Below are 72089 nucleotides of genomic sequence, written 5' to 3' on the forward strand. Positions count from 1 at the left end.
CTCTCGTGAGAAAATTTGACTTATGAAATACTATCATTGAGGAAGCGAGAATCACCATGCATAATCGCTAAGTGCAAAGAAGTCAGGTGATCGAAGAGCACTTCAAGTGGGTACACAACCTAGTATCAGGAACCAGATGTGTAATCTCTTTCTTCTCATTCTTTCGGCAAAGTTTCAGAGACAAAACTTCCTTTAAGGGGGTGGAGTTGTAACACCCTATTTTTCATAAATAAATAAATAAGTTTTATTTAAAAGTTAATAGAATTTTTAGAAATTAAATAAATGAGAGAAAAAGGTTTTTGTTAATTAAAATAAGGGTTTCATAGTATTAGAAAATAAATAGAGTAAAATGATGTTTTAGAAAATAAATGGATGTTTTAATTAGTTATTTATTCAATGAAAGAGTAAAATGGAGTTCATTTTTATAAAATAATAAAATAAAGAAAAATAGAGTAAATAATAGGTTGAGAGTATGCTAGCTATAAACAGAGACATATAAGGTCAGTTTTTACATTTACGATATGTCTGTATGCTCTCTTCCTCTCAAATTTGTTTTCCCTTCTTCCTCTCCCAAAACTCTTTCTTTTTCCCGCATACACTCAAACATGTCTCAGTAAAACTACAATTTTAGACTTGTTAACCATTAGATCATAGTGAAATTTGGACATTACCTTTGGAACTCATTTTCGTATATTCCCACCGTTGGGGTATGTGAAATAATGTCTATAGAGAGAGAAATTCCCCTCGCATGGAAATAGTGAAATTGAGGCTTCAATCCATTTTCCTTCTTTCTAACGCTCGGAAACTCTAGTAGAACAACCAAAGGAAAAACTTGAAGAATCTTAGAGAGCTGCTACAGATGCCGATACTGCTTATGGACCACACACGTGAGATCGCTTAGAGATAAGTGATGAGTTACTCATGCTTGAGGATTAGAATGAACATGTGTAGGAATCCCTAAAGGATCAATTTTGGATTACTTTGGGGCTGTTTTATGATATTTAATTATGTTTTTATGCTTTTAATTGTGAATTGACTGTGTTTGATGGATCAATTGATGTTCCGATACGAAATTATTGTGAAACTGATGTGTTCTTGTGTTGAGTGTGAACCTTAGAAATTTGAGCTTTTTCTAATTAGTGTAATTTCTAAAATGGCCTCATTATTTTATTATATAAAATATTCGAGTGTTGTAGCAATTTGTTTCTAATCATTTGCAAATTCTCGAAAATTGCAAATTTGTTATCTGTAACACCCTCTACCCCGACATATAAATAAATAAAATATATAAAAAATATCGGTAACCAAATTCACACGGGTAAAAAGTTTACATTCACTTCACTATTATCAATTAAAACTTATTAAAAATATATTCGGCTCGAAACAAGGCCGTCAAAATTTACAAAAATATTTTGTGAAATTAGTGAGATAAAATAAAATAGACTAACATTATGCAATTAATATAAAACATATGTCCCACTGTCACATCCTATCATAGCATTGTGTCCCGACGTCCTTCAACAAAAGGTTCCTTTAAGCACTTCACCTAGCCGTCTGCTCCCCCGAACACAAGGTTCAAGATCATCATAGGATCCAAACACAAACAACAAACCGGGAGTGATTTATCACATTCCTAACTACTAGAGAGAAACAAAACAACATATAGTAGCCAAATACAGTTTACTTAGCATATCTCACATTATTTCATCATTTTGTCATTCAAAATTCACTTTTCAATCATCAATCACACCTTTCAATCATCAATCACAATACACAAGAATCACACACTCCGATCAAGACATAATAACACATCAATTTCATAATGAACAATTAGCAAGCGCATGAGACAGTTATGCTAAGACTCAAGCCTATATGCAATGTGGTACCATGTCAATGAAAAATCACCCTGGGGCGCTTAGGAGTACATAACAAGACACACCACACAATAGGTTTGTCAGGTCACTCTCACTAAGTAAGATCATAGGGAGACCAATCAGGGTCACGATGTTTTGCGAGAATGCTCCAACCATATGGGATCAGCATAGGCTTAAAGGAGCACTCAAACCCGGTGACCCCTAAGGCCTACACTTCGAAGAGTCCGTCAGGACCTCTCCCTCCTGATTCAGGTCCAACCCCTAAAATCATTTTAGCACACAAACACTACTAGTGAATTATACAATACTCACAACCTCACACTCGTGTCTTAAACACGTACAACATATTGCGCTACAATTTAACACTGGTTCCTAAATAGGAACCTACACTTTCTCTTTAACACTACGCATTTACACTTTTCTCAAGATAACACTGGTCGGGTTATTGTACAATTCACAGCTTACACAAATAATGTCACATCAAGAGTTAATCACACACTTATTCACAACCAAAACTCATTCACAATTTCACATCTCATAATGTCACAATCCACCATCACATGTTTTCACGTATCTCATAATTCAACACCTGTTTTACTTTACACTTTTACTCAATCTCAATAACAATATTATAATCTCAAGGCAACATATTATTCCACAATTCATCACATATTTCATTTATAAGCATTGCTCATGAATTATACAATACCACGACCTCACACTCATGTTTCAAACACGTTTAACACAATTGCGCTACAATTTAACATTGGTTCCTAACTAGGAACCTACACTTTCTCTTTAACATTGCGCATAAACATTGGTCGGGTTATTGTATAATTCATAGTTCACGATATAATTAATGTAACATCAAGTGTTAAACACATCCACTTATTCACAATCGAATATCATGTCCACACTTTAACATCTCATAACATCACATCAACCATCTCATAACATTCCAAATGATATTCATAAGGTACAACATACACATGTTCATGAAATTTAACCATAATATTCTCATACTCCAACACTTAGTAATTTTTGGAATCATACTATAACACTCTACAATATTATTTACATAAATTATTAATATAAATAACTACCTCTATATGTATAAACTAGCATACATCATATTAAATCACAAATTTCAAAGTAAGCTTTCAATGCACAAATTCTAAATAATTATATGAACACTTTGGTCAGTTTCAATTATGATATTAATTTTTTAAAATTATATATAAAAACCTAAACAACAAGAAAAAGAGAAAATACAAAATCAATATCTCTCTCTAAATTTCTCCTTACTTTATCTCATCAATTCATATTTATTAGAAAAAGTACTCAATTTATAGGGTTCACGCTCAACACAATAGCATATCAATTTCACAACAATTGGTCTGTCAAACATATATAATTCATTGTAATAATTATAAGGATAAAATGAAATTGCAAAAGCACCCCAAAACTCATTCCAATTGATATCTCTAAGGATTCCTACACATGTTCTCACTAGTTCCCAATTGTGAATAACTCATCTCTTACCTTTAAGCGAACTCACGTGTCTTCAGCCAGCGATAGGAGCATCTCTAGTGGTTCCCTGAGATTTCTCCAATTTTTTTCTCTAACTGCTCCCATAGAGTTCCCAAATGTCAAAGAGACAGAGAAAGGATTGAAGCCTCTACTTGTATTGTCTTCATGCGATTTATTTTTCTCCCTCCAAAAATATTATCTCACAAATCCCAACGGTGAAAATGTGAGGAAATTAATTTCGAACAACATATCCAAATTTCATGAAAATCTAACGGTTAACAAAACCGGGATCATAGTTTTACTGAGACAGCTCTGGGTTTATGCGGGAAAGGAAAATGCTACAATGCGAGGGGTATTTCTCTTAGCTCGGACATATTATAAAAATTCCCAACGGTAAGAATGCTCGGAATTGGGTTGCAAACGTGGTGCTCAAATTTTACGATGATCCAACGGTGAATGAGTCCGAGATCGTCACTTTTCTGAAACAGGTTAGGCGACATGCGGGAAAAAGAGAGGGTTTTGAGAGAAGAGAGAAAAAACGAAATTATGAGACAGAGGAGGCTGGGGAGTCAGTCTGAAAACTGACCTAGCATGTTGCTGTTTATAGTTAGGGGCATTTACGACCTATTATTTACTCTATTTATTTATTATTTTATAAAAACAAACTTTATTTTATTTTCTATCAAACAAATAAATAAAATTTTATTTTCTCTCAAATCATTATTTTAATTAACAATTATATCTCCTTATTTATTTATTTATAAAATCTCATCATTTTTTTAAAATTCTATTTATTTATAAATAACAATCATTTTTAATCTAGTTTACAAAAATTGGGATATTACATTATCTTTGTGTGTAAATCAGATATGCCAAAGGTGGACATTGATTGGATATTTTTTCATTGATTTTGTTTGCAAATAGATAGTAATAAGGAAGTTAAGGACAATGACTAATCTTAAATTTGTGTTAGTATCTTTGCCATATTATTTATATATTATAAAGACTTGAAACTGACTCAATAAGGATTGGAGAATCTATATTAGTATTTTATTTACATGTAGGAAGTATATATTCTTGTTTGTTTAATTTGGAATGTACTTATATTATTTTATATATATATATATATATATATATATATATATATATATATATATATATATATATATATATATATATATATATATATATTTGTATAGTGACACGTTATATATATATACTGCACGTAAATATATTTAAAAGCTCTGAAGTTAGATATATTTTTATTTTTATATTACAATGCTTATCTATATGTTTACTATAATATATATATATATATATATATATATATATATATATATATATATATATATATATATATATATATATATATATATATATTGTAGTTAGTTAATTGAGACCTAGGGGTGTATATCAGTGTTTTATACTTACTATTTTTATTTGGTTAGTGTGTGTATACTACATAGATTTTATATTGTTATTAATTAATTGACACAAAAGATGCTATAGTGTTGCTATGATATGATTTTGAAAATTATTTGAATCGATGTATATGATTCATGAGGCATGATAAATTGTCATATTGAGATCATGAAATTGAGATTGAGATTAAGTATAAGTGGCAAGTTGAACACGTGTTAATTTGTGAGATAAACATGAACATGTGATGGTAGATTGTGTCATTGTGAGATGTTAAATTATGGACATGAGATATGGTTGTGAATAAGTGTAATTAACACTTTATGTGACAATACTTATGCTATGAGTTGTGAATTATACAATAACCCGACTACTGTTTACCTCGAGAAAAGTGTTTATACGCGAGGTGTTAAAAGGAAAGTGTATGATTCTAAGTTAGGAACTTGAGGTGTTAAATTGTAGCGCCTTGTGTTAAACATGTTTGAAAATAAGTGTGAGGTCGTGTGTATTGTATAATTCATGAGCAGTGTCTACATGCAAAAGTTATTTTAAGGGTTGGACTTGAATCAGGAAGGTAAGACCCTAATGGATTCTTTGGAGTCTAGGCCTTTGGGGTAAATACACTCGGTTTGATTGTTTCTTTAAACCTATATTGATCCCATATGATTGGAGCATTTACACAAAACAGAGTGACCCTAACTGGTCACCTTATGATTTCACTTAGTGAGAGTGATCTGCATACCCATTGTGTGATGTGTCTAGCTTGTTATGTACTCCTAGACGTCCTGGTGTTTTTTTTCACTAACATGGTACTACATTGCATATAGGATTGAGTCTTAGTGTATTTGTTGCAAAAATCCTGTGTGATGATCATTGTGACTTGCTACGTGATGGTAGGTAATGAATTATGTGAGTGAGAGATGTTGTGTTGTACATATGATTTGTTGTTTTTTACACGTGATTAATGTGAAGGTGTGTAATGTAATTTTGTGATTAAGTCTTTCAAACGGACGATGTGATGTAATAAGTGATAATATAATGCGAATTAGTATGCTAAGTTGAGCTTATTATACTTATATTATATGTGTGTGTGTGTGTGTCTTCGTTTATCTCTACCTATTTTGGAATGTGATAACTCACTCTCTATGTGTTGTTTATGTTTGAATCCTGTGATGATCTCAAACCTTATGTTCGTAGGAGCAAATGACTAGGTGGATTTTTTTAAGGAATCTCGTGCTAGAGGACGTTGGAACATAATGCTCTGATAGGATATGACATTGAGACATGTGTTTCTATTTTATTTCCCGATGTTCCAAATACGTCATTTTACTTTATTTTATTCTGCTACCTAACTTGAGTTCTTTTGTAAACTTGAATGACCTTGTTTTGAGTCGAAAATATTTTCATACCCTTAATTGATAAGTTTTTAATTTGGTGATAAACACGAATGCGAACCTTTTACCCATATGAGCTTCTTTACGTTAATTGAATAAAATCATTTTATGCAATTTTACATTTTCATGTATTTTATTATATAAATATGAATATCAAGATAGAGGGTGTCACATCTCTTCTAATAAGGTTAGGGGCTAGCCTTAATTTTAAATAAACATAAACAAAAAAAACTCCAAGCAAGTTTAAGGTCCAAATTACAATTTATGCAAAAATATACCTATTTTAGAATTAAAACTTGGCTCCTGATTAACATTAAACCAATCCATTTATACAATTAAAATTGGTAAATAAAACTTAAATAAAATAAAAAAGGCACTTGCTGTTTACATTTTCCCTTTTGCTAAGTACAACTCATCCTCCCATTATACCTTTTTTTCCTTAAAGTGATACACCCCTTGGAACCCCTTTTTTCTTTCGAAAATGTCCTTCTAGAATAACATATACATATTCCAAAAATGTCTTTACAAAATAAAATATACCTATTTCGAAAATATATTTATGAAATTATGATACATAGTTCAAAAAATACATTTCTAGAACTGTGATACAAAGTTCTGGAAATACATTTCTGATTTGGAAATACATTTCTGAAATTGGTATATGTTATTCTAGAAAAACATTATTTATAGCAATAAAATATATCTTTACCAACTCACTTAAGAGTCATTGTAGCTTGCAATCATTAATGTTGTAAACCTAGATTAGAAAATGAACATTTATTTCAACTCATAAAGGGGAGAAATCATTGCCAAAAGTTTTGCTTTATAATTATGGTGTATAGTAGATGAAATTAGGGATGAATGTACTTCGCAACACAATGTCACATGAAGGAAAATACCCTAATATTTGTTAGTATTATTTTCACCCTATCATTATTTCTCTTTAAACTCCATCTAAAATCTTATTTTCATCCTATCTTTATTGTTCTTTAAACCCTAACTTTGAACCCCATCTTCACCCATATTCATTATATAACACTATGTATATTACATGTAACATTTTATATTTTTCTTCATGTGACATTGTTTATCAAGGTACATGCATCACTAATTTTATATATTATATACCTCAATTGCAAAGCAAAGCTTTTGACAATGACTTTTCTCCTTTAAGAGAATTTAAATAAGCGTGCACTTTTTAATCTAGGTTTACAACATTAATGATTACAAAGTATAGTAACTCTTAATTGAGTTGGTTAAGGTATATTTTATTACTACTAAAATTATCTTTCCGAGATAATATATACCTATTCTGAAAATATATTTATGAAACTACGATACATAATTCTGAACTATGTATCATAGTTCTTGTTTGATGATAAAAAATGTATTTTAGTTCTGGAAATATATTTTCATAAGAGAAAAAGGGATTCCAAGGGATGTACCCCCATAAGGAAAAAGGATATAATGAATAACTAAAACATAAAAGCGATGACAATGGTGTAATTATCAACAGTGGGGGTGTAAATAGAAACTGTTAATACAAATTTTCATACCAATAGTCGGTGGGGAATTTCTTTGTACACCAAAGTTTTTTTTGTATATCCAACACTTTTTCATTTTTTCCAAAATTACTCCTGCTAATAAATGGAGGCTTACGAATTCATGGGCGGTATGTTTTGACAATTCGTATGTAAGGATTACATTTTTTTAAATTTTTTTTAAAAATGTTTTACAAATTAATGACTCGTGCAGGATTCGAATCTGTGTCTTTCAGGTTATTAGTACAACATTCTAATCAACTGAACTAATAGACTAATTATGTTATAAAATAATTAATGTCACTATATATAACACTAAAACTTCTAATGTATATTCAATGCACTTGTAAATTTACATAATAAATTTTCTAACAATTAATTTTGATCTAATAATGTCTTTTTTTACACATATAAATTTTAAATAAAAACCATAGGTTTTATAAAAATTTATATATGTAAAAAAATTAATTATTATATCAAAATTAATTGTCAGAAAATTTATTATGTAAATTTACATGTGCATTAAATATACATTAAAAATTTTAATATTATATATAGCGACATTAATTATTTTATAATATAATTGATCTAATTTCAATGATAAACCTCTTATGGATTACGAATCTGTCTATTAACAAGGATAATTAAAAAAAAAACAAAAAAAATATTAGATATACAAGAAATACGTTATATACACAAAGAAATTCCCTAGTGGGTGTATTATTAAGTCCATTGGGCCATTTGATTCATGTGAACCATCATGTGTTCTTCTCCCCCCACTTTGGCCTTGAGCTTTCAGAGTGTTAATCACCTCTAAATGTTCCTTTGATTTCTTTACTCTTTTCCTCATGATTATTCCTAACCCAATCATAAGTTTCTCCCCTTTAACCTTTCCTTTATTAGGTCCTTTTAGTCCAATTGATGGATCATTCTTTTTATGGCTTCTTTCTCTTTTTAGAGACTTTTCTTATATCTAAAATTGGTGTATGTTGCTTTTGGTTTTATTATTATTATTATTATTATTATTATTATTATTATTATTATTATTATTATTATTATTATTATTATTATTATTATTATTATTATTATTATTATTATTATTATTATTATTATTATTCGATTAGTTAAATAAAATATATAAATTATTATAAATCTTTAATCCTATCTACAATTAATTCCTACCGATAAAAAAAAATACACTCTACACAATCTAATTTTTGCATCATTTTTGTGAATTGAACGTGGAAATTAATGTTTGCATCATGTCAAAAGCACACTGAACATTAAACGTCTCAAAATTAAATTTGACGTGACTCAGTTGAGCTCACTTCCTCCCCAAATCAACTGACAACCCTGTCGATGCCTCGCCCTCCGTCAATAGTCAAAACCATGCTGCATGCATGGACTTTTCAAGAATATTGGGTTCACATATAGTTATCAAATTTTTTTCGAGATATATCAATTGTACAAGGTCCGTATTTCACTTCCCAGAAAGACACTAATGTAAAAAACGCATTTTAGAGATCAGCTTTCAATTCTAGAAGATTTATACAGAAATCTTTGGAGTAAAATAATGAATTAAATTAATTAATAAGTAAAAAATTCGGGTATAAATGTAAGATTCTTACAACATCTCTAATCCTATTGGTGGTGAGAAAAGAAAAAGGGAAAATGAAAGTGAATATGTGAAGAAGAAAAAAAAGAAAGAAAAATAGAGTGAAATAGATGTTATTTGGTGGAAGAGGAGTAGAGCAAAATATAGGAAAAATACTTGAATTAAAATTGCTTGATAGGTAAGAAGAAGAAAAATTAATATTGAATAAAATCTTTTTTATTAATAATAATAATTATTATTAATATTCTTCTTCAAAAAATATTAAGTTGATTGACACTTTATCTTTTTAAAAAATAATAATATGACCGATTCTAAAAAAAATCAGAAATTAATGTTTACTTTAATATTTCAAAAAAACGTTAGAAATTACTTAAATTTTTTTTATCATATAGTTAAATACATTTTTCAATTAGTAAAAAAAGTTAAAAATTAATTAAAAAGACTTATCGAAAATAGCCTAGCCTATATAAATCTTATGTTACTTGAGGCACAGAGAAGAAAAGAGTGATGGTTTGAGATGGGATTACATGCATATCTTCTTTATTACATAGAATCTGTCGAAAGGTCTCTTGCCTAGATTTTTTATCTATTTGATGTCACAAATTGACGCATGTATAGTGGTTGGTATTTAACGGGAACATGGTCCATCAAAGTGGCATGAAGGGTCACCACTTTTGGTTTACAACAACTTGGTTGCCAATTAAGTCGTAGGATGCATTGAGGTTGGGAACCCATGGATCTTAAGATATTGAAGCAACTAAAATAGTTGTATATATAGAAAATTAATACACGGTTCTGTCACATGATTGGGCACTTAACTATCTATTCTTTGGGAATATGGGTTCAATAATTGTTGGGGAGGTGTTTATTGTCATGTGTTACATTGGCTTGTATATAGCTTGACACTCATGGGTTTTATACCTATCTAATGTCTTACAATGGTGGTTGGAATCTTGAATTGGGCACATGCTCAATTTAAGCATCCTTATTAAGAAACTTTTTTGCCTATAAAGAAAATAAAGATGCTAATTTAACAACTTATATATGAGATATTCAAATTTTCTCTTATTTAGATTGATTAAAGGGGTCAATGAAATATAATTTAATTGAATAAAATACGTGAATTGTTGTAAATTATCTTACATACTAATTTTTAAGTATACTATTTTAGTAATTTTAAAACCAAACTATACTATTTTTGTAAAAAAAAAGAAAAACTTATATAATTTGATTTTTAAACAGATTAGTTTGAACAATTCAGTGTCTTGTCTCAATTTTTTTAAAAAATTAATTGAATAGATTAGATTGATTTTTACATAAATAAATTAGATAGATGATGAATAAATAAATTCGTTCTTTTACTGAACCTTCCTATATGTCCATCTTTCACCTGAGATAATGTGATTGTGAGTATTCTCTTACCAGACACACGAAATTTTAACAAATTAATTAGTGCATATTTGAAAAACCATCAATATTGTTACAATGTTTAATTAATATGAGGCACTTTCAATGCATATAGGTAAAGGGGATGCATCCTTGCAAATGGTAACACAAATATACTCTTAGTTTATTGGTAATTAAAGAAAAACAAAATATTTTACACCCCAAAATCTTATACCCTTATAATCATATATGTGCGTAAAATGGATATTTTTTTAATTGTGAAAATTAAATATATAATAATAAAGAATTTATAATAATTCATGTATTTTTTTCAACTAAGATAAACCTCGGTGACAAAGTAGTATGGTCAAAGATTTTTTCGTGTGAAAAAATCAGGGTTATTGGCAACACCTTGAGTTGAACGGACGTTGTTTACTCTTTAATTCCTTTGGCAAAATATGTAACAGTCCAATAAGAAAATCTTCACTGCCACCTACTCTACAAGTAGTACAGTACTATAAGAAAAGCTATTAATCAAAGGCTCTTCAAAATCTTTTATATTATTCCACAGATATACTTACTATATTTCCCGCATGACATTTAATTTGCCGCAATTGGCAGTTTTAGCACATGGTGATAGAAGATCTTACAAGACCTAAGAGAACTAATATTCAATTCAATAATGCATTTAATGTTGCATCAGGGGTGTTTAGTTTGATTAATTTTTATTTTTATTTTCACTAAAAATAGAAAATGGTGATAAAAATGCGTTTGATTGAATTTTTGAAAACATTTTCAGTGAAAATATTTTTCCAAACTAACCAAAAACTGAAAATAATAAAATCTCATTTTCAGTGTTTTTAGTTGAAATCAGGAACCTCATTTTGGGTAAAATGAAAACGCGTGACAAAAAATGTAATTTTAAGCAAATCTAAAAATATATTTCCTTTTAAAAGCGCATTTTCAGTGTTTTTATTTTTTAAAAGCAGAAAACAAGAAGTCAAACTAAACATGTTTTCAGAATTCTAATCTTTTAAAAATGAAAACAATTTTCAGAAAATAAAAATGCAAATCAAACACACTCTTAAATTGTATGCAAGCTCTTGAATTCATAGGAATTAGGGGTGGGTAAGCGGGCCGGCCCGCCCTGCGTAAGGCCCGCCCGCTTTGGCAGCGGACTAGGTCAACCCGCTCCGCATTCTTACACGGACCAAATAAATTGGTCCGTCCCGCCCGGCGGACCTTGCGGGTCAAACGAGCCGGTCTGCAGGCCTAGTTTTAAAAGAATTTCAATTTCAATAAAAAATACAACACAATCAAATTAAGTTCAATACAAATGTAAATAAAATCTTAACAATTAGTTAATTACATCAATAAAATAAATAATGTCTTAATAAAAGAAAATCCAAGCAATAAATCTAAAATATGAAACTTAAACATCTTCAACAACAAATGATTTCATATTTGAAGTAATAAAATCCTAATGCGGGCAATCCACGGACCCCGCGGGCCAAACCCGCATAGTCCGCGGGTTAAGCAGGATGGGCCAAAAAATATGACATAACCATGAACCATTTAAAAAAATTGATCCACTACCCGCGCGAACCGCGAGTCCCGTGGACCAGTCCATGAACCTGGGTCCATTTATCCACTCCTAATAGGAATTATCAATTATGACGGAACCAAGTAACATTTATGCATAGATGTGTGAGAAGAAAGAAATAGGCACATCCATCCTCATAGTATCACCTCTTGAATTCATAGGAATCATCAATTACGGCGACCAAGTGACATTTATGCATAAATGCGTGAGAAGAAAGAAATAGGCACATTTATCCTCACAGTATCATATAGGTTAGAGAGTGGGATCTAAAATAAAAATTATAAAAAATAATATATATGATGTTTTTTTAAGTCAATATATTAGATTTTTTTTTGTTAATATTAAAAAATTATTTTTTATAATGATTTTTAATTGAATTTGAAATTGTCATCGTGAAAATTTAAATTTTTTACGACGGTTCTCACACCATCTTAAAATGTCTAATTCTTAAGATAGTTTTATAAATAATCATCTTAAAAATTATTCTTTGAAGAAAAAATGATGCTTCTAAAATAATTTTTGAAAAAAATCATTTAGAAAATGGTTTTTCTAAAAAAATCATCTTAGAAAGTCCAATTTCTAAGACTATTTTCTTGAGAAATCATCTTAAAAAATGTTTTTTTTGAAAAAAATAGATGTATCTAAGACGGACCGTCTTAGAAAGTTCTAGGACGATTTTTTTTAGAAACCGTATTATAAGGTCCAATTTCTAAGATAGTTTTTTTAGGAATCATCTTAGAAATTGTTTTTAAAAAAAATTAAAAAATAGACATTCTAAGAAAATTCCTAAAAAAAATTGTTTTAAAAAGTAAACCTTCTAAGACAATTTCTTAAAAAAAAAAATCTTTGGAGAATTAAATAACATTATATTTGCTAAAAGTAAGCCAGCATCTTGCAACTTTCGATCAACAGTGTAATTGGATTCTATATTTGTCTCTCTTTTTTATTAAAGAAAAAAATACACTTTTTTGCGGCCTTCACTTCCTCATTGTCAATTATGTGTGTGTTTAGATGAACGATATAATTAATTTTAGATCAACTTAATTTTAAATTAACATGATTTTATATAATTGACTTTGAAATAATGTGATTTTTATTTGTATAACATATATTAAAAAATTGATTGTTTAAGAAAGTAATGTTTGTATACTTTGAGTCATAATTGATTTTAAGTGTAAAATTACTAAAACAGACTTTAATGTCTTTGAGTATTTATTTGTTATTATAATTTGCTTTAAATAGATATATAAACCCGCACTCATTATAAAAAATTAAAATTAGCATAAATCTCATACACAATTGTATCTAATTAAATAAAAAAGTACAACTAAGGAACATATATAAAGTGCAATCAAATTCAATAATAAATATAATATTAACTTTTTTTTTTCTTGTACCATATAAATTCATGTCGAATATAGTTTGAAACATGATCTATCTCTAGTGAATAAACTACATTTAAAACTTGGAATTGGTCTAAACTTGTCTCATTTTGATTATATATTATAGTCTGCATCAAGAAGTATGCTTTCATTTTCATAGCATATAAAAGAAAAAAACACAAAGAAAAAAATACAAAAAGAAAAAAAAAAGAAAGAATGTATGCGTCCAACTACTCAACTATAGCCTGTCACAAAAAATGTAGAAAGTAAAAGGGTATTGTAAGAAAACATGTACATAATAATATTTTGTACTTTCTGGAATCAATTCAAGTTGAATTGAAAACTCTTCCTAGCTACTTTAAAGTCACCGTGGATTGGAGAATTAAACATGAAATTGAAAATGATGTCCAAACATATTTTTATATAGTCAAATGACATTTGATCAAAATCACCAAGGTTTACCGTGATTACATGGCCAAACCAGACATGTTCTATGTAGAACACAATTTTCAGTCATTGAAAAAGTTTACTTAATATCAATGTAAGTGCACGAGCATAATGATGTAGAGTAATGATACATAAATATTTTATTATTTTAAATATCTCATTAACATTTTTTATTTTTTTTCTACCACATCAATTATAAATTTTATTATATTTATATTTTTTTTCTCTTTTTACTCTTTCTTACTAAATATACATTTTTCAATCACATATATTTGGGAGAGGTAGGAGTCTAGTCTGAATTACCTATGTTGTTCACCGTGTCTATGCCTACGAGTCTGCATCATAAATTTTGATGCTAGCAGCGCTGCTCACATGCTTGGCCTACAGGGAAAACTACACTGTCAACGATGGAAGCTACATCTAAATGCAGAAGGTACGAAAAGGGTGTTTTATATCCCACAAGCACTTCTATGCATGGTTGCTATGCGTCCAAAAATATCTCTACTTCTCAGCCAAATGGGGAAGCAAAATTTATCTGCATAGGTTGCAAAGAAGAGTGTCACCGTTTAATACCCTCAAGAGCAAACTCACACCGTTGTTCTGTGTGACTTAATGCTAGTAATTCAACTTTGGGACCATATGGTTTAAAGAAAGAATGTGCAATATGCCGTCCAGTGAAGAAAATTGGAGCCAAATTGTTGAAACTTGGAGATCTTGGAAGTTCAAAGAAAAATGGAAATTTGATGAATACATTTTAAAAATGGTTGAAAATTGATTTAAACTCAGCATTTCAGGATTTTTCATAAAATCATCTTGATTTATGTTTTCTTTATTTATAAAATTGTCACTGCATTACTTTAAAGACAATTTTATGGAACCGTCATCTTTTTATGTGGTTGAATACATTTTTTTTAATAGTGTGTTTTAAAATAATTAATAACAGATAGAACTAAGTTTAAGTTTTAATTATTTTATTTTTTATCCATCATGCATAAGTAGACATAATCTCAAAAGTCAAGTTATAATTTTTTTCACGGATGCGAGAGTTATAAGAGTTGAGTGCAATAAAATTTTACAATTAATTATTCAGGTAAGTCAAAAATTAAATTAAGTTAAAGCACTTAGACATAAGCTGATGGGTTTAATTTATTTTATCACAAACGAATGTCAATTCTTCTAGTCTATTATATCTAACCTAAGTTTCTTTTTATTAACCCATCGTACCTTGGTTTACAGTGCATTCAAGCTTCACTGTCCCACTTAAGCAGAAAGTGAGGCACATATTATTGATTGTAACAAACTCCTCATGCAAGAAGAAACCCACCTTCAACCAGTTAGTAGTTACGCTAGGTCTGATTTACTGTTTGGACCTTTCAAGCTTAGGTTTGTCCAACAAACTTAATTTTGGTGTATATATATACAAGCGGAAATAGATGAAATGAGGAGGGAAGAGAGAAGAAATCAAAGCGGCGATAGAGTCGCACAGGATCAGTCAGAAGGGAGAAGAGGGATGAAGGAAAACTTTTAGTATATTGATTTCAAAAGAAAAGCATATAAAGATTTTTTCTCCTGCAGAGCTTCTCTCTCTAAGTCTGCTATCTGACTATCTCAAAGGGTGTCTCACAATAGGGTCGATGACTCCTTTTATAGCCGATTGAGTTACTGTTTGCTACAGTACCGGTTATGTAACCGGAACTATTTTCACAGTACAAATAGATTACAATTAATCATCATTTAGTGAAATACCAAAACAATCATTCTCGTTTTGGTAAAATGTGTCATCTTCTTTTGATGATTTTGTTTCTTCCTTCTTCGAGAAAGAGCCATCTTCTTCTTCTTGCTGTAGAAGTTGAAGAACTTCTTTGAGATTTTTTGCCAAGCTTGCTTTTGATCTTGAGTTGGCTAAATATGCAGCGAGTTAGGACTTCTAGTTAAGGAATAATGAAGTCTCCGGATTAGCTGCTTTGGGAAGCTCTGGATGAGCTTTGAACCAAAGCTTGACCTGTTCTGGATCAGCCTTGGATGCATAAAATTGTGTCCACCACTTTACAAAGGCATGTCTTTGAAGTGATGGGAATTGCTTATTTCCTTCAGTCTCACTGTATCGGTATTTCCAAGAAAAGATCCATGATAGAGCAAAACTAGAAAAATATTTGAGATCTGCTGGAATTCGTGATTCCTGGGAATTATATTGTTTCTTAAATTGAGCATATCCATGTTGAACTTGCTCCGGGAAAATCTCTAGTATTGGGTCAAAGAAGTCCCACCATTGAAGAAATCAATTTGGAAAATTGTAGACTGTGTTAGTCTTAAAATATATAAGCCATGAGTGTTTGAATCTGGTATTCTGGTGCCAAAAGACTTTCGTCCAAGCATTTATGTAATCTCAATAGGTATAACCTATAGGATCAAATGGGGCTGAGAATTTCTTGGCTTGGTTCAGGTTTGGTCCAAATTGTCTTGGTTGTAGAACCTTTAAGATTTGAATCGTTGAATGAGTATTCAAAGATTGGTTTTTTGGGTCCTTAAAGTGTTTGATAGACAGATAGTTCGAGTCTATTAGTATGAACTCATAAAAAGTCCTTGTTTCGTTGGTAGTGGTGGGTTTGAAATGAAATCCTAGAGGGAATGCTTTGGCTATCGCATTGAACGGATTTTTGTCCCAATATTCAAGTTCCATTTGCAAAACAGTTGAAAATTTGTTTTTATAAATATAACTATTAGTTTGTTTGGTGGGTGGTGTTTGAAGCTGTGATAGGGGATGTTTCCCTTTAGAATTGACAATTGTTTTGGAATTTTGGATAATATTTTGTAGACTTGTTTCAGAATCATCATTCGATTTTGAGTCAATGTCTGCCCAAGTCTTTTTGGTCAATGGTGGAAGTTTGGCTAGACCCATTTCTTGAAGGGCCTGAAGTGTTTGTATTGACCACGCATAGTCGGCCACTGTTTGCTTTGCGGTTGCAGGTTTGGGAGGTTCCTGAGTAGATGACTCAAGTTTGATGGTGACTATTTGGGTCGATGACCCTTTAATTTTGGATTTCTGGGTGGATGACCTAGCTTGGGTTGGTGACCCAAAAGATGTTGATGAACTCTTTTTGATAGTTGACTCTGGTAGAGCCAACTTGAAGCCTTTTCCTGAACTTCTGCCTCCCCTCAGGCAGGTCCCTGTTTCCTTAGGTGGTATAACCGTTTTTCTATAAGAATTCACGGGTGAGATAGTCAGGTAGAGAATTTGAGGTGCCTTTGATGTATTCTATATTGAAATCAAAAACACTTAAAATTGCTTGCCATCTAGCAAAACTTTATTTAGAGGCAAGAATATTAACATCTTTTTGTAAAATATCTTTTGCTGATTTACAATCAACTCGTGTTAAAAAAATTTTGATTTAGTAAGTCAAATTGGAATTTGGAAATGCACAAAACAATTGCTAAAACTTATTTTTTAACAATTGAATATTTTAATTGTGTAGGATTCCAATGTTTTGATGTGTATGCAATGACATGCTCTTGGTTATGGACTCTTTGTTTGAGTATGCCACCATAACCTATATCAGATGCATATTTTTCGACAATTTTGAATGCTTGTGGAATTGGGAGATACAGAAATTTTATGGATTGGACTTTTAATTTGATGTCTTTGACAGTTTGTGTAGGGATGTCAAACCAAGGAGGTGAATTTTTCTTCAACCTATCATGTAATGGTTTGACAATATTGTTGAAGTATGGAACAAATTCTCCTACATAATTTAGACAACTAATAAATCGTTGTAACTGAGTTTTGTTTAAAATTTGGTTGAGGAGTTTGGTGGCAAATTCTATTGATCGATCTATTGGAATAATTGTTCCTTGATATATATAGTGACCAAGGAATCTAATTTTTGTTTGGAAAAGACTAATTTTTGATTTGGAGATTGCAAATCATTTTGTTTAATAACATGGATGAAAGTATGCAAATGTTTGAAATGTTGGTCGATGTTTTGGGAAAAAATTAAGACATCATCTATGTAGACAATGAAAAATGTTGAATAAGGGTTGAAAATATCATTCATAATTTTTTGAAATTCTGAAGGGACGTTCTTCAGACCGAATAACATAACATTCCATTCATATTGTCGGAAAGGTACTGTGAAGGCAGTTTTGTACCTGTCAGATTCGTGAATATGAATTTGCCAAAATCCAGATTTCAAGTCAAATTTGGAAAATATTTTTGCAGAATTTAATCTGTTGAGCAAGTCTTTTTTATTTGGAATAAGATACCTAATCCATTGGAGGGCTTGGTTTAGTGGTTTGTAATTTATAACTAGACGAGGTGTACCCCGTTCAAGTTCTGCTTGTTTGTTGACATAGAAAGCTGCACAAGACCAAGGGTTTTTGCTCTTTCTAATTAGACCTTTATTAAGTAAATCTTGGATCTCTTTTTGGTAGTATTGAATAAGTTCTTCATTCATCTGAATTGGTCTGGCTTTTGTGGGAATTTGTTTTTCCCTAAAGTCTTTCTCATAGGGAAGATCGACAATATGTTTTTTCCTGTTCCAAAATGCATGCGACAAATCCGAACAAATGGTTAATTGGATATGTTGTAATAAAGATGGGATTTTCTCCTTAATTTGAGGTTTTTCTAATTGTATTTGAATGTTATTAAAAGATACTTCTTCTTTTAAGAAGTTGATTTAATTGATTTTCTTTTCTATGAAATTTATGTTTCTTGAAATTGGTTTAGTAGAAAAATGAAATGTAATTTTTCTTCCTAAATGAGTTGTAATTATCCTTCCTTAGATATCTGAAGGGGAAACAAAGCTCTAATGAAGGGAGTACCTAGGATTACTTCGTTCTTAAGGTTTTTTTACCAAAAGAAAGTTTGTATTAATCCTAAAGCCTTGATTCTCAATAATTGCGCTAGATAACTTAAAGTTAATCTTTAATTTTGAGCCATTTGCTGTGCTTAATTTTTCAGATGTTTTCTCAAAGAATTTTGTAGGCACTAATCATTCCAAAATACAATTTGAATCAGTCCCTGTATCAAATAAGGTCATTGTATCTAAGACGAAATCATTAATAATGATTCTATGTTTATGTAAAATTTTTGGATTTTAATCTTGTTGATTAATTCCATAAACATTTCGTCTTCCATATTTTCACTCTCTACATCCTTCTCTATACTCTCAGAATCATTGTTTTCTTCAAGTTGAGATGGGATAATCTGATGAATTTCTTGGTTTTGCGGGAAGTGTTTTCTAATCTTTTGAATATATTACTAACATCAAATTTATTATTTGTAATAAAATCTTTGGGTTGGTTTCCAGAGTTTTCTTTAGTTTTTCTAGAAAAACCTTCTTTTCATGGGGATCTGGTATAGAATTGATTACCTCGAACAAGAGATCTTGTTCTCTTGTTAGAGTATTAATTTGTTGTTCATCATCATCTGTAGATGATGGTTGGTTGTCTTGTTGAATTATGTTGAGGTTCTCCTCAGAGAATGTGGAAGATGAAGTTTTTGTTTCTTCCTCTGAGGTTTCAATAAGCAAATTATTAGTCTGCTCTTCAATGACCGGTTCTAGGTTAAGATTTCTCAATTTTCTCTTTAATCTACAATATTTGCAAATGTGGCCTTGTTTTCCACAATTGTAGCATGTTATTTTGGGTTTTAATTTTGGTTTAGGAGTGTCAGTTTCTTTGTTGATTGAAGGTTTATGCGAGTATCTCCTTCTCTTTTTATTAAAAGTTTTATTTTCATGGGATTCTTTCCTAAGGTTTTGTTTTTTCTTTTGTTTTGGACAGACTGGTAATCCAAATTGTTCATAGAAAGATCCTAAATCTCTCTTTGTTTGGGCCTTCTCTTTGGCTAATTGTCTTTGTATTTTGTCGTCTTGACAGATTTTTAAGGCTACTTTCTGGACATAAGATATTAATTGACCATAACTTAAACTTTCATACGGAATGTCTCCATTGACAAATTGACTATGGATTTTATCTCTAACCTTATCCCCTAAAGATCTTAGAAGACCGACTAGAAATTTTTCTTTCCAGAAAGGTTGTTGACTATCTTCTCTAGTGTAAACTCTAGTTAGGAAGGTATCTCTATACCACCTAAAATCTACTAAAGTTCTACACTTGAGGTTTGATAATAATTCTGCAGACCTGTCTTTCCAAAAGGATGGATCGCCAATAAAGTGTTGGGCTATTGTAAAAATAAGTGTATTAACAACATCAGGAATCTCCTTATTATCGTCATTAGTAATGGCTTTCCCGTTGAGATCCATTTTGACTGCACTGTGAATTTTTGACTTTTCATCATTAGTGAGATAATTATCCCACCATCCTTTTAATTGGTCGGAAAATCCTTCCACTGAGATATCAATGATTGTTTCCTCCGAGCACTCATGTGATGTTTGGTAAGCCGTGGCTACCATGGTCATATATTGGAGTGTATTCATGATATTGTACTCCATTTGAGCATCTATATTTCATTCATAGATGTTGTTTACACTAAAACTTTTAAAATTATTTTCGTCTCTTTCTTATAATAGGAGGTCAGGGGCGGTTGGTCGTTGATAATACAGTTTGGAGGGTGTTTTCTAATGTTTGGAATTTATTGTATTAATGTCTTTTTCTGATACTGAACCTATTTCAGTTGTGTTTCCTGAATGTTGGTCACTATCGTCATTAATAACATTAATTAATTTGGAGGTGCTTCTTGTTACCATTTTCGATGTTCCTTCTGAAGGTTGGGGAGTTTCAGGGATGACTCAAGTAAACTATCAAGCTTGTTTAATAATTCACTATTATTGTCACCGACTCCTTCCATAAGGGACTTGTTTTTCCTTAGTTCCCTAATTTTTTGTTTTGCTTTGTCACTAATCCTAAAAGGTTTGAATAAAGGTTTTTCTATGGGGATATTTGACGGAGATTCTCTAGGAGTGTTCTGCTTAGGGATTGTTTTGGTTTTGATGGATTCTCCTAAGACTTGTAGATGTTTATTGGTGTAATTAGCCTGTTCCATTAGGCTTTTGATGTCCTTAGAAGTTACTTCTTCATTGACATCTTTTGTCTTGAATGGAGTGACCATAACAGGTTTATCATGACTATCCTTTACCTTTGGCAGTTGGTATTGTGTTGTGGGAGGTAATTCCGATTGGATTAACTCACCATCTTTCATTTGCCAATTGGTAATAACATTGATTGTTGGATCACCTATGATATCTTGTTTCCATGTGTAATCTATATCCTCTTTGATGGTATAAGCATGAAACCAATCAAAGAAAAGAACATTGATTTTGACTATTTCGACAAATTCATAGAATCTGTCTTGGATTTGTTTTCTGTTTGAACCCTTAAAATATTGAAAAAATCATCTCCTTTGAGGGTCATTCTCCGGAGAATAAAATTCTTTTCTAAGGGTATCCTTATCAATGCTAAAGTTGTTAGATAACATCATAAGGTTCATGCATAGAAGAGTATATTGGAGATTGGATCGACTTTTGGTCGTCCTCTTGTTCTTGATTATATGTTGTTCTTGGTATCTAATCCTTGGAGGTTTACAATAGGAAACTGGTTGTGTGATTCAGATCTGGTTAATCCTATTGGAATTGATCGGATTCTTACTGAAAAGAACCTTCTAGCTGACTCATATTTGGATCTAGAGGCTTCTATTCTTGATGAGAAAGAATTTCTCCTATCAAAGGTTATTTCTACCTTACCGGAGTTATCTTGCTTAATTTATTCTATGGTTGGAGCGGGTCGGGGGACTGACAGTGTGACTTTGTCTATGGCCCATTTTTCAGGAAGAGTTACCTCATCCTATTTATGGTTCTTGGAAGAGAAACATTGACCTTTGTTATATCAGTGATAAACAAGGTTGTCTCTCTTATTTGTGGTTTTAGAAGGACTCTTGAAGCACAAGTATTCATGACCATGTACTGAATCCTATAGATTAATGTTGTTGGAATAAATCCTTCTTTCATGTCAAGCTCATGAAAGTGGATGTTTAGGAACAGAGAGTCAAGAATGTTTCAGTCTATTAGACTCATTATTTTGTTTGGGTAGCAATTAAAATAAACTGGACCTTGTCCTAAGCTTGCTTCTACTGTTCCTATTAAGGAATCTTCAAATTTGTTATGCCTAATGTCTCTAAGGCACATTAATACTGTTGCATCTATGCCTATATCAATTAAGGGCTTGATGGCTACTTGTACACATCCTATGTGTAGGTATTTGTATTGTCGACTATGTTCATAAATTGAATTTTTGGAAAGTAAATGAAATTCTTTCCCTATATCTTGTCCTAGAGAAATGTTATTTTCTACAATTTTGATTATGTAATCAAAATTATGTTTTTCTTTAATTGTCTCAGGATTATATAGTGTGTCCCGAGGGATTTTTGGAATACTCCAGTCATCCATGTTTTGATTTATTTCTTCAAATCAGACCTCCTCATCGAAGAGATTGTGTTTTAGGGTGACCTCGTGGATCTGGTTTTCTTGCTCACTAAGCAAATTGATGTTTCTTGGAGAAGTATTTGAGGATGATGATGATGAGTTGGATCTAAAGGAAATGCGTGAAAATGAATGTAAGAGGCGTGACATGATGGATTCATCCGCTAGTATCTTTGCCGTCGTATGATTTCATAGAAATGTTTTCATAAGATTATATGTTATTAAATTTCTTGGATCTGAAAAAATAAAATTTTTTTACTCTTTTTTTCGAAGAAAAACGAATAATATAGTTTGAACATTACTCCTATAGCCATCAGTATATTATGTCTTAATATTTTATTTGACCAATACACCTTAACCTTACTATCATTTCTCATCCACGAGACTAACTGCTACAATATCATTCAATAAAATATCAGACTGTTGTATTTCCAAAAATACTATTTAAACATATATTGTTTAAATTAAGAGTAATCTACATAAATGAAAACAGTTATTATAAATAAACTCAAATCCATATATATATATATATATATATATATATATATATATATATATATATACGTCAAAATATGTCAGCACACTAACATTTAGCCTTAAGTTTTAATTTAAATTTAAATGTGTAAACTTTAATTTAAGACTTAATTATAAATTTCATCATTTATCTATTTAGAATATTCAATTAGCCCCTTCTATTTATGAAAGTTTCAAATTAGGTTATTTGTTTTTAAACATGCGTGGTCTTTTGTTCTTTAAGAATATCATTATAATTCTTTATTTTTTTTTCAAAATATCTCAATTTGATTATTTGATGTCAGGAAAAAATTGTAAATTAATATTATCAGCTTCAAAAGAATAAAAAAGACCCCATTAATTGAATTAATCTTAAAAAAAATAAAGAATCACGATGAGATATTTTAAAAATAAAAGATCTGATTAGAATTTTCAAAAAATAAAAGAACCTAATTAAATATTTTACTATTTAAATAAATAAAGAGATTACATTAATAATTTTTTTGAATGAGATTACATTAATAATTAAACCTTAATTTAAACATGCATGTATCTATTTCCGGTACAAGAAAGCACAGCAGACATCTTTGACTACCATTGACTTGGAAAAGAAAAGGGACACAGCAGACATTACTTAATTTGGAAGTGGCCTACAGTTGTTAATTGGGAAAAGGTTAACTAAATGTTAAAAGAAAACAATAAAGACTTTATTGTCGATGATATGCGAAAGAACTTTATATTTGGTTCTATCTAGTATGTGTTTCGAATAAAATATTGAAAAGATTTTTTGACAAGTCAAAGTTGTTAGATAATTTGGATTTGCTGGCTGGGATGGATACATATAGGAAATGCAGGTATTGTTGGTTAATTTGAAAATCGAGATAATACTGGATAAATTTGAAGTCGTGTATAACACTTTCAGATTGAATCAAATTTTGGGGTTCAACCACAATTGTTCAATCGGATAAAATTAGAAGATTATAATTCAAGAGTTTTGTTTTGGTCTTGTATGTTTTGTCACCCGTTATGCTTTCTGAACCAGAATGATTATTTATGATCAAAGAACAGGTGGTTTTTTGCGGTTGATGAACAGGTGGTTTTTGGCGGTTGATGGAAGTTTTATCGTTTTTAAAAACTGCCTTTTCCTGAAAGTCACTTCCATGTAATTTCTAAAATTTGCCTAAACCGAACATCTCGTTATTACATTAAAACAAACGTGCACTCTTATTTTAACATAATAAAGAGATCAATTACACTAAAATGTCCAACAAACATCCCCCATTTTAGTGTAATTACCGATCAAATCACCAAAGTCATAACATACCACAAACTACTGCATAGATGAAATATCGTGACGATTGAATTTCATCTTAGCAAATTACACGTTTTAAATATTCGAATATCAGGGTGTCACTAAGGATTGAACCCTTTCTATTCATAATGAATACATGAAGATAATCTGCACAATATTTTATAACATTACTCTTGCTCGACACTAGTTTACTAGCCTGTGTCCCTATCCTTCATAAGCATATCAAAGCCAAGTCCCAGCTTCTTGAAGCGGCTAAACTTCATGCTTATATAGGTAGTTCTTTTCTTTCTTATAAATTTTAAATTTATCAAGAGCTTCATCTTTTGTATTTAATAAATATACATAACAATACCTTGATGCATCATCAATAAAAGTAACAAGATATTTTTTATGACCTAATGATGGAGTAGCATGCAAATCACACAAATCACTATGAATAAGGTCTAAGACTTTAGTCTCACTTTTAACATCCTTAAAAGGTTTCCTAGTGATCTTGGTCAACATGCAAGTTTTGCATTTTTCAATGTTCATATCAAAAGGAGGAATCATACTTGTTTTTGACATATCTTTTAATCTTTTGTAATGAACATGTCCTAATCTAGCATGCCAAATTTCTGATTTTGTCATATTAGTCATAGAACTACACGAGGCCATACAAACAGATTCATGAACAAAAGGAACATCAATGTTTAATTTAAACATTCCATTACAACGATAACCAAATCCAACAAACGAACCATGTCTTGACAAGATGTACTTGTCACTTTCAAGTACTTGCTTGAAACCACAATTATTTAAAACCATACCAAACAATAAGTTCTTACGAATACCAGGTACAAATAAGACATTATCCAAATACAAACTTTTTCCGGAAGTAAAAACTAAATTCACACAACCTAATCCTAGGATTGGTTCAGTTGCAACATTGCCCATCTTCACAATAGAGCCATCATCGATTGGTCTAAATTCCTAGAACCAACGACGATCTTTGCACACATAGCTTGTTGCTCCCGAATCAAACCACCAAGCAACGTCATCATCCTGCACATAGAATGCATCAGATATTAGTGATACATAATTTGAATTCGTATTCGAATTAAAATTATTCACTACAATCTGACCTTGTTGCTTTTCAGGATCATTAGACCCACTTGGACCAGCCTTGTTCTTTCCTTTGAACACCCGACAATCCCTCTTTAAATGACCAGGTTTCCCACACTTCCAACATGACAATTTTGTCTGTTTTTTTGGACCTTTGTTCTTATTTCCTTGAAATTTTCGTTTGTTACCTTTAGCATTGTAATTTTGCTTAACTGTTCCACATTCCTCTACCATATTAACGGAAGAGGAACCTGCTACGTTTTTATCATTGACTTTGTCAATTTCCTGAGCCCTCAGCGAGTCCTCAATCATGAAATGACTACCGAGTTGAACCAGAGTCAACTCTTCCTTCTTATGTTTCAAGGTATACTTGAAGTCTTTCCAAGAAGAAGGCAGTTTATCAATTATAGATGAAACTGCAATGGATTCATCCATTTTCAAATCATGTTGAGTAAACTGACCCAAAATCCGCAACAGTTCATTATATTGTTCCATAACAGGCCTCGAATCAATCATTTTGTAATTAAAGAAATTACTAACTAAGAATTTGTTACTTGAGACATCTTCTGCCATATACTTGGATTCAAGAGAGTCCCATAATTCCTTAGCAGACTCAACATTTTGATAATTATCAAAGAGAGAGTTAGACATACCGTTCAGAATATGTCCACGACAAATGTAATCGTCGTTCTCCCATTTCGAACGCTTCTTTGTTTGATCCAGAGTTTCGTCTTCCATAAACACCGGCATCGGTGTACTCAGCACGTACACCACCTTCAATGTTGTCAAGAGAAAGTGTATCTTCTTCTGCCATCTTCTGAAATCCTGCCTTTCAAACTTGTCCAACTTCGCAAACTTGCTTGTCATCTTCAAACTATCGTTCGTCATCTCGAAAAATTTGATTCAATCTTTTGTTGGTTAATTTGAAAATCGAGATAATACTGGATAAATCTGAAGTCATGTATAACACTTTCAGATTGAATCAAATTTTGGGGTTCAACCAAAATTGTTCAATCGGATAAAATCAGAAGATTATAATTCAAGAGTTTTGTTTTGGTCTTGTATGTTTTGTCACCTGTTATGCTTTCTGAACCAGAATGATTATTTATGATCAAAGAACAGGTGGTTTTTAGCGATTGATGGAAGTTTTATCTTTTTTAAAAACTGCCTTTTCCTGAAAGTCACTTCCATGTAATTTCTAAAATTTGCCTAAACCGAACATCTCGTTATTACATTAAAACAAGTGTGCACTCTTATTTTAACATAATAAAGAGATCAATTACACTAAAATGTCCAACAAATATTAAATACAAAAGATGAAGCTCTTGATAAATTTAAAATTTATAAGAAAGAGGTAGAACTTCATCAAAATGGGCTAATCAAAACTCTTCGTACGGATAGGGGAGGTGAGTATTATGATCCGGTTTATTTTCAATCTACTGGAATAATACATCAAACTACAGCTCCCTATACACCACAACAGAATGGTGTAGCCGAAACGAAGAATAGAACCTTGAAAGAAATGGTGAATTCCATGTTATCCTATTCAGGTTTAAGTGAAGGATTTTGGGGTGAGGCTATGTTGACAGCCTGTTACTTGTTGAACTGAATTCCTAACAAAAGAATAAGGTTACCCCATATGAACTTTGGGACAAAAAGATACCAAATTTGAGTTATCTCAAAATTTGGGGATGTAGGGCTGTAGTCAGGCTTACAGAACCTAAAAGGAAAACCATAGGTGAAAGAGGTATAGATTGCTTATTTATTGGATATGTTGAACATTCTAAAGCATATAGATTCTATGTGCTAGAATCTAATGATTCTGTTGCTGTGAACTCGGTTATAGAGTCACGGGATGCTATCTTTGATGAACAAAGGTTTACATCTATACCTAGGCCAAAGGACATGAATTCCATGTCGAAAGTCTCAGTTAATATTGAGGATATACCTTCAACTAGTACTGAAACTAGAAAGAGTACGAGAGTAAGAAAGGCTAAGCCATTTGGTGATGACTTTCAACTCTATTTAGTTGAAGGGTCAAGGAATGATATTGAATTTCAATATCAATATTGCCTTAATATTGAGGAAGACCCAAAGACTTTTAGTGAAGCAATGGCTTCAAGGGATGTTGTATTCTGGAAAGAAGCAATCCAAAGTGAGATGGATTCCATCATGCAAAATAATACCTGGAAATTGGTTGACTTACCTCCTGGATGTAAGCCATTAGGATGTAAGATGATCTTTAGGAGAAAGATGAAAGTGGATGGTACTGTTGACAAGTACAAAGCCAAATTGGTTATCCAAGGCTTTAGGCAAAAGGAGGGTATTGATTTTTTCGATACATATGCTCCTATTGCTAGGATATCCACTATTAGACTGTTGTTAGCACTTGCTGCTATCCACAATCTGGTGATTCACCAAATGAATGTGAAAACTGCATTCTTAAATGGTGAATTGGATGGAGAGATATACATGAAACAACCTGAAGGGTTTGTTATGCCAGGAAATGAAAATAAGGTGTGTAAACTGATGAAATCTCTTTATGGCTTGAAACAAGCGCCTAAACAATGGCATCAAAAATTTGATGAGGTTGTATTGTCTAGTGGTTTTGTTCTAAACCAAGCAGATAAATGTCTATACAGCAAGTTTGATACTCATGGCAAAGGAGTTATCATTTGTCTGTATGTAGACGACATGTTGATCTTTGGTACCGACCAAGATCAAGTTGATGAAACTAAGGCATTTTTGTCTTCTAAGTTTGATATGAAAGATATGGGGGAGGCGAATGTGATCTTAGGAATAAAGATCAAACGTGGAAACAATGGCATTTCCATCTCTCAATCACATTATATTGAGAAGATATTGGAGAAATTTAATTTTAAAGATTGTTCTCCGGTAAGTACTCTCATTGATCCTAACCTGAAGCTATTACCTAATAAAGGTGTAGTAGTGTCTCAACTTGAATACTCAAGGGCGATAGGATCACTCATGTATGCAATGATTAGTACTAGGCCTTATATAGCTTATGTTGTTGCTAAACTTAGTAGGTTTACAAGTAATCCCAGATCTCATAATTGGCAAGCTATGAATAGAGTATTCAAGTACTTAAAGGGAACCATTGACTATGGTTTGACATATATTGGATTTCCTTCAGTTATTGAAGGTTACTCTGATGCAAGTTGGATAACCAATATGGAAGATTATTCATCCACAAGTGGTTGGGTATTCCTCCTTGGAGGAGGTGTTATCTCTTGGGCATTCAAGAAACAAACCTGCATTACAAATTCAACAATGGAATATGAATTTGTAGCTTTAGCAGCAGCTGGTAAAGAAGCTGAGTGGCTAAGAAATCTGATCTATGAGATTCCATTGTGGCCCAAACCTATACCTCCCATGTCTATCAGGTGCGATAGTCAGGCTACTTTGGCTAAGGCATATAGTCAAGTGTATAATGGGAAGTCTAGACACTTAGGTGTTAGACACAACATGGTTCGGGAGTTAATCATGCATGGTGTGATATCAGTGGAGTTTGTGAGAACTCAGCATAATTTGGCCGATCATTTAACCAAAGGGTTAAGTAGAGATCTCGTGAAAAGGTCGGCTGTGGGATTAGGATTAAAGTCCATCTGAAATCTCTTATGTTAAGATACCCAATTCTCATCTAATATGACATTAGGTGCTGAATTCAATGTGGAAAGCTTAACATGTAGAGATTGGAACACATCATCGAAAGTATCCCAAAAGGTATGTGTTCGGTTCTGTAAGTTAAGGAGGTTGAAGTATAACTTCTCAATGGTTCTTTTGAAAAATTGCATTTGCAGGTGCAAGAAAGAAAAGGACTACCTATATAAGCATGAAGTTTAGCCGCTTCAAGAAGCTGGGACTTGGCTTTGATATGCTTATGAAGGATAGGGACACAGGCTAGTAAACTAGTGTCGAGCAAGAGTAATGTTATAAACTATTGTGCAGATTATCTTCATATTATGAATAGAAAGGGTTCAATCCTTAGTGACACCCTGATATTCGAATATTTGAAACGTGTAATTTGTTAAGATGAAATTTAATCGTCACGATATTTCATCTATGCAGTAGTTTGTGGTATGTTATGACTTTGGTGATTTGATCGGTAATTACACTAAAATGGGGGAGGTTTGTTGGACATTTTAGTGTAATTGATCTCTTTATTATGTTAAAATAAGAGTGCACGCTTGTTTTAATGTAATAACGAGATGTCCGATTTAGGAAAAATTTGAAAATTACATGGAAGTGACTTTCAGGAAAATGCAGTTTTTAAAAAAGATAAAACTTCCATCAACCGCCAAAAACCACCTGTTCATCAACTGCCAAAAACCACCTGTTATTTGATCATAAATAATCATTCTGGTTCAGAAAGCATAACGGGTGACAAAACATACAAGACCAAAACAAAACTCTTGAATTATAATCTTCTGATTTTATCCGATTGAACAATTTTGGTTGAACCCCGAAATTTGATTCAATCTGAAAGTGTTATACACGACTTCAGATTTATCCAGTATTATCTCGATTTTCAAATTAACCAACAAGTATTTTTCAGCAAAGAAGATTGGAGCGGGTTATTTTTATTTTTATTATTATTAAGATTGGAGCAGGTTTTCTGTAAAATATTTTTTAAAAATTGCAAAGTTTATCATGCACATTTTATAAGTCCTATGCCACTACTAAAAAAGCAGCACCTTTTTGTTTGATTTTTATAGGAAAAAAAAGATATTATATTACATTTGGGTATAAGGGATAACCCAAACTTATAGCACAAAGAAGTAGACTCCCATCTAAGCAAGTTACATATGAAAGGGATAATATCAGTCCAACAGAACTTAGATTAAGTCTCACAAGGGCTAATATATATGTATTTAGTTCCATAAATTTAGAGTTTATCTTTTTAGTGTTTCAAATTAAAATTTATACTTTTTAATCTCTTAAATTTGTAAAATACCTTTCTATTTTCTATTGACCAATATTTGGTAACTTAGATGTATAATTTGTAGTGATTTTTAATTGTAAGAGAAACTAAAAAAGAAATATTTTATGAATTTAAAAGATTAAAAAATACATTTTAATTTAAGAAACTAAAAAAATATACTCATACTTTTGAGAGAAAAAAAAAACATTTTTTAAGTCTTTCACGTATGACACTTCATGAACCTTTTCCTTGAATTACAAATCAGAATTACACAAGTCCACTTAATCAGAGTAACTAGCAATATTCACTATAACATAGAGAACATAATAGCTATATTCCCTTCCCATTTGCTACGGTGGTGTCAGTCAAAAGCAATTAGCATCCTCATTTTTCACTAGTCAATTGTTTGAATTCCAACTTTAGCATCCACTTCACATTAATAATATGATATAATATAATTAACGTGATAACTGATAAAGTATTACCCTCAGCTAGTGAGAGACATACACGCTGTATCGTAGAATGACGTGGAATGGAAAGAAGAAGAAAAATCGTTTTTATAAGTTAAAATTAAATTATATATAAGTTAAAAATTATATATTAGAAAAGTTACATTAGAGAGTTTCTATAAATACTTATATATAAGTTAATCTTTAACTTATAATTTTTTTTCTTTTTTTGAAAAGTACTTCTGAATAAATTTATTTAACCCAATACTAGCCATAGTCATGTGTTTGGATGAGGGATTTAGAAATTTTTAGAAAATTTAAATGTATAATATTTTAATTATCTTGATTTAAATTCTTTTTATTTTATAAATATTTTGTTTGGATGAAACAACTTAATTGTTTGTCTTTTAATCTTATTGTTTGGATAAAATAATTTAATTTTAATAAAATTCAAAATTTCATTTTTAAATATTTATTTAAAAATTAAAATTTCAATATTAAATGAAAATAAATATGAGTAAATAGTTAAATATTTAAAATAAATATAATGTTATACAATATTTAATAATTAATTTTTTAATAATTAATAATTAAATAATCAAAATAATTTTAATACTAAACAATTTTAAATCTTATACAATATTTTTTATAGTAACATATAAAAAAATTTGAATTAAACAATACTCTGTAACATATTAAAGATAAATGATATGTAACTCAGATTTTTAATTTAAATTGAATTATACCATTTTTGACTAAAACCCTATATGTAAAAAAAACTTATACAAAAACACTATGCGGTGAGTTCACGCACCACAACACTATTTTACTTGAGAAACAGAACCAATGTGTTCACGCACCGTTTTCCGAGTCAATGAACTCAACTAAAGAGGAGAGAACTCAAAAAAGGGTTGGTGCTGGGCCCCACCGTTCTTCTGCAGCGAGTGGCTGCTAACGCCTCTGCACTACTCGTCGACTCTTGTAATTGCTCGCTAGCGAACTCGGCGACCCCATGTAGCTCGTGCACCCGCTGCTGCAGCTGTTGTACGTGTTACTCGAACTCATCTCCGAGTTGTCAAACTTGCCCAGCCCGAGTTGGTGTTGCTGGTGGTGAGCGGCGGCGGAGTACTGCATTGGCGACGCCGTGGATGCGTCCGGCGGAGAGAGGAAATGGCTGAGGGAGTCGGCGTCGGCGCGTGAGAGAGAGTTACGGAGTGGCTAAAAGAGGAAGAGAGAGTTGGTGTGCGCTGAGGAATTTTAATTCCTTTTTTTTTAGAATTTGAAATGTTATTAAGTTAATATATTAAAATGTTTTAAAAAAATAATAGTATTTTAATTATTTTTAAAATATGTCATCCGAACAAATTATATCACATAAAAGTTATTTTAATATTTCTATTGAAATATTTTATCTATTTTAATTTTTCCATTCAAACACATTGTAAAAGAGTGCTTTATATGCACGGTATAGGGAGGTGTTGGCGTTAAAAACACCAGAATATATCTATAGCAATTATATTTGGGAAGCTGTTTTGTTTTTTTTGCTCTTGTTTTGTTTCAAGTCTCGAATGTAGATGCTATTTGTATAGGGAACTGTGGTTTTATTAATAAATTGGGGAGTAATTAATAACCAGCACACGGCTTATTGTTTTTGACCACGTGCATGGCACACCTTGTGCTATATGTAATGTTCATTCTGTTCATTAAATAAATATGTTTTTCTTTTTTAAAAAAAAGTGGTCAGATAATTCAAGACAGATTCTAAGGATTAACTAAGTTTTCACATTTTTTTTGATTTCTAAATTTTTTGTCGATCGATCAATTTCTTTCATTTTTTTTTCGTTCCTAAGTTATAGTTTTATTCAACTTTTTGCAAATGAGCAAAGAAAGCACATATATAATTAACAATGAAGTCATTTTGGCATTAGGAAAAGGAGTGTTTATTGACGATGTTGGAAGAGAGTGTCTTATTGATGAAAAGGAATTGATCAAGTGTTTGATGGAAAGCTAAATTTGTGGTGTGTTGGCTTGGATGTGTTCGAGAACAAGCCTCATGTTCCCCAAAGAGCTCCTTGCAATGAATAATAGGAAAAAATCTTAACCATTGAATTCAACCAAGTAATTCGCATTCAAGCAAGCATTTTTTTGGCGGTTTAAATATAAAAAATGTAATAAAATTAAGTGACATATTATCATTTAATGGTGTAACAGACGAAAAAAAACTAAAATTTAGGATGAAAAAAAGTTGAAGGCATTGATTAGTAAAAATAAAAAAATTTGGGACCAAAATGAAAGATGAATTTCATTGCCGAAATACCTTAGGATTTAACTAGAAAGCCAATATAGTTACTGTAGTTAAAAAATATTGTTCAAATTAGGACTTAACAGTTAACATGTTGTTTGATTAAAATAGTTGTTGACAATTTGAGTGATTGAAACTAGTATTGTAGCGCGTAGTTAATGTCTTCCAACATTACTCCTGATTTTGTGAGATTCCAGGATATAACTCTCCCATCAATTTAACAAGATTTAGACTGTCAAGCTGTTGATGAATATTTTTTTTAATTTTAATATATATATATATATATATATATATATATATATTAATCAGCTTATATTAAGAATAACTATTCTTCATCTTATTATTTATTTTCTTAGAATTTAATAATTACAATAAAAAATATTATAGAGATTAAAACAAAAAATAAATATATTTAAAGAACTAAAACAACATAATAACGACCAAATCCTCCAAAAGAAATTTTACGGGGACCAAAAGTTAAAAACATTTTTTTAAAAAACAAAAAAATATGATTAAACTACACGAATAAAGAATATATTAGTTTCTCTATTAATTAATTTGTAAAAACTCTCCATATTACTTCTTTAAATGATGATTTTTTTAACAAATTAATTAACACATAAATTAATATTTATTTATTTTTATCTTTTTTTCTTAATTTCTCCTCTTAAAAACCATTTTTTAAAAATTTATCCAAATAGATTCTTAAACTATTATTCTGTTTTGTTTTCTGTTCCGTCACGGCTAAACTTACCCTTACTTCAAAGCTTCCTTCCGCAAACTTCTTGATTCATGGATCTCAAAATTGGCGCTGCCAATATACCAGACACAATATATGTTCAACCTACTTTTTACTAAGCCCTTGGATCTTGGATTACAGGGCATTCAAGAGTACGTCACTGCCCCACTTATGCATAGACACACCCTCAACCAGTTGTTACCCCACAGGAAATTAAAACATGATAAGTACGTACCTTTGTATCTGTCATTAGCTCTTCAATAAAAAAAAAAAAGGACAATGTGGACACCACCTCTTTAAATATCCAGCTATAGAGATTATTATCACTCTCATAGGAAGCATTATTTTGCTTATATTTTTTTGCTAGTATTAAAATGAAGTTATTTATATAAAAAATAATAATAAATTTTCATCAGAAATCATAAAAATACATAAAATAACAATTTTTCTCTTTTTATATTTAAGGATTCAACTAGAATTAATGACTTAGTTAAAAAATACAAATCAATTACTTAATTAAGGAACACAATTAACAATTAGCACTTCTTTTCTCAATTGCATTATTTTGCTTATTTATGTCCATTCTTCCATCATCACTTCTCATTATTCACTCTCATTATCCCCTTAGATAGTTCATATTATTATCAAATACCAGAGAGGCTACAAGGGTCTCTCTCTACCTATCAATCTAGATTGCACAAAAAAAGCCAAATTAAAATGAAGTTTGGCAAGGAATTTGCTGCACAAATGGTACCAGAATGGCAGGAAGCATACATGGACTATGGCTACCTAAAGTCTCTTTTGAAAGACGTGATTCTTCACAAGCAAAGAAAGAAGCCACATTCAAGTGCCACCCCAGCAATGCGAAAGTTATCACTTCGCAGAACCTTCAGCGGCCTCACGCACCACCACAGACACTACCAGGCGGAGAGCCCGGAGCACGACATCGAAAACCAATCCATTTTGGTGCATTCGGTGCTGCGAGATGGCCATGTGAAGTACGAGACTACTTTTCTCATGGCTGCGGAAGAAGGTGGAGAGTACGAGCTGGTGTACTTCAAGAGGCTCGATGATGAGTTCAACAAAGTGGACAAGTTTTACAAGTCAAAAGTTGAGGAGGTGATGAAGGAAGCTGCTGAGTTGAACAAGCAGATGGATGCTTTGGTGGCTTTCAGGGTGAAAGTTGAGAATCCAACTGCGTCCTTTGATTGCTCCGTTGAGATGACTCGTCTTGCTTCTGATGTCTCTGCTTCAGCCACGGCATTGCACGCTTCTACACCCCGCGGTGTCCAGCTGAACCGTAAGCTTTTTCATCCTCATCTTGCCTTCTTTCTTTCTTTCTTTCTTTCTTTCTTTTATTATCCGATCCATATGAATCAAAGACTTCTTTTATTAGTATGAATTGAAGACATATAGATAATGAAGTGTTTACAACCATTTATGTATTTTGCGTTCAAACAATTGAGTTAGATTCCTTGGACATCATCTACATCTTGTCTTCTTGCGAGTTAGTAGAATTGGTTATGATAAAATTGATTTTCAATCATAATTAATTTGTGACTAAATTGATCTGCAGGATATTGGAATACAAGTAACAAAAGAATTTATAATAATTTACATATTTTATTTAATTAATTGAGTTTGATTAGACCATCTGGACATCTGATCATGTCTTATATTGTGTGTTTGTTTAGAATTTTATAAAATTGATTTTGATAAAATTGATTTTTAACCATAATTAATGTGTGTCTAAATTGATCTCAGGGGTGGTTACTTTACTTTTGTTCACTTTACAGTAAAATTCCACAATTAACATGGGATCTTACTCTCTTCTAAATTAAGCAACTTACTTTTAGAGAGTAGATAAAATAATATCAGTCTTTACTTTAGAAGAGAAAGTAAGTAATCTTAGTTGCTGGAAAAATCAATGGTTAATATTGTTTGTACATGAATGATAAATTATGAAGGTATTGGAATATTTTTGGTTAATATGTTAATTTTTCATTAAAGATCATTAATTTATTTTACTTTTCCTCACTTTAGAATTGACAGATGGTCAAATCCATTAGAATGTGTTTTTCAAATTACACTTGATGACTATTTGAACACATGGCCATATAGTCATTTGCGAGAAAATTAATCAATGTTTTTACATTGGTAGGTGGAAAATATGGCCATATGGTCAATTTTGTGTGGGACCTATACTTTAAAAAATAATGGTTGATCGTGCCAAGTTGCTGTTGGGAAACAATCCCTTCACTCTAACGAGGATCAAAGGATATAGAATACACAATATAGAAATACTGAAAAGACACAAGTTTAACTTTGTTCTACATTTTTTTACTTAGGTTTAGGAGAACACAGTATTTATTCGTTATCTCAAATAAGTGACAAGTTTTTTAGATAAACTTGAAAAATTGTCCCTTTATATTACCCTCTTTCACTTAGACAGTGATCTCTCTTCACATTGACCGATTCTTCTTATTTCAATAACGTCTATTTATAGCTTCCCACATTCTAATTTTAAAAGAGAAAACGAATCCCTAATAAAATAACATAATATCTCTCTATCTAAGATCTTTAAATTTAAAAAATTATTCTCCCAAAATTTGGCTAGATTTTCAGAATAATTAATTCTTAATAGAACATACTAAAATCTATGGTGAATGTTTTACAAATTAACCAGAAAATGATGTATAACTTAAATTCCTTATACGTCTGGTCCTGATTAAAATATCGTTTTCATAAGTTTGTTTGTTGTTTTTTGTAAGATTCTTTATTAATTTTTAGATATATTAATCATTTTTTTTATACATCTTTATTTAATTTTTTCTTTTCAAACATTAAAAAAAAAATTTAATAGATATAAAGATAAAAAAGAATAATTTTAAAATAATAACACAAATAATCAACTTTTAATGTGATTAACTAAACTTATTTATTTTTTAATCCACATGAATTAGTTAAAAAAAAATCTTATTATTAGTAACTAAGGGAGAAGTAAATTCAATTCTAATGTTTAAACTGAATGGTGGAGAAGTTCTCAGTTGATGTGTTGAGTGATTTTCCAGGTGCACGGACAGGAAGAATTCCAACACTAATTGATTATATCAAAGAGGAAGGAAGTACCCATCGTGGCCATTCAGAGGAATCTGGGGATGATGACAAAGGTGAAGAGATTGAAACTACCAACAAAAGCGTTGAAGTACATAAGAAGAAGAAGAATCTCACCCCCATCAAACCCATAAGACCTGCTTCTGTGGAAATACTTAACCGAGTGCAACTAAATAACACTTGTGAGACTCCTCGTTCAACTATAAGAGGCTTCATCAAATACCCTGGCCAGACAGAGATAAATTTCACCAAGGAAAATTTGAGCAAAGTTGAAGAAACACTCAAACTGGCTTTCATTGAGTTCTATCAAAAGCTTAGACTTCTAAAGAACTACACGTAATAGACGCTATCGCAATTTTTTGTCACATCGATAAATGTATAATTGTCTCAAGTCTTAATGTTTTCTTATGGATTTGTTCTTCATGAAACAGCTTTCTAAATGTGTTGGCATTTTCAAAGATAATGAAGAAATATGATAAGGTAAACTATTCAACCTGCAAAATCTTGGGAGTTGAAGCCTCTCCTTAAAGCAATGCAAAACAAAATTATATATTCACCTCGTTTTGCTTCATGCTTTAGATCACATTAAGAGGTGCAGCAAAAGCTTACATGAAAATGGTTGATAAGTCCAACCTTGGGAGCTCTGATGAGGTGAGAATTGTATAGTGTGGACCTAATTAGCCTTGGCATCGTCGTTTTGAATACATATATGAAATGCTTTTAATTGATTTTCCTTGTGAATCACGTTTCCCTGCAGGTCACTAGGCTTATGGAGAGGGTGGAAAATGTATTCATTAAGCATTTTTCCAACTCGAATCGAAATAAAGGAATGGGAATCCTGCGACCAAAACCAAAGAGAGAAAGGCATCGGGTTACATTTTCCATGGGTAAACCAGTAGTTAGTCTGTGTGCGTGTGTACATATATATATATATATATATAATGAAATTTTGGTGTGTAATGTGTACTTTATCCTTGACTTTCTATGTTGATAAGCTTCATAAGAAATTATTACATGGTCTCAGACCACCATGTATTCAATAGTCCCGAACAATCTTAACATGACATATAACCGCTTCACAGGTTTTTCTGCCGGATGCTCTGCTGCTCTAACAGTGGCCCTTATTCTAATTGTTCGTGCCCGTAAAATCATGGATCATTCAGGAAGTACCCAGTACATGGAAATCATGTTTCCTCTCTACAGGTAAACTTTATATGCAGATTTTTTGAAATAGATGTGTTGTCTGTCTCGTAACTCTTAAACCTTCTAATCTGAAAATTAAGTGGACTAATGTAGTACATATATGTTATAACATATTCATATGTATTATATTTTAATATTGGATAACCTTGTTCCTAAATGATATTTTTGTAAATGGTTTTGGCACCCATAGTGCCATCATATATAATACATTTTTTTGCTGATTAAAAAAATAAATGTAGTACGCTAACTTACCATTTTAAAATTCTCTATGCAGTTTATTTGGATTTGTAGTTTTACACATGCTGATGTATGCTGCTAATATATACTTCTGGAGGCGATACAGAGTGAATCACTCATTCATATTTGGTTTTAAGCAAGGCACTGACTTAGGCTACCATCAAGTCCTTTTCGTTAGTTTTGTCTTGGCAGCATTGGCACTAGCCAGTGTGATTGCAAATCTAGACATGGAAATAGATCCAGTGACAAAACAATTCGAAGAGTTCACTGAACTTTTGCCTCTTTTCCTGGTTCTGGTAAGGCTATTATTACTCTATCACATTAACTTTGTCATTGAGTTTTGTTTCTAAAATTACTTAGTGAATGGATTTTTGCTCTACAGAGTGTGATTGCCATTTTATTATGCCCATTAAACATTGTATATCGATCAAGCCGTATGTTCTTCCTTACATGTGTGTGTCACTGCATCTGTGCTCCTTTGTACAAGGTAAAGAAAAGTTGTAGCTAAGTTACTAAAGAACCCCACTTATTTAGACAATGATTAATTAAAGAAATCAAACAATGATTTCAGGTCACACTGCCAGATTTCTTCATGGCCGATCAATTTACTAGCCAGGTCAGTGAAATGCCAAAATAGGATTATTCTTTGCTTTTCAATCTCCCATGCTATAGCTTTTATGCTCATTGTCCCTTCAATGGTTGATATTATTCAGACACAATAATCCTCTTTAGTAGTTCAGGTTCAAGCCTTGAGAAGTTTTGAGTTCTACATATGCTACTATGGTTGGGGTGACTTCAAACACAGAGAAACATCTTGCAAGTCAAATGGGATATTCCGAGCTTTTTCATTCATTGTTGCTGCGATTCCATACTGGTCACGCTTTCTTCAGGTACGCAACTTCATTCGGTTTTCCACTGCATATATAATTGACCTTGTTAGTCATAAAAAAAGGATACTGTTACAAATTGAGATTTTCTAACTGTTGCATTAAATATTTGAATTAGTGTTTTGATTGCTTGCTTGCAATGTTGGTTAAAGATTGAATGTGTTAGGAAATAAGGAAAAGGGAAAGTTAGTTAATATAGACTATTAACAATTTAGTGAATTAGTTAAGAGGGATTTATTAGATATAAATAGGAGAAAAAAGATAGGAGAGAAGGAAAATTTTGTTGTGATTGTAAATTGAGTATTAACTTTTTGTGGAAGGAGAAATCTTTTGTGAAGGAAAAACGTTTCCTCCAGAAGAGTTTTCTCTTTTATTTTTTGTTCTTTTCTTACTATGCAATAAATTTTTTTCTTTTCTTTATCATTTTAATTCTTGGTTCCTAACAAAGAGCAAATTTAGATTAAACTTGGAAGAGCTTAAAAGAACTTTTACTCTAGAATTAACAATTTTACATTTGATGCATTGGAATTTGTTACTGTGCATTGGAATTGACAAGACTATTTTCCAAAGTTTAATTCAAGCATAGTCTGCTTATGTTCAGATAAAGCTAGTTGTAAGCATAGGCTAATGCTGCTTACTTTTTAGCTTAGTGGTGATTGCTTTTTGCTCTGCCCTGTGAGGGGCTTAATAGCTTTTCTATTTGAGCTCATGCTGTAACAATTCATATGTGCACATAATTGAAATATAACCAAGTTTTTTCTCCCTTTCATTGTACGTGTGAAGTGGTTGGTTTCTAATTACATTTTATTTTATTTTATACAACATCCTACACTCTTATCAGTCATTCTGTATAGTCCTACAGACTATTTTTGTTTGATCTTACTGTTTTGTTTGTGTACTCTTATACCCTATTTTATAATTAGTTTTTCTAACACGAACACAACCACAAAAGGAGCATTTGGAAGGTTTTCTATCACATAAGCAACTATGTTGGAAATTAATTAAAAACATTGAGTCACTGTGCTTATGAAAGTGACTTATGACCCTATTATATGTATAAAGTACTTATTAAGAGCTTACTTAACTGTTATCCAAACATGTTCATGTCCTTGATTAAGTAAGTATGCATGCTCTTGATTAAGAAATGTCTGAGACTGCCAAATAATCTTCTTTTCTCTTGTTAGTGCCTAAGACGCCTGTACGAGGAGAAAGATATAATGCAAGGATATAATGCTTTGAAATACTTCCTCACTATTGCTGCTGTTTGCCTAAGGACAGCTTCTACTCTTAATCAAGGAATGGGTTGGACAGTGTTGGCTTGGATATTCTCAATATCTACATCCATTTTTTCTACATATTGGGACCTTGTCTTAGATTGGGGCCTCCTCCAAAGACATTCCAAGAACCGCTGGCTCAGAGATAAACTCCTAATCCCTCATAAAAGCGTATATTTCGCTGCTATGGTATGTAGTTAACAACAAAAATATTGTACTTAGAAACTTTTCAAGATGTTTATATTGAAAAGTTCAATGGTTATACACTGCCAGTATAAAAAATTTTGCCAACCAATTAGGAGTCATGTTTGGTGTGATTTTTAGGGTGGTTATTCTCAAAATCAACAAACTTATTACACAAGATGGCTTGTGTTTGCATGATAGTGTAAAAGCACTTTACCATACTGTCAGTGCATATACATTTTTTTCTATATTGAACATCTACCTCTCTGTCTGAAAAAAAAATCCTAATACTCAGTAGTTTGACTTGTCGCTGCTAGTATAAACTTTGTTAAACAAAAATTGAACTGTTAGTGTAAACATTGTAGGCCTATTCTAATAATATGCTTGTATCAAACTAACATTTTGAAGCACCAATGGTATATATCAATTTTGTTACTTATGGAATTATATGTTAGTAGGATACATCATACAGTGTAGACCTACAATTTCTATATATTATTAATAATGCTATTCTCTTTAGACAAAGTCGATACTACCTGTCAATATACGAATTTCATTTTTGGTGTCTTTTATTCGTGGAAGTTAATGATTTACTCAAACCTTATACAGGTGATGAATGTCTTGTTAAGGTTTGCATGGTTACAGACAATATTGAATTTCAAATTCTCCTTCTTGCATAGACAAGCTATGGTCAGCATTGCTGCCAGCTTAGAGATTATTCGTCGTGGCATGTGGAGTTTCTTTAGGTAACGAAGGCAAAAGAAAAATCACATTTTGCTAGTTCTGTTTTTGCACGCCACAGAAGCCAAAATACTTTATTTCAAAACTTCATTTGCATTATGTATTGATTAGTACAGTTATGTGATTCAGGATAGAGAATGAGCATTTGAACAACGTTGGCAAGTACCGTGCATTCAAGTCTGTGCCACTACCCTTCAACTACGACGAAGAGGAAGATAAGGATGAGTGATTTGGTGATTTGGCAGGAACAGAAATTACAGAACAACAAGAATCTCCATCACAATATTATGTGTATCATCAAACTTTGTAACTACACTTGTTACTCTCGAGTGATAAATTCGATTTCTTCACTCATGGCATATATTACATATGGCTGAAGAAAACACTTTTACCAATTTTGAACTTGTCGTAAACCTAGATCCACCAATGGTACGGAGCTTGAATGAATCTCATTATTATTGGACTTCAACATTAAAGGTAAATCTAAGTAACTTAGTTGACAATATGTTGGGAAAATAAGGGTGGTGTTCTTTAGATGCTATTGGAATATCTACTTACATACATTTTATGCTTCCTTCTCATATTGATGTGCGATAACATAACAGAAGAGTGATATACAAGAAGCATTTTATTTGGAATAAATTATCTACATCAAATGTTTGGAATACTGTTTGAGCCAAATTTATAAAAAGAAAAACTTTCCTAATATTTTATGGTTTTGAGGCAAAACAAGAGATAAAGCTCTCTTATATACAAATATTTAAAAATGTAAATATATATTTATATTAAGAATGATTATTAAAGGATCTATTTTAATAAAAAATGTAAAAAAATATTGTCTCATATAGAGGTCCGTATTGAGTATTCTCACATTTTCATATAAGTATTTTCATCTCTCTTATTTTCACATCTACAGTTTTTGAACCTAAAATTTTTCAACCAAGTTCTTCAACCACTGTTCTTACATCTACATGTTCACTGAACCCAAGTATGTTTTCATAAGCTTCTTCAAGCTTCACCCTATAAGAACTTTGCTCCAAATGCAAATTCACATAATTGACTTAGAGTTAATTTTTCACAACTATACTGTCACGACCCACCCTTGGACCATGACCAACGCACAGACTATGACTTTCTTAGTTTGGCCAGCCTATCCTATATAAAATAACCTGTAAAAGAACACATAATATATCTAGACAAATCTATATAAATATATCTCATTCTATCCATTTAATATCAAGGTCTTCAGTTGCAACACAGACCCTTAACATATTGTCGAAAATATCCACAATAACAATATTGATTATAAGTACTAATCATCAAGTATCTCAAAACATCATAAGTACATCCTCATCATATCTATAAGAGAGAATCATTTAAATTTCAAAATAAGAGAATTCTCTCTAACTCTATTACTACCCTGGTCCCTATAGCTGCATTATACTGGAGTTACAACCAAATTATTCATCAGACACAATAGAGACCTACCAAAAGATAATCAAATTCCTGGGTACGTCAGCAAATCCCAGGAAGTCAGTTGCTCCACTATTGTGTATCTGAGAAAAATGAAATAAAACAGGGGGGTAAGTCACAAGGACTTAGTGAAAGCATAATGTACAAAGTGGATAGGAAGGAGAGCACCATTTAGCATGAGTCTTTTCATCCCAAGAAATGTTATAATGACATTAAATAAATAATGAACAAAAAAACACTTGCTTTTAGAAATCAATGTACTCAAAGAATATAATTTCAGAATTTCTCATAACCTGGTATCCAAAATAATTACTTTAAAATCAAACATTCATTCTACTATGTGCACATTGACCACATTATCTCTTCGTTGTGGTGAACGGTAATTATATAACTACGACATTTAGCTCGTAGGCTACATTATCTCTTCATTGCAGCGAACAGAACATATAGATATACTATGAGTAATTAACTCATAGGCTACATTATCTCTTCGTTGTAGCAAATGACACATATCATTATACTATGAGAAATCAACTTATAGGCTACATTATCTCTTCGTTGTACCAAACAGTAATATAATTATACTATTAGAATTCAACTCATAGGCTACATTATCTCTTCGTTGTAGGAAACGACAATATAATTATACTATGAGAATTTAACTCATAGGCTACATTATCTCTTCGTTGTAGCAAACGGCAATATCATTCATGAACTCACCATAAATAAAATTAAACAAATAGTTCAACATTCATCCTTATATATATTATCAAAATCTCAAAATAAATTTCAAAGCTCACCAAAGATATATATATATTCTGAAGTACACTTGCTTCTCCAAAATGAACATTAAAAATATCGCTAAGTATATTAGCTACTCCCCTAAATAATGCAATCAATGTCTTCCATTGCCGTTGGAAAGATCAACCACCCTATTTTCCATAGGATCTAAACATTTAAAATAATAGAACAAGGGATTAGACACAATCCCCAATTTTAGCAAACCTAGGGTTTTGAGGAAACCACAATTAATTCTTAATACTTAGTTCTTAACCCTTTTCTCACAATCCATAGCTATTCAGTGTTATAAAATACTCATTTAACACAATGGGTTATAGATTTTACCTTAAAGAGATTGAATAGAAAAACTTAAGGAAATGAGTAGTGTTCCCCTATTTCTCCCGTCACCTTCACGTGTTGGGAAATGCCCAAGGAAGCAAAAAACTTTAAAATTTTGGAACCATGGAAGGAGATGAGTGAAAGATTGAGAGATTAAATTTTTTGGGAAAGAAGAGTTAAGGTTTGAGAGGGGGTGGGCTGCTGCAACAAAATAAAAATGGAAGTTTGGGAAATTGGGGGGGGGGGGGGGGAGTTAAGCTGATGGTGGTGGTGGGTTTTGTATATTTTGTTATTATATTCTTTTAGTGAGATGGCGCGTTTCATTCTCCTTCCTTTAAAATTTTTTTTCCTCGAATTTGATCTATGACTAACCTTGAGTCTCAAACAAGTGAAGGTATTTCTCACGCATAATGGTTTCTAGTTCCTAAGTCATCTCCTCACTAGCTAGTCCTCTCCAAGCTACTTTCACTGATACAACATCCTGAGAACGTAAATGTTTCACACGTTTGTCCATTATAGCAACTGGTTGTTCTGTATAATTGAGATTCTCATCAAGTTGCACTGACTGAAGTTGAATAATGTGAGAAGGGTCATGAACATACTTTTGAAGCATCGACACATGAAATATCGGGTGAACACTCGATAGATCTGGAGGAAGGGCTAAACGATAAGCCACTTGCCCCACCCTCTCTAGAATCTCAAAAAGGACCAATAAACCTGGGGCTAAGCTTACATTTCCGACCAAAACGTAAGATATCTTTCATGGGAGACACACGCAAAAATACATGTTCTCCTACACTGAACTCTAAAGGTCGACGTCTCTAATTTGAATAAGACTTTTGTCTACTCTGAGCAGTTAGCAAGTGATCTCGAACTATCTTGACCTTCTCTACAGCCTCTCGAATTAGATCTGGGCCTACCAACCTAGGCTCTCCAACTTCAAACCATCCAATCAGAGATCTACAACGCCTCCCATACAAGGCCTCAAAAGGTGCCATTTGAATACTAGATTGATAACTATTATTATAAGCAAACTCTGCCAAGGGCAAGTATTGATCCCAACTACCTCCAAAATCAAGCATGCAAGCACGCAACATATCTTCTAGGATTTGTATTGTTCTTTCTGATTGACCATCGGTCTGAGGGTGAAAAGCAGTACTCAAATCTAGTATAGTCCCTAAGGCTTGTTGGAAAGATCTCCAAAATTGAGCTGTGAACTGAGGGCCCCGATCTGATATAATAGACAATGGCACTCCATGCAAGGATACTATCCTCTCTAAATAAAACTTGGCATATTGGGTTGCGGAGTAGGTAGTTTTCACAGGCAAAAAGTGTGCTGACTTAGTCAATCGATCTACAATCACCCAAATCGAGTTATAACCCTTGGGGGTTTTAGGTAACCCCGTCACAAAATCCATAGTAATCCTCTCCCATTTCCATTCAGGTATATCAATTCGCTGAAATAAGCATGCGGGCTTCTGATGCTCTGCTTTAACTTGTTGACACACTAGACATTTAGATACAAATTCAGCTACATCCTTTTTCATCCCTTCCCACCAAAAGAACTCCTTCAAGTCTTGATACATTTTAGTAGAACCTGGATGAATGGTGTAAGAGGAATAATGAACTTCTTCCATAATCTTTTCTCTCATGCCTCTTGAATTAGGAACACATAGGCGAGTGCCAAAATGTAACACACCTTCAGAATCAACTACAAAATCAGAAACCTTTCTTGCTTGAGTCTCCTCCATAATCTTTCTTAAGTGAGGGCCTTCACTTTGAGTGACCTTAATGGTATCCACTAAAGAGGAACGAGCATGAACATGGGCTAAAAGTGATTCAGTGCTTGCGACCTCAAACCTTACTCCACTAGCTACAAGATCTTGAAACTCCTTCACTACTGGTCTTCTAACTTCAACAATGTGAGCTAAGCTACCCATTTTACTCAAAGCATCAACAAATACATTAGCTTTACCTGGATGATATAAGATTGTGCAGTCATAGTCCTTTAAGAGCTCCATCCACCTCCTTTGCCTCAAATTCAAGTCCTTCTGTTGAAATATGTACTTAAGACTCTTATGATCAATTTAGATCTCACAAGTCTCACCATATAGGTAATGACTCCAAATCTTAAGAGCAAAGATTACTGCTACCATCTCTAGATCATGTGTAGGGTAGTTTTGCTCATGCCTCTTGAGTTGTCTAGAAGCATAAGCAATCACTCTTCCATGTTGCATCAAAACACACCCCAGTCCAATCCTCGATGCATCACAATAAACCACATAACCCCCACCACTCGAAGGTAAGGCTAAGACAGGCGCAGATGTCAAACAATCCTTTAGTTGCCGAAAACCTTGCTCACACACATCATTCCATTGGAATGCAACTTGCTTCTTTGTTAACCGGGCTAGAGGAGCTATAAGTCTAGAAAAATCCTTAATGAACCGACGGTAGTATCCTACAAGTCCAAGAAAACTACGAATTTCTAACACTGATGTATGCCTAGGCCAACTCTAAATCGCTTCTACTTTCTTCATATCTATGCTTATATCGTCCTTAGATACCACATGACCTAAAAAGGCCACACTATCCAACCAGAATTCACATTTAGAGAACTTTGCATACAACTTATGCTCCCTCAAGGTTTATAAGGCTAACCTTAAGTGTTGCTCATGCTCCTCTTTACTTTTAGAATACACCAAAATGTCATCAATGAAAACTATCACAAAGTGGTCTAAGAATGACTTGAAGACTTAATTCATCAAGTCCATAAAAACTGCAGGGGCATTGGTTAATCCAAATGACATAACCAAAAACTCATAATGTCCATATCGAGTACGGAAAGTTGTCTTAGGAATATCCCCTGCCTTTATCTTCAACTGGTGGTATCCAGCTCTCAAGTCAATATTTGAGAAACATTGAGATCCTTGAAGTTGATCAAACAGTCATCAATGCACGGTAGAGGATATTTATTCTTCACAGTCACCTTGTTTAATTGTCGATAGTCGACACATAAACGAAGTGAGTCATCTTTCTTCTTGACAAACAAGACGGGTGCAACCCCAGGGGAACAACTTGGACGAATGAAACCTTTGTCAAGAAGATCCTTCAATTGCTCCATTAACTCCTTAAGCTCGGCTGGAGCCATCTGATATGGAGGTATAGATATCGATTGAGTTCCTGGAAGCAAATCAATGCCAAACTCTACTTCCCTATCTGGCGGTATACCAGGCAACTCCTCAGGGAAAACATCAGGGTACTCACATACCACCGAGACCTGCTCTAACTTTGTTATTGGCACATTGACATCTTTTACCATCGCAAGGTACCCTTGACAACCCTTCCTCAACAACCTGTGAGCTTTTACCGTTGAAATCAAATGACTTGATGACCAATTTTGATCACCCTGAAACACAGCGGTCGGTTCCCTCGACATATCAAACTTCACCACTTTATTATGGCAATCTAAAGTAGCATGGCAAGCAGCCAACCAATCCATACCTAAGATGACATCAAAGTCTACCATATCCAACTCTATAAGATCTGCCATAAATGATTTTCCCTCTAACAAAATTTCACAAGATTTGTACACTGAATTTGCTAATAAAGAGTAACCCATGGGTGTAGCCACTATCAAGAATTCACTAAGAGGTGATGGATCTCTCCCTAAGGTAGTCGCAAAGAAGGGAGATATAAAATAGTGTGTAGCTCTAGAGTCAAACAAAACACGTGCATTATGAGAATCTATGGGAAGTATACCTGTCACAACGACATTGGATGCTTGAGCATCCTAACGAGTCAAGGTGAACACACGAGCCTGCCCTCCACTTGTCTACCCCTGTCCTCTGCCTCCTGATCCTCTGCCACCTCGATATGATCCATTTGGTGTACGTGATCCCAAACCACTAGGTTGTCCCATCTGGACCATGGGTGTTGCCACTCCACTAGAAAATGGCTGAAAAGATGACATAGGACAACTCCTAGCAAAATGTCCAACCTGCCCACATCGATAGCAACTTGTTGATCCTTGCCTGCAAGGTCCGGGATGCGCATTTCGCACGATGTTGTGAAACACCCCGACTATGAGATGTACTAGCTACCTGACTAGCTTGAGAGACTTGTGGCAGTCGACCTCCCAATTGACCTCACCGAGGTTGACTTTTATCATCTCTAAAACATTATGGCCCTGATGGCCACCACGAGATGTATCCGAGTGAAACCTCTTGCGTGAGTCACGAGAATTTCCACCCCTGTCTTTGTTTCCTCGCTCACTAGTTAAAGCCCTATTCAAAGCCTCATCATAAGTCATGTCACCATGTCTTGCAATTGCCCTGAACAAATAACTCTTCAAACCTTCCAAGAACCTCTGAACTCGTAACTTCTCAGTAGCCACCAAGTGTGGTGCATATCTAGAAAGTCACATGAATTGGATATTATACTCCATCACTGACATCTGCTCTGTTTGCACAAGGGTCTCAAACTCACGTGCTCTATTGCCTCTAACACTTTGAGGCAAAAAGTGAACTAAGAACAGCTCGACAAACTCATCCCATGCTAAAAGAAGTGATCTTGCTGGTCTTGCAAGGAGCATAGTCTTATACCATCCCCTCGCTACATCACGTAAACGAAAAGCTACAAATTGCACCATCCGAGTAGGGGAACAACCTAAACCTCGATATATCCACGACACCTCATCTACAAAGGTATAAGGGTCCTCATGAATGTATGAGCCGCTGAAAGTCGATGGATTAAGCTTTGTGAATGCACTTAATGGAACCTCCGCCACAGTGGGCTGAACTAGGGGTTGTCCATGTTGCGCACCATGCTGACCAATCTCAGAAATCGATTGTTGTTGCTCTGCCTATTGTTGCCTTTGTTCCCCAACCACATCAACTAATTGTAATAGAATATCTTGCATATTAGCTGTCAACTAAGCTAGTGTTGGGTTCCCATGTGTAGCTCTAGGAACCTCAACCTCTGGCATTCCACCACCCCTACCAAGTCTTCCCCGACCACGATCGCGACCACATCCACGGCCCCTTGGGGCTACATTTTGGGGTTGAGTAGAAGCCTCGTTAGAGACTGGCTCACCAACACGCCTATTCCTGGGTGACATCTTGACCTAAGACAATAGTAAAGGTCAAAGATTTAATTATGAGAAAGAACTAGAAAAACAACTTAAAATCACATACACTAAGACAATAACTCCAGTCTAACAATGGATTGTCATAGCCTCTTGCATGTAAGTTGTGCCTGGGTACACAAGTTACAAAAAAGATTCCATAACAAACCAAACAGTACAACTATATGACCTATCAACCTCGGCTCTGATACCAACTTTGTCACGACCCACCCTTGGGCCATGATTGGCGCACAAACTATGACTTCCTTAGTCTGGCCAGCCTACCCTATACATATCCTGTAAAAGAACACATAATATATCTAGACAAATCTATATAAATATATCTCATTCCATCCATTTAATATAAGGTCTCAAGTCCTAACACATACCCTTAACATATTGTCCAAAATATCCACAAATAACAATATTGATTATAAGTACTAATCATTAAGTGTCTCAAAACATCATAAGTACATCCTCATCATATCTATAAGAGAGAATCATTTAAATTTCAAAATAAGGGAATTCTCTCTAACTCTATTACTACCCTGGTCCCTATAGCTGCATTATATTGGAGTTACAACCAAAATATTCATCAGACACAATAAAGACCTACCAAAAGATAATCAAATTCCTGGGTACGTCAGCAAATCCCAGGAAGTCAGTTGCTCCACTATTGTGTATCTGAGAAAAATGAAATAAAACAGGGGGGGTAAGTCTCAAAGACTTAGTGAGAGCATAATGTACAAAGCGGACAGGAAGGAGAACACCATTTAGCATGAGTCTTTTCATCCCAAGAAATGTTATAATGACATTAAATAAATAATGAACAAAAATACACTTTCTTTTAGAAATCAATGTACTCAAAGAATATAATTTCAGAATTTCTCATAACCTGGTATCCAAAATAATTACTTTAAAATCAAACATTCATTCTACTATGTGCACATTGACCACATTATCTCTTCATTGTGGTGAACGGTTATATAACTACGACATTTAGCTTGTAGGCTGCACTATCTCTTCGTTGCAGTGAACAGAACATATAAATATACTATGAGTAATTGACTCATAGGCTACATTATCTCTTCGTTGTAGCAAACGACACATATCATTATACTATGAGAAATCAACTCATAGGCTACATTATCTCTTCGTTGTAGCAAACGACAATATAATTATACTATGAGAATTCAACTCATAGGCTATATTATCTCTTCGTTGCAGCAAACGACAATATAATTATACTATGAGAACTCAACTCATAGGCTACATTATCTCTTCGTTGCAGCAAACGACAATATCATTCATGAACTCACCATAAATAAAATTAAACAAACAGTTCAACATTCATCATTATATATATATATATATATATATATATATATATATATATATATATATGTATATATATATATATATATAATCAAAATCTCAAAATAAATTTCAAAGCTCACCAAAGATATATATATTCTGAAGTACACTTGCTTCTCCAAAATGAACTTTAAAAATATCGCTAAGTATATTAGCTACTCACCTAAATAATGCAATCAATGTCTTCCACTGCTGTTGGGAAGATCAATCACCGTATTTTCCACAGGATCTAAACATTAAAATAATAGAACAAGGGATTAGACAAAATCCCCAATTTTAGCAAACCTAGGGTTTTGAGGAAACCACAATTAATTCCTAATACTTAGTTCCTAACCCTTTTCACACAACCCATAGCTATTCAGTGTTATAAATACTCATTTAACACAATGGGTTATAGATTTTTACCTTAAAGAGATTGAATAGAAAAATCGAAGGAAATGAGTAGTGTTCCTCTATTTTTCCCGTCACCTTCACATGTTGGGAAATGCCCAAGGAAGCAAAAAGCTTTAAAATTTCAGAACCATGGAAGGAGATGAGTGAAAGATTGAGATATTAAATTTTTTGGGGAATAAGAGTTGAGGTTTGAGAGGGGGTGGGCTGCTGCAACAAAAAGAAAATGGAAGTTTGGGAAATGGAGGGGGGGGGGGGGGGGAAGGGATCTCGGGAGTTAAGCTGATGGTGGGGGGGTGAGTTTTGTATTATTTTATTATTATATTCTTTTAGTGAAACGGTGCATTTCATATACTTAGATGAAAGTATCTAATTAAATAAATACAAGTTTAAGGACTAAATTGAAAAAGAAAAAATTGTTCAAAACCTAATTAAAAGTTTTCAAATAATTCAGTGATCTATGGAGTTGCTCATTAGATCGTTCTCAATAATGACATGGCCTCTCCGTCATGAACTAATAATTTTGGCTCATATACTTCAGTTTTTGCTGCAACAAAATGCCCTTGATCATTCCTTAAACACATACGAAAGCCAGTGACATTCTGCTCATTTAATAAAGCTGCATCAACATTGAATTCTAGAAAGCCTGTAGGTGGCTTGGTCCAAGAATCGCTCTGTGAATCAGTCCTAATCTAACATACTTTGTCAGAAATCTTCCTTGCTTTTGTCCAATCTTTAAACACATGTCTAGCTCTAAGTAGAACCTGAGTTTCATTTTCTTCCTTATCCTCCCATAACTTGTTTTCCTTCTAGTAGGATATGCGTAACAGTATTACTATGGGGGAGAAATTGTCTTGACTATTTAGCAAGACAGAAAAAGTCACAAACTTGGTTTTTATTTAAATGAAATTAAGGGAAAGTAGTACAAATTTATCAAACAATCTTAGATGAATGATTTCCAAGCCTATAATGACACGGGTTAAAAGCAAAGTCATTGTTGTTTGTATTTACAGTATTAGTAAAAACAGAAGAACAGTCTAAGGGATTTCCCTAGGATGCTAGAGGTAGTATAATCCTCCTTCAGTGAGTTCAATCATCTTCGAAGTGCTGAAATATTGGATTTTACTCAAAGAAGAGTGAAGGTTAATTGACAATGAAGATCCGATATCAATTGATGAACTGAAATGAGGCTAAAGCTGAACTTAGGTACTTATAAGACACTGACAAGCTTTAAATGAGTTAAAAATTGAGCTATCCAGAAAACTTAGCTAGACAGAGTGAACCATTTGACAGTTTTTTACATGAATGGGATTCAGGTCTGGCTTAACCGTAAGTGAGACCTAAGGAAAATTTTAAGAAAACTATTTTACTTTAAAAAATAATTATATAGTAGGTCTTTTTTGTCAACATCCGAGTATTTCTTCCTAACATATGACGCCTTTTTGCTTTATAAGAACTAACAAAAACTATTTTTTTTTTGTTAGTGGACCTAAAGTTTGAGCTTTAGTTTAGTTGCTTTATTCTTAGATCGGTCCTGATGGGATTAATACTATGTAGTCTAGTGAAATGAGACTTGGTATGACTGACAAGATTAAAGGCTCTAGTGTCTAAAATTCACAGATCAAAATAAAATCGAGGCTTACCTAAATCAATGAAGTTGAATGGTTTGGTGAGTTGATGCCTCACCAAGAAAGAAACTGACTTGGCTTACACTTTGCGAAGGAATATGTTTGGATTACTATAGTAAGTGCAGAATCTGCTGCATTTGTTGATGCAATTGCTCAGGGTTGTATTGTTTCTTATTGGCTTCTTGCTAATCCACTGCCGACAAGTTACTCTTCTCAAATGCTTGTGGATTTAGATCATTATCAGTGGCAACACAATTAGCAGTGTGACTGGATTTGGATTTGTAACCTGAGGAAAAACCATGTTTGAGGTAACATTGGTCTTCAATGTGGTAAAGCTTGTGCCAACAACTTCATTGTTTGAACTTTTATGAGCCTCTTCCTTGCTTAAACCTTCTTCTTCCTCTGCCATTATTGAATCCACCTCCTCTACCTTGTGGTCCAGTGCCCTTGTACTTCTACTGCATCAGTTTTACCTTGTGTTGCATTGAACAAGATGTTGGAATCTCCTATAGTTCCTCCATTGAGTTGTCTCTCGTTGTAAAACTATAGAAAATACTCTTTTTTTTTCATCAACAAATGTTAATTTTATTAGGATGTTAGTTTTTGTTAAACCCACAATTTTTTTTTTGTTAGGGTGGTTATTTTCCAAATCAACAAATTTATTATCCTAGATGGCTTGTGATCCTTATGCTACTCTCAGTGCATATACTTTTTTTTTCTATATTGAATATCTATTTTTTCTCACTGGAAAATGTGAATGTATGTATACATGATTTTGATGATGTCAAAAGAAGAATCAAACAAGGCTCATTTTGCTTCAAGATTAATACAAGATTGTTTCAACAAACAAAGCCTTGATTCAAGATTTCTTCAAGATCAAGCCTTGCCTCACAATGAAAGGTTTCAAGTCATTCAAGGCACATGTAATCGATTACCAATACATGTAATCGATTACCAATGGTTTGAAAGTGTGTAATCGATTACACATCATATGTAATCGATTACCAGAGACTCTGAACGTTGGGAATTCAAATTTTAAATGAAGGGTCACAACTGTTCAAGAAAAACAACTGTGTAATCGATTCATAGAGAGGATTTTCAAGGAATATCGCCAACAGTCACATCTTTTCATTAGATTTGTGAATGGCTATCAAAGGCCTATAAATAGGTGACTTGGGCACGAATTTTATGCAGAGAGTTTTGCTTGGCAAAAATGTCTTATCCTCTCAGAAGACAATGAGAGAGATTCTAAAAGAACTTCATTGTCAAATGCTCTCTCAAAAGAAATCCTTGACGAAACACTTGCAAAATCTATAAGGATTCTTACGTGATCTTCATTGTAATATTCTTCTCTTGAAGAGAGAATTCTTCTTCCATTCTTCTTATTCAATGAGATTGGTTAAGAGACTGTGAGTCTCTTGTTGTAAAGGATTCCTGAACACAAGGGATGGGTTGTCCCTGTGTGGTTCAGACTTTGTAATGGATTTTACAAAGATAGTGGAAATCTCAAGTGGGTTGCTTGAGTATTGGATGCAGGCATGGGAAGTGGCCGAACCAGTATAAAATTGTGTTTGCATTCTCTCTTCCCTTATCTCATTTATGTTATTGCAATCAATTTTGCCTTGCATGTTTATAGAACATTATTAAATTGATTGTTGTTTCTTCTTCTGCATTCTAAGCCTATCCCTCTTAAGATTATTGAGGCCACAAGGTCCAACAGAAAAAATACCCACATTCTCAGTCAGTAGTTTGACTTATCGTTGCTGGTATAAACTTTGTTGAACAAAAATTATAGTGTTAATTATTTGATGTATCACACTAACATTTTGATGCACCAATGCTATACATCAATTTCCTTACTAATGGAATTATCTGTTAGTACGATACATCATGTAGTGTAGACCTATAATATCTATATTAATAATACTATTCTCATTAGACAGTGTCTTTACTAACTGTTATTATATGGATTTCTTTTTTGGTGTCTTTTATTTGTGGAAGTTAATGATTTACTCAAACCATATAGGTTTGCATGGTTATAGACTATATTGAATTTCTATTTCTCCTTCTTGCATAAACAAGCCATGATCAACATTTTTGCCCACTTAGAGATCATTCTTCGTGGCATGTTGAACTTGTTTAGGTAACTCTTGTTTCTGGTTTATGAAAGTAGGTATGAAATGTAACGATAAAAGAAACAAGATATTATTGTTGCAGTATGGTTGTATCATTCAGATATAAAGCAACATATTTATAAAACATATCAAAAAATGAATTTTTAATAAATAGATAAAACCACTAACAAATCATGCCTAATGCCTAAAAATAGGAATAAAATAGATTCATCCTATCGTCAACATGACTTTTATTTTCCTAAAAGATAGCATAAATGATGTAGCTTCATGTAGAGTTTATAGGCCTTGGATCTTCTTCATCAATGAAGTCTTTTGCTTCTTGAAGATTAAGGACAGCGGAATGGAGAAGGAGGAAAGGTGATTGGAGATGTCACTTCAAGGAGAAGATGAGTCAAGAACAAGCTCACCACCATAGGAAGCCATGGATAAGAGCTTGAGGTAAGAGAAGATGAGTGGAGGGAGAGGGAGAAGGAGAGAGGGGAACGAAATTTATGCTTCAAATGAGGTTTGAAATTTGAAGTCTAATTTCTCAAATGATAAAAGTTGAAAAAATGCACACACAAGACCTCTATTTATAGCCTAAGTGTCACACAAAATTGGAGGAAAATATGAATTTCTATTCAAATTTTACTTGAATTTGAATTTGTGGAGCCAAAATTTCACTAATTATGATTAGTGAATTTCAGTTATGGTTCAACCCACTAATCCAAAATCAAGTCCAAGATTCTTCACTAAGTGGGCTTAGGTGTCATGAGGTATGTAAAACATGAAAGACATGCACAAAGTGTGACTATATGATGTGACAATGAGGTGTAGCAAGCAAATGCTCACCTCCCCCTTAGGCTGGTCTGAAATTTAATTGGATTGGGCTTCTCCCAATTCAATTAAATTTCTCTCCCAACACACACATCAAATATTAAAATTATAAAAATACCCTTAATATAAAAACTAGTCTAGGTGTCCTAAAATACAAGGATTGAAAAATCCTACATTACTAGGGTACCCTTCCAACACTATGGAGCTCTAAATATAAGCCCAAAAAATAATGAAACCCTAATATAATATGTACAAAGATAAGTGGGCTCATATTTAACCCATGAGCCTAAAATCTACCCTAAGGCTCATGAGAACCCTAGGGCCTTCTGTAGAAGAAAGCTTCGTGATGATGAACCAAGCAATTTTGATGTTGCCAAAAGCCCAAGTGATTGATTTCAAGACTTCAATCAAGATCAAGCATCAAGAATCCAATCCAAGATTCAAGATTCAAGAGAAGAAATCAAGAAGCAACAAGTCAAGACTTCATATAGGATAAGTATTAAAAGACTTTTTCAAAAACCAAATAGCACAGTTTGGTTTTACAAAAGAATTTTCTCAAATTTTCTAAGTTACCAGAGTGATTACTCTCTGGTAATCGATTACCAGTTATCAATAATCGATTACCAGTTACCAGTTTGGTTTTCAAAATGTTTTCAAATGGTTTACAACGTTCCAAAATGATTTTCAAATAGTGTAATCGATTACACTATATTAGTAATCTATTACAAGTGAATCTGAATGTTGGAATTCAAATCCAATTGTGAAGAGTCACAACTTTTCATAAAATGAATTGTGTGTTCGATTACACCTTTGTGGTAATCGATTACCAGTGAACAATTTTGAAGAAAAAGTTAAGAGTTATAACTCTTAACATGGTTTTTTCAAGTCATTACTTTTCCAATGGTTTCTTTGACCAGACATGAAGAGTCTATAAAAGCATGACTTTGGCACACATTAAATACATATATGATATTCTTCCAAACAATTCTTTTTCACTATCTTTCTCTAACCATTGCCCATTGCTTTTTCTTTGCCAAAAAGATTTCTAAACTTTGTTTCAAAAATTTGTTTTTCTGCAAGTGGAAATTTTGCAGAAAACAAAAGTGTGTTATCTTTTCATCCTTCTCCTCTTGCCAAAAGATTCAAAGGACTAATCGCCTGGGAATTCTTTCGATTCTCCCTTCCCCTCTTGACAAAAGATTCAAAGGACTAACCGCCTGAGAATTCTTTTGATTCTTCCCTTTCCCTTAAACAAAAGATTTCAAAGGACTAACCGCCTGAGATATCTTTTGTTTCCCCTTACAAAGATTCAAGGGACTAACCGCCTAAGAATTCTTTGTCTTAACACATTGGAGCGTACATCCTTTGTGGTACAAGTAGAGCGTACATCTACTTGGGTTGTGATACTAAGAACAAGAGAGGGTACATCTCTTGTGGATCAGTTCAAGTGGAGCGTACATCCACTTGGTTGTTCAAAGAGAACAAGGGAGGGTACATCCCTTGTGGATCTTTGCTTGTAAAGGATTTTACAAGGTTATTGGAAATTTCAAGAACTGATGGTTGCTTGGGGACTGGATGTAGGCATGAGTTGTTGCCGAACCAGTATAAATCTTGTGTTTGTCTTCTTCTTCCCTACACTCTTTAATTTCTGCTGCTTACTTTTTATTGTCTAAGCTATTGTTTCTATTCTTTACTTTCTCATAACTTAGTAGTAAAGTCCAATTGAATCTAGTAACATTAAGAAACACTACTACAAAGCGCGCTTTTTACATCGGTCAAAAACGACATTCTACATCGGTGGTCAACCGATGTAGAATATGATGTTGTTGTTAGTGTTATGTTTCAACATCGTTCCAAAATCCACCGATGTAGAAATATAATATTTTTCAACATCGGTCCTAAGCCCATCACCGTCTTTGAAAAGTATTTATTGAAGACGTTGATGGATTCAAAATGACTTAGAAAGTGTTTAATCTACATCGTTGCGAAATTTGCACACGTTGTTGAAGGTGGCATTTTTACATCGGTGCTATCCAGGCCACCGATGTTGAAATTACATCTTCTAAGTCGGTCGTCCCTTGGTAAACGATATAGAATATGCTTGTTTCCACATCGGTGCTGACGTCAGGAACGATGTAGAAACATGGAGTTTCTAAGACGGTGCTGACGTCAGCACCGTCTTAGAAACTACATGTTTCTACATCGTTCCTGACATCAGCACCGATGTTAAATGTTGAATTACCTACAAATAAATTTTAGGTAAATTAAATCAATATTACGATATTATCAATGTTGCTAATAATCAATAAATATTATTATATAATATTAAAATCAATATTTATAATTAGAAAACTATTTTATATGTTACTAATAATCAATATTTCTAATTATAAATATTGATTTTAATATGAAAAGTTGCGTATTTATAATTACAATATTATCTAAGTAATAATCAACAAATATAAATAAACATTCATGAAACTAAGTATACAGTTGCTCAATTGAAAGATCCAAATAAAGTGTTTAATTACTAGTTTACATTTTAATAAGGATACATGTATCAGCCCCCCCCCCCCCAATATTAACTTTAGCAGCATGCAACCTGAGTTCCCCATCATAATGCATCACAGTACACTTCAATGTATGCAAAATTTATGATAATATTACATAGGAAAACAATAATAAAGTCAGGTAACTTTATACTTACCAACTGGAGGTGTTCGAAATACTGCAAGAGCAACTGTATCATTGACCCAACGAATCACAAATCCACGATCCTTGAAGTTCTCAAAAAGCTTCTCTAGCTCTGTTGTCCTAGTACTTGGTGTAAAGTCAGCTAGAACAAGAACATGACTGGTCCCATAGTTTGTTGAATTGAAGAAACAATAATTATAACCCAAGTGTTTCAATACAATATCTTGTACAGACAAAACCTAGCAGAAAGAATAGAGATGTTCACTTCAGGATAGAGATGTTCACTTCAAAATCAAAGTATGAATTGAATGCAATGCAGAGAAAATCATGCACGTTCCTATGTATGCCTAAAAGGAAGAGAAGAAAAAGGGTACTATGGTTGGGCTAGTGAATGTCTAGAATATGGCATGGGGCAGTATATGTTGTGTCCTTGGAAAAATAGAGACCCAAGAACCGCAGACATCTCAAGGTTGGAGTTGCATGAATGTCAAGATTGGGTTGATACATATAGAGTTGGGAAAGGGAATCTTCACTCTGGCAGTTGCCAAAGAAAAAACAGAATGCTTAAACATACATGATGTGATAGAATAGTACGAAGAGAGAGACACAAAATTTGGACATGACATTATGTGCATTAGGATCCACTCCCCTTTCACATTGATATTCATTTTTTTAGAAGCAAATATGCTCCTTGGCAGGTTAGATATCCTCACACAGAAATCCCACATGCCAGAGGAATAAAGTCATTTGAAGGAAAGTGATTCCAATCACAATCACAATCTAATTCTGCTGATTTGAAGGAATGATGCTTGAGTGTTTGTCTATGAAAGCCAACCTACAAGACTTGTTCTATAAGATATGGACTTTGGGTGTTCTCATCCTAACCACTGACTAAACCTTTTGTTAGGACCCCCTATCATATCATATTATATATAAGATAAAGGGACATTGTCTAATCTCTAATCTCTAATTTAAAAAATCATAATAATAAAAATCAATTAGAGAGAAAGGTACCGCCAAAGGGAAATGAAGTATACCGAAATGTTTCATGTAGTACTAGCTTGTAGGACAAAGCTATCTTGGAACAAAGTCATGAAATTAAGAAATTAAAGTTTTCCAAAATAAAAATTCTTTGAATGAAACAAATGAGAGCAAAAAGAATTTTTCTATTTTCTGCATGAAGCACAAGCTGGTCACACCCTCCAAGCAATAAGCAATGAGTTTGACTAAATAGGAAGCAGATCGTGGCCCTTGTCTTTAGGCATTATCTTCTAATTTTCAAAGACATTATAAAAGAAGTCAATAACTGGCATATGCAAAGCAGCTCTAGGCTAATTAAGAGAGAAAATTTAAGTGCACTTACCTGCATATTACCAATCAGCAATCCGAAAAGAACCAATCCAAGGGTTGAAACAACAATGACGAACATTATTTCTCCAACAAAAATGCTAGTAAGAAGACCTTGTCCCAAAGAACTACAACCAACATCATCAATCAAATCAATCAAATCAGAGAAGTATGGTATTTTTTTTTAATAATCAAGTATGATATTAGTAAGTATAGTTTTAGATAATCAAAATTAATAACCATTTATCTTTAAATTAATTGGAAATTTTGCAGTGCTTGCTTGTAAACATTAAAATTTTGCAGTATACACCTGCAACTTTTTTCATTTCCAAAATAGTTTACAATTAAAACTTTATTAAAAGAAATTACAAAGGAAAAAGCTTATCAAAATATATTTTTTCTAAACTCCTTAAAAAACAATGAAAGCTAAGCATGCACTAATTGGAGGCCCACTTGTTAGTGTTTTCTTAAGAAAAAATTACTTTTTTAACTAATTAATAAAATTATATTAGAAATATCCATAAAATTTTTGTTGTTTTTCTTATCAAAATTAAAAAAATTATACTCAACAATGGCCATTGATAATGAGAGTTGTTGAATCCTCACAAGCCTTCTTGGCAGCCTCAGCCTCCCTGAAAGTCACCTTTTATATATATATTTACCACAAAGATTACAACATTAATTGATTAACATTTCTGATTACTATAGCTAGCTAGCTTTCAATATATGAATCATGAATTAATTAATTTAATTACTTACAAAGCCATAGCCTTTGGATTTGCCAGTGCACCATTCAGTGTAGCTAGCTGGACTTAGATAAAAATAAGGCAACCCAATGGCTGATGTGTCCCCATGATAGCCCTGCAATCCATATCTTTACATTTCATTCACCAAATTAAAGCTTAAAATTTAGAAATATCAAAATATGTAATTGGAAACAAATAAGAACGGGGAAACAACTGATCTTTAATGCAGCATGCTCAAGTACATAAATTAAAATTCAGACAAAAATTGATATAGTAACGAGTTAAAAAAAAGAAGAAGAAAGAAACTGAATTATGTGTGTATAAGTATAATAAATAATTCCTAGCCTCCATCCCCTCAAACAATATACAAGAGGACATTAACATCGTAAACAGGGATATTTATAATATCATCACGCTGGCTTATAGAATACAAGGAAATCTTATTTTTCTTTCTCTTTTTTAATTTGATAATTTGATTGTAATGCATTTTGTTTTGCTCTTGACAGATATCTCTTTACAATATAAGTTAGTGATTTATGACAACGAGAAACAATAGATTAAGGTGGATGAGCTTATTATGAAATTCCAGATGAGTTATGAAATTTCGAGTATAATGAATATAGTCAATATACAAGGCTTAACTTGACACCGATTAAGGTGGAATACATGGTATTACACTAAAACACGAATTCCACTCTTTGTAATTTTTCGATGGTTGAGTGGGGCAACACTAACATGGGGTCACGCAAATAAATGAGCTGAAAATTATTTTATTTTTGAGAGGTAATGGTGTCAAAATGGTTCTTGTATACTATGCTCGTTCATAGTTGATTAAAGATGCATTTATATTTGCTTCATATAAACTAGTTAGATAAAGGATTTGATGAAGCATAACCATATAATCTCTGGAACCAATCAAACTAAATGTTTCTAAAAGTTATTTCTTAAGTGGACTTGAGGAAGGAACAAGTATATAGTAAATTCTTCTACTTGAAAATAAAAAGGGAAAATTTTAGGCTTTTCCCAAATCCTTGTAGTTTTTAGATTTTGGGAGGGATAAAAATATACTACCATGAAACTTTGAACAACAAATCATGGACTTGTTCTCTTTGGCCTTACCAAAAGTAAGTTGCTCCCAAATCACAACTCAAGCTATATGATATTCAAGTTCATGCACCATTCATATAGTCTTGTGAACCTTTCTAACTTAGCTTTCATTATGGTCTTTTAGATGTTTAATATTAATAAAGACATAATTAATTCTGCATCGTTAGTAAACTCTAATAACTGTCAAGCAGAATCACTATTATTTTAATTTTATCATCAGAACCACTATTTCTACTGGATGCTTAGTTGGTAGTGAATAATTTGTTAGATAAATTGCATATAACTTACAAAGTTTTAAGTCTTGATTAACAGGTAATAAGCTTCCACTGTCCTCTTTGCTTATATCATTATTACAATCACAATATTTACAAATATCTATATGTTCCAATGAAAAACATGTTGGTTAATTTGAAAATCGAAATAATACTGGATAAATCTGAAGTCGTGTATAACACTTTCAGATTGAATCAAATTTCGGGGTTCAACCAAAATTGTTCAATCGGATAAAATCAGAAGATTATAATTCAAGAGTTTTGTTTTGGTCTTGTATGTTTTGTCACCCGATATGCTTTCTGAACCAGAATGATTATTTATGACCAAAGAATAGGTCGTTTTTGGCGGTTGATGGAAGTTTTAATAACTTCCATGTAACTTCCAACCGTTGATGGAAGTTTTAGTAACTTCCATGTAACTTCCAAAATTTGCCTAAACCGAACATCTCGTTATTACATTAAAACAAGCGTGCACTCTTATTTTAACATAATAAAGAGATCAATTACACTAAAATGTCCAACAAACCTCCCCCATTTTAGTGTAATTACCGATCAAATCACCAAAGTCATAACATACAACAAACTACTGCATAGATGAAATATCGTGACGATTGAATTTCATCTTAGCAAATTACACGTTTCAAATATTCGAATATCAGGGTGTCACTAAGGATTGAACCCTTTCTATTCATAATGAATACATGAAGATAATCTGCACAATAGTTTATAACATTACTCTTGCTCGACACTAGTTTACTAACCTGTGTCCCTATCCTTCATAAGCATATCAAAGCCAAGTCCCAGCTTCTTGAAGCGGCTAAACTTCATGCTTATATAGGTAGTCCTTTTCTTTCTTGCACCTGCAAATGCAATTTTTCAAAAGAACCATTGAGAAGTTATACTTCAACCTCCTTAACTTACAGAACCGAACACATTCCTTTTGGGATACTTTCGATGATGTGTTCCAATCTCTACATGTTAAGCTTTCCACATTGAATTCAGCACCTAATGTCATATTAGATGGGAATTGGATATCTTAACATAAGAGATTTCAGATGGACTTTAATCCTAATCCCATAGCCGACCTTTTCACGAGATCTCTACTTAACCCTTTGGTTAAATGATTGGCCAAATTATGCTGAGTTCTCACAAACTCCACTGATATCACACCATGCATGATTAACTCCCGAACCATGTTGTGTCTAACACCCAAGTGTCTAGACTTCCCATTATACACTTGACTATATGCCTTAGCCAAAGTTCATATGGGGTAACCTTATTCCTTTTGTTAGGAATTCGGTTCAACAAGTAACAGGCTGTCAACATAGCCTCACCCCAAAATCCTTCACTTAAACCCGAATAGGATAACATGGAATTCACCATTTCTTTCAAGGTTCTATTCTTCCTTTCGGCTACACCATTCTGTTGTGGTGTATAGGGAGTTGTAGTTTGATGTATTATTTCAGTAGATTGAAAATAAACCGGATCATAATACTCACCTCCCCTATCCGTACGAAGAGTTTTGATTAGCCCATTTTGATGAAGTTCTACCTCTTTCTTATAAATTTTAAATTTATCAAGAGCTTCATCTTTTGAATTTAATAAATATACATAACAATACCTTGATGCATCATCAATAAAAGTAACAAGATAATTTTTATGACCTAATGATGGAGTAGCATGCAAATCACACAAATCACTATGAATAAGGTCTAAGACTTTAGTCTCACTTTTAACATCCTTAAAAGGTTTCCTAGTGATCTTGGTCAACATGCAAGTTTTACATTTTTCAATGTTCATATCAAAAGGAGGAATCATACTTGTTTTTGGCATATCTTTTAATCTTTTGTAATGAACATGTCCTAATCTAGCATGCCAAATTTCTGATTTTGTCATATTAGTTATAGAACTACACGAGGCCATACAAACAGATTCATGAACAAAAGGAACATCAATGTTTAATTTAAACATTCCATTACAACGATAACCAAATCCAACAAACGAACCATGTCTTGACAAGATGTACTTGTCACTTTCAAGTACTTGCTTGAAATCACAATTATTTAAAACCATACCAGACAATAAGTTCTTACGAATACCAGGTACAAATAAGACATTATCCAAATACAAACTTTTTCCGGAAGTAAAAACTAAATTCACACAACCTAATCCTAGGATTGGTTCAGTTGCAACATTGCCCATCTTCACAATAGAGTCATCATCGATTGGTCTAAATTCCTTGAACCAACGACAATCTTTGCACACATGGCTTGTTGCTCCCGAATCAAACCACCAAGCAATGTCATCATCCTGCACATAGAATGCATCAGATATTAGTGATACATAATTTGAATTCGTATTCGAATTAAAATTATTCACTATAATCTGACCTTGTTGCTTTTCAGGATCATTAGATCCACTTGGACCAGCCTTGTTCTTTCCTTTGAACACCCGACAATCCCTCTTTAAATGACCAGGTTTCCCACACTTCCAACATGACAATTTTGTCTGTTTTTTTGGACCTTTGTTCTTATTTCCTTGAAATTTTCGTTTGTTACCTTTAGCATTGTAATTTTGCTTAACTGTTCCACTTTCCTCTACCATATTAACAAAAGAGGAACCTGCTACGTTTTTATCATTGACTTTGTCAATTTCCTGAGCCCTCAGCGACTCCTCAATCATGAAATGACTACCGAGTTGAACCAGAGTCAACTCTTCATTCTTATGTTTCAAGGTATGCTCGAAGTCTTTCCAAGAAGAAGGCAGTTTATCAATTATAGATGAAATTGCAATGGATTCATCCATTTTCAAATCATGTTGAGTAAACTGACCCAAAATCCGCAGCAGTTCATTATATTGTTCCATAACAGGCCTCGAATCAATCATTTTGTAATTAAAGAAATTACTAACTAAGAATTTATTACTTGAGGCATCTTCTGCCATATACTTGGATTCAAGAGAGTCCCATAATTCCTTAGCAGACTCAACATTTTGATAAATATCAAAGAGAGAGTCAGACATACCGTTCAGAATGTGTCCACGACAAATGTAATCGTCGTTCTCCCATTTCGAACGCTTCCTTGTTTGATCCAGAGTTTCGTCTTCCATAAACACTGGCATCGGTGTACTCAGCACATACACCACATTCAATGTTGTCAAGAGAAAATGCATCTTCTTCTTCCATCTTCTGAAATCCTGCCCTTCAAACTTGTCCAACTTCGCAAACTTTCCTGTCATATTTGAACTATCGTTCGTCATCTTGAAAAATTTGATTCAATCTTTTGTTGGTTAATTTGAAAATCGAGATAATACTGGATAAATCTAAAGTCGTGTATAACACTTTCAGATTGAATCAAATTTCGGGGTTCAACCAAAATTGTTCAATCGGATAAAATCAGAAGATTATAATTCAAGAGTTTTGTTTTGGTCTTATATGTTTTGTCACCCGATATGCTTTCTGAACCAGAATGATTATTTATGATCAAAGAATAGGTGGTTTTTGGCGGTTGATGGAAGTTTTTTCTTTTTTAAAAACTGCTGTTGATGGAAGTTTTAGTAACTTCCATGTAACTTCCAACCGTTGATGGAAGTTTTAGTAACTTCCATGTAACTTCCAAAATTTGCCTAAACCGAACATCTCGTTATTACATTAAAACAAGAGTGCACTCTTATTTTAACATAATAAAGAGATCAATTACACTAAAATGTCCAACAAAACAGACAACAATTAATTATATTATTATTATTATTATTATTATTATTCTAAAATAAAATTTTGGGTTTTTATCTAGATTTTAGTTTCGTCCTTTATATTTTAAAAAGTTTCATTTTGTGCTATTAAAGTTTTTCTATTAGACCATATTAATCTTTAGGACAAATCCCAAAGGTCCACAAAGATGAGTTATGTTAAGGATCTTATCTTTAACACTTTATGCTTGAAGAAAAGATGTAAGTGATGAGTTTAGTTATACAACACAAGTTGGCCAACAAAATGTACCTACCCTACCAGGATAAGTCCCCAAACCAGACTAAAGAAGTTTGCACCTCTCTTATTGCTTTCTCTTTCCAGCCTCGTCTCATCAATTTTTATAATTTTGTTCTATTGCAGCTAAATGTAAACTCCAGAGTTCAGTTTCCAGCTCTATATATAATTACTGGGGATTTGTTTGCTACCAATTTTGAAGGTCTGTTGCTTTTATTCTAGAAAGAAGACAAAAAGACAGCATTCTCAACTCTCATCACGCTTCATTGTTTGCTGATCGATGAGTGACATTGCTGGTTAGGATCAAGGTCATTCAATATTCATAAATTTTCCAATTGTTCTAGGAGCAATGTTCATTCATGAAACTCCAATTGCCACGGATTCAAAGTGCACAAAAGTTAATGGACAGTCAACAAAGTAGCTATTTTGTTAATTACTTTAGCTAACAATTTAGGTGCTAAAGCTCATGCACAAGTTAAGCAGATACTATCTAAAAAGTATTATAAGAAAAAAAAGATGTCACTCTAATGAACTAAATCTCATAAAAATTACAAAAGCATCCATCCCACAATTCAAATATATACAGTAATATAATAGCAAATTATTGACCTTAATGACATCATTAATTCCATCAACTATGTAATCAAATATGGTTGTGCGCTCAGATTCAAATGCATGCCAATGATGAAGACATTTGTATATGATAGAAGGCAATTACCACATAGAAGGCACCTAGCAACACAATAGCAATGATGGATGTTTCCAGAATAATAGTTAGCATGAATCCTAACATCATTTAAAAAAATGGATTTAAAGAAGAAAAAGAAAGTAGCAAGTTCCCATTTCTCACATACGAAAGAAGCCATATCATCTGCTTTTAGTGTCTTAGCAAGCCTAAAATCCCCTATATAAATATCTGGAAATTACAGACAAAATTCAGGATGAAAATGTCATAATCTATTCCTAAAGTAGTCAAATATGATATACGAACTCACCTAGGCGAACATCTTGATCCTTGGTTAGAAAGATGTTGGAACACTGCCAGTAGAGTGGACAAAATAATTTAACATATTTTCAAATGGAAGATTAAGGAGGAAAAAAAGAAGCCATATTTTCAAATATATATGTGCAAAAATACCTCCTCTGGAAAGTAAACCCCGATTGATTTTTTCATCAATGCAGCCCTATTAAGTATTTAAAGAGAAAACAAACATAACAAAATAGTAAGTAATTGAACATACACAACCCATGAACTTCACATGACACTAGGACTTCACAGTTATTATCCAATACACTCACATGTCTCCACCTTCACAGTATCCAATAACAATGCAAACATAGCAGAAAGTACATTACTGCATACTGCAATATAACAATTGAAACGGGGTGCTTTCTCTAACCTTCTCAACCCAAGCCTCTTTAAATTGCACAATGTAAGGATGCTAAATTCGAGCAATAAGAGCCATCTACAATTCCCAAAACAGTCCACAATGGTCAAATCACAGAACACGAAGCAAATCAACAAGCAAGAAATTGAAGAAACCAAAAACCTACCTCTTGATGAGCAGATCTTCTGCATCGTTCAGTCTGTCGTGCGAGCCTGATTTTCTTCAACACATACCTGCAATCCACGAACCAAACGAATCGTTAGTTCTCAAAATTTGAATAAACGCAAACTAAACGCAAAAAAATCGAGATGCAAATGCACTTCTTCTTCTTCGCTTTTGTGGTTTACGAGAATCATGGTGCCAAACTCGCCACGACCGATCTTTCTCCAATGGACGCAGTGAGCTCGAGTCCCTTGTGCAAGACCTGTTTCTGCGGTGGAATAGCTCGAGGCACTTCATTGCTTTCCCTATTTCCCCTCTCTTCCCATGGTACTCTGCGAGTCCCCATAGCCCCTCCGCCATTGCTTCCATCCAAACACGATTCTGCTTCCATTTAAATGTGTAGCTCTTTCCATGGAGTGGAACGCGGGGAAAAGGAACAAAGTGACATGGAGAAGAGGAAAAGATGTGAGGAGAAAGAGGTAAGAGGAACAGACGCAGAGAAATGAATGCGAGGGAAAGGAATGAATGGAGGGAATTAAAAGTTGAAAATAAAAAATATTAAGAAGACAAACAAATGCAAAGAAATTTTCTCGAGGAGGACGGGTTTTTCTAAAAACGACATTAAAATCTAAGTTTAAAGACGGTGTTAACAACACCCGTCTTTGAAAAGTTTCATTTAATTACAAAAAGACCACCACCAATAAACAAGGACAGTGTATCCATAACCGCTTTGAAATATATGTCGTAAAAAAACATTTTTTAGTAGTGAAGGATAAATTTTTAATTAGTCAAGACACGTTCATAATTATTCCGAGGCCACTTGATCCAACACCTTCTCCTACATCTCTGGCCTAATCTTCTTGGAGTTTTCTATCCAATGCTCTTGGGGGGTAGGATTGCATCAATAAAAATCTCCAATCTTCTACAGTTTGTTAAAATGTTCCAACAGGTACATTGTTCAACACTCCTCCTTGAATTTGGAACTGCAAACTCTAAGTTTTTGTCTCAAGTATTCAAATATTTCTTTCAAAAGTGCCTTGGTTAGAATGTCAGCACTTTGATTCTCTATTTTGCAGTACAATATCTTTACTTCTCATTTCCTTTGAACCTCTCTTAGAAGAAAAATATTTATCTTGAAATGCTTTTTGTTTAGCCATGAAACATCGGATCATTGGCCATTGAGATTGCAGCTTGGTTGTCCACAAACATTTATGTCTTCTTGTTCAATATGCAAATTTGTCATGATTTTCCTCATCCAAAGAGCTTGATTCACTACAACAACAACAACTACATACTCTGTTTCTGCGTTTGATTGAGCTATAACTTATTTGTTTTAGAACATCAAGAAAAAACTCCATAACCATAAGTAAAACAGTAACCAAAGTTGCTCCTCATGCTGTCAACACAACATGCCCAATCACTATCAGAGTATATATCCATGATGCTTAAAATTATGAGAATAAGAGTACATCACAACATAGTCTATAGTGTCTTTAATATATCTAACAACTTGTTTGGAAGCTTAAAATGCATGAACCTTGAATGTATACTTACTGTAAACAAAATGTATGGTCAGGTTGCAGTAAGATACATTAAGCAACTAGTCAGGCTTTTGTAATGCTTTTCATCAACTTTATCAGCTCCATCATCCTTGCTAGATTATCTCCTTTTGGTTCATTGGAGATGTAGTGCTTTTGCAGTCTTCCATATGAAACTTTTTAGTATTTCCCTTGTATACTTCTTTTGGCAAATAAAGTTTCCACCATGATCTTGTTTCACTTTCCACATTTTGTGACACCTTCTACCTCGACATACATATAAATAAGAAAAACATAAAAATGCGAAATTTAATTAAATCAATGTTATTCAAATCATGTAAACACATGTGGGTAAAATGGTCACATCAACATTAATCATCAGATTAAAAAATTATCAAATAAGGGTATGAAAATATCTTTGACCCAAAACAAGGTCGTCCAATTTTTACAAAAAGAAACAAGTTAACCAACAAATTAACATAAAGTAACATGTTCATAACATTATGCAAATAATATAAAAACTCATGTCTCAATGTTACATCCTATCAAAGTGTTATGTCCCATCGTTCTCTAGCACGAGATTCTTTAAAGTCATCCACCTAATCATCTACTCCCACAACCATAAGGTTTGAGATCATCATAGGATCCAAATACAAACAACACACATGAAGTGAGTTATCACATTCCTAAAGAGGTAGAGATAAACGAAAACACACACACACACACACACACACACACACACACACACACACACACATATATATATATAACAAGATCAACTTAGCATAATTTTCTTCATGTTACCACTTATTGTGTAACACCACTTGTCCCAATGATTTAATCATAAAATCACATTCCACACCTTCACATTAATCATGTGTTCAGAACAACACATCTCAAGTACAACACAACATCTCACACTCACATTGTGATACCTTCTACCCCGACATACATATAAATAAAAAAAACATATAAAAATGCAAAATTTACTTAAACCAATTTTATGAAAATCGTATACACAAATTCATGTGGGTAAAGGGTCACATTCACTTCACTATTACTAAATAAAACTTATTAAAAACATATTCGACTCAAAACAAGGCCGTCAAAGTTTACAAAAGAAATCTTGTTAAATAGTGCAATAAAATAAAGTAAAATAACATTATGCAATTGAAATAAAAACTCATGTCTCAATGTCACATCCTGTCAGAGCATTGTGTCCCAACATCCGCTAGCATGAGGTTCTTTAAAGTCATCCACTAAGATCATCACATGATCCAAACACAAAGAACATACAGGGAGTGAATTATCATATTTCTAAATAAAATACAAATAAACAAAGACATAATCAAAATAAATTATAGACGTATTTATAACATAGCTCAACTTAAAATTCATTTTTCAATCACCAATCACATTACACATGAATCACACATTCAAGTCAAGACGAAACAACACTCATTAATTTCATAACAAACAATTCACAGGCGTTATACAACAAATATACTAAGACTCAAGCCTATATGCAATGTGGTACCATGTTAGTAAAAAACCACATTGGGCTGCTTAGGAGTACATAACAAGACACACCACACAAATAATATGTCAAATCACTCTCACTGAGTAAAATCATAAGGTGACCAGTCAGGGTCACTCTGTTTTGCAAGAATGCTCCAACCATATGGGATCAACATAGGCTTAAAGGAGCACTCAAAAAGAGTTTCTTTACCCTCGAGGTATATACTTTGAAGAATCCGTTAAGGTCTCACCTTCCTGATTCAGGTCCAACTCCTAAAACAACTTTTGCACGCAGACATTGCTCATGAATTATACAATACCCACAACCTCACAGTCGTGTTTCAAACACATTTAACACATTGCAATACAATTTAAGACTTTAGGTTCCTAACTAAGAATCCTACACTTTCCCTTTAACACTTTGAGCACAAACACTTTCTCAAGGTAAGCACCAGTCAAGTTATTGTATAATTCATAGCTCAAAACACAAGTATTGTCACATCAAGTGTTAACCACACACTTATTCACAACCAAATTTCATGTCCACAATTTAACATCTCACAATGTCACAATCTATCATCACATGTCTATGCATATCTAAAAAATAAACACATGTTCAACTTTGCGCTTATGCTCAATCTCAACAACAATGATATAATCTCATTATAACAATTTATCACGCCTCATAAATCATATGTGATGATAGATTGTGACATTGTTATAATCTTATTATAATAATCATATTTGCGCGACAATGTTTTATAATCTCATATTTGCGTGACACAATATATATATATATATATATATATACATATATATATATATATATATACATATATATATATATATATATATATATATATATATATATATAACATGTTGATCATCATCATGGGAAGATACAAAACAAAAAAATAATTGTATAAAATAAGCAATTAAAGAGAAAATTATTTAGGGTACAATTCACGTTAATTAGAAAGAAAAAAACTCAATTTTTAGGGTTCATACTCAACATAAGAACACATCAATTTTACAACAATTTCTCATTGGGATATCAATTGATTCATCAAACATATATAATTCATAGTTATAATTATAAAGATATAATCTAAATTTGCAAAAGCATCCCAAAACAAATTTCACCGGTATACTTTCTAAGACAGGTCTATACAACCGTTGTAGATACCGTGTTGTGAAAAATAGCTTTTCTAGTAGTGTCACTACTCTCTAATTGTGAATAAGTCATCCCTTACCTCTAAGGGCTCACATGTGTAGTCCGACAGCTCTAATGGCATATCTAACGGTTCCCTGAGATTTCTCAACCTTTTCCTCTAGGTTCTCTGCTAGGGTTTCCAAATGTTAGAGGAAGGAGAAAGGATTGACACTTCATTCCATTGTCTCTTGTGAGGGGAATTTATCTCACTATAAATGTTATTTCGCAAATCCCAGCGATGTGAATGTGAGAAAATATGTTTCAAACCTGGTATCCACCTTTCACAATGATCCAATAGTTAAAAACTCTGAGATCGTAGTTTTATTGGGATTGGTTTGGGTGTATGTGAGACATTTCCCTTACCACAGACATTATTTCAAAAATCCCAATGGTAGGTATGTGTGAAAATAATTTCCCAACATGGTGTTCGAAGTTCACGACA

The 72089-nt window shown here is 32.8% G+C and overlaps 1 protein-coding gene and 1 pseudogene across 1 annotated transcript; one reads left to right on the forward strand and one right to left on the reverse strand.

Moving 5' to 3' along the window:
• Positions 1-34579: 34579 nt before the first annotated feature.
• PHO1-H7 (PHO1 family protein) lies at positions 34580-42142 on the forward strand. The gene is made up of 13 exons (XM_006605499.3): positions 34580-35284; positions 37056-37434; positions 37530-37578; positions 37678-37749; positions 37856-37985; positions 38181-38301; positions 38576-38834; positions 38921-39025; positions 39110-39154; positions 39279-39428; positions 40610-40888; positions 41492-41628; positions 41753-42142. The coding sequence occupies exons 1-13, from the start codon at positions 34702-34704 to the stop codon at positions 41850-41852; spliced, it is 2409 nt and encodes an 802-aa protein (XP_006605562.1). The 5' UTR covers positions 34580-34701; the 3' UTR covers positions 41853-42142.
• Positions 42143-43991: 1849 nt separating this feature from the next.
• Positions 43992-53138, reverse strand: LOC113000701 (uncharacterized; annotated as a pseudogene).
• Between the last annotated feature and the right edge of the window lie 18951 nt (positions 53139-72089).

This window comes from Glycine max, chromosome 20 (genome assembly GCF_000004515.6).
Source record: "Glycine max cultivar Williams 82 chromosome 20, Glycine_max_v4.0, whole genome shotgun sequence".
In the NCBI taxonomy this organism is placed as follows: domain Eukaryota; kingdom Viridiplantae; phylum Streptophyta; class Magnoliopsida; order Fabales; family Fabaceae; genus Glycine; species Glycine max.

Coding starts and splice junctions, on each gene's coding strand:
- PHO1-H7 (XM_006605499.3), top strand. CDS start 34,702: ATGAAGTTTGGCAAGGAATTTGCTGCACAAATGGTACCAGAATGGCAG. Junction 35,285..37,055: donor CCGCGGTGTCCAGCTGAACC/GTAAGCTTTTTC, acceptor GTGATTTTCCAG/GTGCACGGACAGGAAGAATT. Junction 38,835..38,920: donor TGCCTCTTTTCCTGGTTCTG/GTAAGGCTATTA, acceptor TTTGCTCTACAG/AGTGTGATTGCCATTTTATT.